General features: G+C 41.2%; 5 protein-coding genes across 5 annotated transcripts; 3 read left to right on the plus strand and 2 right to left on the minus strand.

Annotated features, from left to right (window-relative positions):
* Positions 1-290: 290 nt before the first annotated feature.
* Positions 291-33,569, minus strand: ifc (delta4-sphingolipid-FADS-like protein ifc). The gene is made up of 2 exons (XM_065221855.1): positions 32,333-33,569; positions 291-1,137 (listed from the first exon to the last, which is right to left on the minus strand). The coding sequence occupies exon 1, from the start codon at positions 33,321-33,323 to the stop codon at positions 32,358-32,360; it is 966 nt and encodes a 321-aa protein (XP_065077927.1). The 5' UTR covers positions 33,324-33,569; the 3' UTR covers positions 291-1,137; positions 32,333-32,357.
* Positions 33,570-37,839: 4,270 nt separating this feature from the next.
* On the plus strand, positions 37,840-39,650 carry LOC135701119 (glucose dehydrogenase [FAD, quinone]-like). The gene has a single exon (XM_065221820.1). It carries the CDS (start codon positions 37,921-37,923, stop codon positions 39,631-39,633), a length of 1,713 nt encoding a protein of 570 aa, XP_065077892.1. The 5' UTR covers positions 37,840-37,920; the 3' UTR covers positions 39,634-39,650.
* Positions 39,651-39,681: 31 nt separating this feature from the next.
* On the minus strand, positions 39,682-40,964 carry LOC135701120 (ubiquitin carboxyl-terminal hydrolase-like). Its single transcript, XM_065221822.1, has 3 exons — positions 40,722-40,964; positions 40,506-40,646; positions 39,682-40,444 (listed from the first exon to the last, which is right to left on the minus strand). Exons 1-3 carry the CDS (start codon positions 40,755-40,757, stop codon positions 39,935-39,937), a joined length of 687 nt encoding a protein of 228 aa, XP_065077894.1. The 5' UTR covers positions 40,758-40,964; the 3' UTR covers positions 39,682-39,934.
* A 7,351-nt stretch (positions 40,965-48,315) lies between these two features.
* Positions 48,316-49,553, plus strand: LOC135701187 (ubiquitin carboxyl-terminal hydrolase-like). The gene is made up of 3 exons (XM_065221949.1): positions 48,316-48,522; positions 48,598-48,738; positions 48,800-49,553. The coding sequence occupies exons 1-3, from the start codon at positions 48,487-48,489 to the stop codon at positions 49,307-49,309; spliced, it is 687 nt and encodes a 228-aa protein (XP_065078021.1). The 5' UTR covers positions 48,316-48,486; the 3' UTR covers positions 49,310-49,553.
* Positions 49,554-54,303: 4,750 nt separating this feature from the next.
* Positions 54,304-55,800, plus strand: LOC135701121 (sphingolipid delta(4)-desaturase DES1-like). Its single transcript, XM_065221823.1, has 2 exons — positions 54,304-55,342; positions 55,724-55,800. The coding sequence occupies exon 1, from the start codon at positions 54,367-54,369 to the stop codon at positions 55,330-55,332; it is 966 nt and encodes a 321-aa protein (XP_065077895.1). The 5' UTR covers positions 54,304-54,366; the 3' UTR covers positions 55,333-55,342; positions 55,724-55,800.
* Positions 55,801-58,636: the final 2,836 nt, after the last annotated feature.

Below are 58,636 nucleotides of genomic sequence, written 5' to 3' on the forward strand. Positions count from 1 at the left end.
TTGTTGTCGACTTGATTTGCACTTCTGACTTACGGAAGCACTTCACCAAACACCTACCGGAGAAGCCGTTCAACTGTGAGATTTGCAACCGAGCCTTCAGTCGCAAGGATAACCTCCGAGCGCATATGAAGACCCATCGGGGGCCGAAGGCTGCAAAAACGGTTGCCATTGATGTATCTTCCGACACCGGACCCACCGCCCCTGAATCGAATCCAAGAGGGACCTGTGAATTTCTTTTGTTGTTCTACACAAGCGAAAATCGACTCCTTTTTATTTGGGTTCTTAAACACTTTGTTAGTGGACGCGGTCCAGGTTTTTTTTTTCGTATTACAATCAGCTCATTTCATTTGAAATATAATAGTTATCTATTAAGCAACGGTTTGTTTGGTTTTTTTTCACATTAATTCCTGCACAGATCGTCAGTTTACTTCCTCAATACTTGACTTATAAACAGTTCAGTTGGTTAACATCGAATTCAACGTTCAGTGACTCCTAGTAGGACGTTTTGTAGAAAATGCTATCTAGATGTATTTCTCCGAGATTGTACACAAATTTTCTGTAAAATTCATCCCTTATTTTCCGTTAACCGGAAACAGCTGGGAAAGAAAATACTCTAGCTTTGCCAATAAAATCGTCACTCGTTACTCATTCAACTTTTAACATTAATGACTCGAAAATTAAAAAAAAAAAGATATGACGAAAGTGCATAAAGTTTGTACCAGTTCAAAAAACAACATACCACCAAGTAATATCCTGCATGTTATTGTAACTGTCCTGCAAAACCACACTCGTGCTGGCTTGCTCAGGTCGTATATCTAAATAATAGCGATAAAGCCGTGCAATTTGCTGCAAACTAAACTCTCACGATGCGAATAGTTAACAATATGCTTACGCTCGGTCTCGGTCCGAATATTCAATCAACATACATAAAAAAACTCTAGTTAACGGGTATCACCTCTCGGATTTGCCTATCTGTTAATACTCACATAAATATATAGTAGAAGTCGGTCTTATTCTTTTGTTTTCTTCGTTCTTCTTTTTATACAAGAGGTCAAGCGGAGAAATGTTACCTTTATACAAGTGCATCCTTATCAACACGGTGCTACGCCTACGAGGTGATGCGTAACGGATGCGGTGCTGAAAATTGAAATTTGGAAGAGGGAAACATTATTAGTTCACTGTATCGAGAAAAATTTCATGTTATAAACATACAATGATGATGATGTTCTGTAAAACAAATCTAGACCAACAATTGAAATAGGCGGAACAACCAAACGTAAACAATGGCTTTAAACGCAAATTCCTCGAGAATCAAAGCACATCCAAGAAATCTAACATAATCATCTGATACAGAAAACTTCCTTTATCGAATGACATTGTTAGTTTGTGTGTCAAAACTCGAGAATTTTGTGTTTAAAGCCATTGTTTACGTTTGGTTCTTCTGCCTATTTCAATTTTTGGTCTAGATATATTAGAATCGCATACCCGTCAACTTCAAAGCCAGAAAGCTTTCCATCAGATTTTCTCTAAAACATTGTTCAACCTGATTCAAACTCAACTGAGGGGGTTAGAAGGAAATAGGTATAATCACAGACAAACAGACGTAACTCTTTATTCTGGATCATCATTCACGTATTTATCGTTTAAATTCAATATCAGCAGTTTCGCGAACCACCTGTCACAGTGCTGGCATCGGACCACTTTGACGTTTCTATACAACCATATATTCTTGCATGCAACTTTGCTTACGACTTATCAAGTATATTTTCCGCGTGAAGCTCACGAGGTGTCGCTTCTAAGGTCCTTGGCGATGTGTTCATATGATATTTATCGAAAGAGTTCGTCTGTTTGTCTGTGGTATAAGCATGATGACCAGCAAATCTCGATGGAAATTTCCGGTTTTTCCCGGAATTTTGGAAATTTTCCCGGTTGTGCGATACACATTTAAATAAAGCATAGAACTGAATGCAATTGAAGCAAATAGACAATAGGTTTAATGGGTCAGTAATAAAAAGAAATCAAAATTGATCTATGTTTTAAGTAAGTTTAACATTCGCTCTGTTATTTTTACAGGATTTCTTTGGAATGTTCTCACGAAATTCTTTTAGAATTACAGAGGTCGCTTCAGAATGAAATTTATGATCAAACTACAAGCTCGAGTTTCTCACTGGGAATCACTTGAAAATTTCTTCATAACAATCGATCAGCCATTCTCTGCAGAACACAAGCGAGAATAAGAATTTCCAACAACTAACATGACACGTGACAGTTATTCACGCAGAAAAATTGATTTTTGTTTCAGGGCAGTATTTTTTCTTTATTAAGGAGATTTTCAGCCGCAGGCTGGTTCATCACCGGTAGCCCCAGTTGAGAGTTTGGAGAACCCAGAAGGGGTTCTCCTAGAGGTTGGTGAGCTCTGTTCCCCTCCCTGAAGAGAAAGACCTCGTGGTTCCCGGTGGCCTTTCCAGGTAGCTGGTCGTTCTGCAGCTCAGCGTTTCGGCGACTTGGTATTAAAACGGTAGTGCCCCGAGTTCGACGCATGCCGATTCAGCCGGTGTTAAAGGCAGACGTCCAGCGACGATTCTGATTGCCTGGTTATACGTTGGGGCTAGTCGTGTGGTAAGAGAGTCGTTGGAAAGGCAGAACAGTTCGATCAACAATCAATACGAAACTAACGATTTTAAATTGGCTCACTACTTGACTAGCCTATTGGTCCCAAGCAAATCGATTAATATACCCCATTCTAGTCGAAATTCTAGTACTACACAATGTTTGTTTTGATTCGCTATGAAAGTTTGACAGATAAAATGAGGGGTTATTGGATTTTCCTATGTTTCGAGAGGTGAATCGATTAGCTTGGGACCGAAGAGAGTACCAGAGCTGAGCCAAAAAGTTGAGCACGTTTCTTCGGGACCTTCTGGTCTTAGAGTTGCCTTTATGGTTCGATCCCGTTTACGGTGGCTTTGGTCACTTTTAGTAGAATCTCTCTGTTACTGCTCCGGTGTGATTTGGAAAGTGTCCGGCTTTAGCCGCGTGCGGCAGTTGGCTTTGATCTCATTAAAGTGTGCGTCGAACCTCAGCTACCGGTCCAAGCGTACACCAAGAACCTGGATGGTCTTCTTGTTGGGTATTGGAATATTGTTCACAACGATGGCTGTTGGTAGCGGGCGATGACGGGAGTGGCATAGTTGGGAAACCACGCTCTTTCTGCGGATAATTCAAAGCCGATCCTACAGACCCATCTTGTGGTGGCTGATACAGCAGCTTGTAATTTCCTTCGCAAAGCCTTGAGGGTGCGTCCGATAGCCAGCAGGACGATGTCGTCTGCATATACAAATATGTATATTCCTTTTGGTAGGACCCCAAAGACTCCATTCATGGTGACCATTAAAGGGTGTGTGGTGGCGCTAATTAATCAGTCACCCTATCATCTGGCTACCCTGTGAGGGAGCTGTCAGTTGCGAACTGAATCAAAAAGTGTAAACCACGTGAAGAGGAATAAAAGTTGGATTTTATTGATTAATTCCGTCGCGTTATTACTTTCTCGTCACTTCCGTCCCACATTTGGTGACCCCGACGTGATTGAAACGGGTTCCGGTCGAAAAACGCCGCAGTTGATTCGAATATCGGGAAAATACGCATTTCTCCGCGGTACGCAAACAAGATGGCGAACCCAGCTCCAGCACAGCAGAATATCGCAGCAGTGGCGGTTAAGTTGCCAGAGTTCTGGAAGAACGATCCGCACATGTGGTTCGCGCAGGCGGAGGCCCAGTTCTGTCTGGCACAGGTGACGAGAGATGAGACAAAATGTTGGCACATCGTCGCCAAAATCGACCAGTCCGTGATATGTCACGTATCGGACTTGGTTTCCAACCCTCCGGCCGAGAATAAATATGGAGCAGTAAAAGAACGATTGATCGCCCGTTTCGCTCTTTCGCCACAGGCGCGACTCGAACAATTGCTTGGCTCCTGCGACTTGGGTGACCTTCGACCCACGCATCTACTAGCCAAGATGCAGGAGAGCTCCACGGGATTGAATGTCGACGATGCATTGATGAAGATGCTGTTCCTTCAAAGGTTGCCGCCAAGTGTCCGAGCAGTTCTGAGCATAAGTGATGGAAGTTTGCAGAAATTGGCTGAGATGGCTGACAAAATGATCGATTCATCTCCGGCCACCGCCGCAGCTGTTCATGTTCCGGCTTCATCCACTGGACAAAATGCTGATTACGCCAGTTTGAAGGAGGAAATAGAAGTTCTGACAGCTGAGATTCGACGCTTGAAAACTGAGCCAACACGAAATCGTAGCAGATCTTCATCGAAACCGAGATCCCGTGGTGACGACATTTGCTGGTACCATCGGAAGTACGGAAATCGAGCGGATCGTTGCAGAGAGCCATGCGCATTCGGCCAGCAAAAAAACTAGTCGGTTGCCCATCTGAAACGGCGCAGGTGGGTACTGGTTTCGAAAGCCGCCGACTCGTAATTTTCGACAAAACAAGTCAGCTTCGCTTCCTTATTGATACCGGCTCGGACGTGTCTATCATTCCAGCGACACGGCGCGAAAAAGCAGGAGGAACTGTTCCATTTTCCTTACATGCAGCAAATGGAACAAGGATACGTACGTATGGGAGTAAATTTATTTCTGTGGATCTTGGGCTGCGACGATGCTTCAAGTGGCGCTTTCTTGTGGCGGATGTGAGCGTCGCCATAATCGGCGCGGATTTGCTAGCACATTTTGGATTGCTGGTGAATCTGAAAAGCCGGCACTTGATTGACGAAACAACAAAACTACGAACAACTGGCTGTTTATCGGAAGTGCCTCTACATGGAATAACTGCAATAGATCTCCATCACCCGTTTCGAGACATGCTTGCGTCGTATCGAGAGATATTAGTTCCACCATCTGTTCAACAGGAAGTAAAGCACGATGTCACACATCATATTGTTACGCGCGGACCACCGGTGGCTTCGAAGCCACGTCGTATGCACCCGGAGAAACTTCAAGAAGCAAGAGACGAGTTCCAAACGATGTGCGAAATGGGCATTTGTCGGCCTTCGAGCAGTAGCTGGGCAAGCCCCCTTCACTGTGTTCCCAAGAAAAATGGTGAGTGGAGGTTCGTGGGCGACTATCGCCGCCTGAACAAAGCTACTGTCCCTGATCGGTACCCAGTACCTCACGTCCACGACCTTGTCAACAGATTCCAAGGTAAGACCATTTTCACTACATTGGATCTAGTTAGAGCGTACTACAACATTCCTGTCGAAATCGCAGACATTCCGAAAACAGCCGTCATCACGCCTTTCGGTCTGTATGAGTTTATGCGCATGCCCTTTGGCCTCTGCAATGCAAGTCAGACTTTTCAGCGCTTTATGAACAAGCTTTTCGGAGATTTGGACTTCGTGATAGTTTTTATCGACGACATCTGCATAGCGTCAGTGAACGCGGCGGAGCATATGGAACACGTCAAATTAGTCCTTGAACGTCTCAAAGCAAATGGTCTAGTGATCAATGCTGAAAAGTGCGTTTTTTCACAACCGCAAGTAGAGTTTCTTGGGTATACAATTGACAAGGATGGAATACGTCCAATTACATCTCGAGTTCGTGCTGTCCTGGAATACAAAATACCAACAATGGTGAAAGATTTGCGTCGTTTTCTGGCATTGATTAACGTCTACAAACGATTCGTACCTCACGCTGTGGAAATTCAGGAACGATTACGAAAGCTTATTCCTGACAATCGAAAAAACGATAGCAGAAAAATTTCATGGGACGAAGAAGCATCTCGTTGTTTCGAACGTTGTAAGCAGTCACTAGCTGAGGCAACATTGCTTCACTATCCTGACGCCTCAAAGCCTCTTGGACTTATGGTAGACGCGTCTAACTGCGCAGCGGGTGCCGTTTTGCAGCAATTCGATAGTGGAAGCTGGAAACCCATCGGATTCTTTTCTCAAAAATTTTCTTCGAGCCAACAGAAGTACTCAACCTTCGGAAGAGAACTTACAGCTGCAAAAGAAGCGGTGAAATACTTTCGACATCTTGTCGAAGGGCGACAATTCACAATTTTCACTGACCACTTTCCACTCACTTATGCCTTAACCACAAATCCGAGCAGTCGGCTTCCCCACGAAGAACGGTATCTGGCATTTATAGCAGAATTCACGAGTGATATTCGCCACATAAGTGGAAAGGATAATATCGTTGCAGACGCTCTTTCAAGAGTTGATGCTGTAACAGCCGGGATTGATTTTGATGTGATCGCCAAGGACCAACAAAATGATCAGCAACTGAAGAAACTTTTGTCGTCCAAAGATACTTCCTTGAAGCTCGAATCTCGGACATTCCCTCATTTGCGTTCACCGTTAATTGTTGATGTATCCACTAACAACAATATTCGTCCTTACGTTCCAGAGAACCACCGGGCCAGCATAATGTCACAACTTCATGGGTTAGCTCATCCCGGTGCACGTGCTACAAGGCGATTGATCGTAGATCGGTTTGTTTGGCCCTGCATGAATAAGGATATCTGTCAATTTGTCAGGACATGCCAGCAATGTCAACGTTCAAAAATAACTAGACATACCGTAGCACCATTCTCAAGCTTCGACATACCTAAGGCACGCTTCCGGAACATCCACATAGACCTCGTTGGACCACTTACGCCTTCTTGTGGACATCGTTACTTGCTGACGATCATTGATCGTTTTTCACGATGGGCTGAAGCAATTCCACTGAGCGAAATGACTGCGCCAACCGTCGCCAAGGCTTTATACGCGGGTTGGATATCTCGTTTTGGGACTCCAGAGACAATCACATCCGACCAAGGGCGGCAGTTTGAGTCGGAGGTATTCAAGGAACTCACGCGTTTGCTTGGCGTACACCATATTCACACCACTGCATATCATCCGCAGTCAAACGGAATCATCGAACGATTTCACCGTACACTAAAAGCATCTCTTATGTGTGCAGGTGGGCGTGATTGGCACGACCGCCTTCCTTTGGTTCTGCTAGGACTTCGATCGGCTTATCGAGAGGACTTAAAGTGTTCATCTGCAGAACTAGTATATGGTCAAGCACTCAGGATTCCGGGAGAATTTTATGATCCTCCTACAGCAAACGTCGATCGTACTGAACTATCCAGTTTTCTGCACAAAACATTCAGCGAACTAAATGCGCCTACTCCGACTCACCATGCAAAGGAAAGGCCGTTTGTGCATCAAAAATTGAAGGATTGCAGTCATGTCTTCATTCGGGTGGACTCAGTCAAGAAACCGTTCCAGCAACCTTACGAGGGACCCTACCAGGTTTTAAAAAAAACTGACAAATTTTTTGAAATCTCAATTGGAGGAAAACAGCGCACCATATCAATCGACCGTATTAAACCTGCTTTCTTATGTAATAGCAGCTTCTCCAATCACCCCCAGGACGATAAGAAAACTGTAGTTACACAATCAGGACACAGGGTTCGTTTCCTAGTGTAACTGGAGGGGCATATGTGGTGGCGCTAATTAATCAGTCACCCTATCATCTGGCTACCCTGTGAGGGAGCTGTCAGTTGCGAACTGAATCAAAAAGTGTAAACCACGTGAAGAGGAATAAAAGTTGGATTTTATTGATTAATTCCGTCGCGTTATTACTTTCTCGTCACTTCCGTCCCACAGGTGATACGGTCAAAATTTGGTCAATATCAACTTGACGTATTTCTTTCAATTTTGCATTTAAAAAACCTGAACACCCCTCATTTTGAAGGTGTGTGTGTGTAGAATGTTGCTCCTATTTTGATATTGGAATTCACTCTTCAGTTGTCAAAATGCCGTCCAAGCAAGAAGAGCAGCGTATCAAAATTTTGCTCGCGCATCGCGAAAATCCGAGCTACTCGCACGCAAAGTTGGCAAAATCGCTAAAAGTTGCCAAATGAGCCGTTACAAATGTAATTAAAGTGTTTGGGGAACGTTTGTCGACAGCCAGGAAGTCTGGATCGGGGGGAAATCGAAAACCGGAAGCCGCTGAGACGACAAAGAGAGTTGCCGGTAGTTTCAAGCGAAACCCTAACCTCTCTCTCCGAGATGCCGCAAATAAGCTGGGTGTATCGTCTACAACCGTGCATCGAGCCAAAAAACGAGCCGGACTATCGACTTACAAGAAGGTAGTGACTCCAAATCGCGATGATAAACAAAATACGACTGCCAAAGCGCGATCCCGGATGCTGTACACGACGATGCTGACAAAGTTTGACTGCGTGGTAATGGACGACGAAACCTACGTCAAAGCCGACTACAAGCAGCTTCCGGGACAGTAGTTTTATACGGCAAAAGGAAGGGGAAAGGTAGCAGATGTTTTCAAGCACATGAAACTGTCAAAGTTCGCAAAGAAATATCTGGTTTGGCAAGCCATCTGTACCTGTGGCTTGAAAAGCAGCATTTTCATAGCTTCCGGGACTGTCAACCAAGACATTTACGTGAAAGAGTGTTTGAATAAACGTCTGCTGCCTTTCCTGAAGAAACACGGTTGTTCCGTACTGTTTTGGCCGGATTTGGCATCTTGCCATTACGGTAAAAAGGCCATGGAGTGGTACGCCGCCAACAACGTGCAGGTGGTTCCCAAGGACAAGAACCCTCCCAACACGCCAGAGCTCCGCCCAATTGAGAAATACTGGGCTATTGTCAAGCGGAACCTAAAGAAGACCAAAAAAACTGCTAAGGGCGAGCAGCAGTTCAAGGCAAACTGGCTTTCTGCGGCGAAGAAGGTGGACAAGGTGGCTGTACAAAATCTGATGGCAGGGGTCAAGCGTAAGGCCCGGCAATTCGGATTTGGAAAAGCGGAAGCCTAACTGAATATTTTTCCTGAATTTTATACTAATTGAACTTGAAAAAGAAATTTAATTTGATTTTTTAAATAAACGATTTCACCGATTTACACGCGTTTTCCCTTGACCAAATTTTGACCGTATCACCCTTTAAAATGGTGACCGCTATGACGGATCCCTGTGGGAATCCAGTTTCTTCCGCCCGGGTTGAGGAGCGGTGGTTCCCGATCATCACCTGAAAGCTTCTGCCGCAAAGGAAATTTTTAACAAAGTTTAGAATGTGGCTACCCAGACCCCAGTCAGCCAACTGTTTGATGACTTGGGGGGTGCAGGGGCGGTTATACCATAGAGGTAACTCTAAGACTAGAAGGTCTCGAAGAAACGTGCTCAACTTTTTGGCTCAGCTCTGGTACTCTCTTCGGTCCCAAGCTAATCGATTCACCCCTCGAAACATAGGAAAAACCAATAACCCTCATTTTATCTGTCAAACTTTCATAGCGAATCAAAACAAACATTGCGTAGTACTAGAATGTCAACTAGAATGGGGTACGTTAATCGTTTGCTTGGGAGCAATAGGGTAGTCAAGTAGTGAGCCAATTTAAAATCGTTAGATTCGTATTGATTGTTGGTTATACGCTAAATCCAGGGCCGCTACGTCGACTTGGAGTTCCTCATCCATCGCCTCTTGAAGTACATCTCCCAGGCCAGTAAAGTACGTTCCGTTGCCGTGACCGAATCTGAACCCATGCTGTCGGTGATCGAGATGGTCGTTGTCCTCGAGAAAGCGAATTAGACGGCGATTGACCATCCGGGGGTCTAATGTATTTTGTTATTGATTCAAACATATTATATCACTATTTCAACTAAACATATTTTTGAATCAACAAAATGGTTTTTAGAATCAACAAACAGATTATTTACTCTACAACCGGTTTGTTGATTCGAAAATATTTTTTTTAATTAATAGAAAAAATATATTAGGCACTGAGCCAAAAATATATCCATTTGAATCAAGGGGTTGGTCATTCCGCACAGTGTGCCAAAAACACAGTTGGGCACACTTATTGACACTGTTTGGCACCCATGGTTGGAAATCGTCATTATCTTTGAAGTTACTGGCAACACTGTACTATCTCTGCGCCTGACCAGTGAATGCGTCAAATTATTGTTGTTTACACAATACCATTTTTGGATTCGTATAACGGCAACCGCTAGTTTACGGTCAAAACCAGCCACAGATTCTGCAAAACCGAGTTGGATTCCCCAGTAGCGCACATCTTAATGCCTGTCCGAAGCAGTACACTATCAGGACATTTAATAAGTACCGTATATTCTAAATATTTTTTACAGCAATGAATGTTTTTCAACTTTTATATTTTTAAAACAAGTGCTGAGGATCCAAGAGTCGATTCGTTAGTAAGATGTTTAATGGAAATTAAGGCATTTGCACTATTTTTTTAGTTTTGTGACCGAACTTCAGTATTTTGATTTGGAGTTACTTTGATAATGCTCGATGAATGTAGAAAAAAAATGGGTGAAACTCAAACAATTTAGTTCTAGCAATATGAAACTTTGAATGAGTATATAATCATAAAACATCATAAGCAATAAGAATACAACATTGAATTTGTGATGGCTAAATCGGAATACATTTCATAAGTGATGGTTTGAGTGTTTTTCAAACAGGCGAAAAACACGCAAATTGTTTTTAATATGTTTGTAAAATATGGAACACATACTATATCAAGTTTATATACGATATCAACAGAAATACCCTAAGCTACAATATGGAACCAATTTTTCAAATTTGGAAAAAGCGCAGCGAGTAAATTTAATCTTTATATTATACTATCAAAGCTAACAGCTTTATCAAAGATACCCCGTTTTACGGTACATCAAAATCAGGGCAATCGATACTGCGTTGAAAATGAGAGAACAGCTGACTACGGACTTATGTCAAAACATTCGATCTACCAGGACCAGGTTGACTGTTGCCCAAATGTGCACAAGGCCGTTCCGGTGGTACTGGTAGTGACGGACGCTTAAAACATCGAAGACTGGATGGTGAGAGTAGCAACATCGGCGAACACAACCGCTTTTGGCACCACTTTTCGAATCCATCCACCTGCTGACACCGCTGAAGCAGCTAGCCTTAGCAACAGGAGCACCTTCGTCACATTGGTTCAGGATTTGAACTCTTCGAATCGTGCTTCTTCGTTATCGCGGTCCGTTGTCAAGTAGCAATCATCTCCGCTTCTCCCGTGCCTGATTGATGACCAGCTTCACGTTTTCGTCAACTTTATGCCAACAATCTTGCTTTCCAAAATGCAACGACGGCTGGTACGAATAGATAGTGTGAGCTCGTTCCAGCGGTTGAAACATCAGCAGAAGCTTGCTGCAGCGACTGTAAATTTTGAATGCCATCAGAATGCGTTACGATGTTGTCTTTGTTGAGCGGTCTGAGGAACTTGATCGCCATCTTCCGGTCGGGCCAGTTTGTCCGGTATGAGCATGTCCTAGCATGGAGTGCCTCTGGATCATCGGCTCTTGGTTCGGATTCCACTGCTAGGTGTGTTGTTGCTTCAAAACAAAACATTTGAACTGTCGAATAAACCGGGACGCCAAACATGCCATTATTCACAAGCAAACAATGTAAGTCCGATGACTGGCACTCTCGGCACTGCCAGCACAGCTGCGGCAACACACTGAGAAAAAAGTTAGTGCAAAATGACTGTGTAGAGTGGCCACTAGACTGTCCCACATTTATATGGGGGATTTTTTTATCAGTTTTTTCAACGGGCCAACCTCTAAATTAATGCCATTAGGTGAGAAAACCACTCTCTGAAAATTACGGATCATTCGGATGTAACACGAGCTGGCGCTTTTGATTAAAAATTTATATGGGGATATTGGTTAAAATATGTGGAGAAATAACATTCCTACACTCTTTCGTGCATAGAACTGGATCAGCAAACACGATTAAGCTCAGAATGTCAGCACACGTAGCTTAAACTATAAGGAACAACTTTGGATTTTTGGTTGAAATTTTCATATACAAAATGCTTATATACATTCAAAAGCAAATATCTCAACAAAACTGACTAGATTCATGATGCAATCTTCAGCAAAGTTGTTACTCATTATTTGAACTACAAGTTTTGAAAATCTGAATCAAATCGAGAATAAGGAAACTTTTTTTTTTTATGATCGATAGAGTGTAGATGTGTTTTTTTTTTCCCAATGCAAAATTCAAACTAAAAGCGCCAGCTCATGTTACATCCGAATGAGCTGTGGACCAGTCTAGTGGCCACCCCTTGATTTGAATTTAAAAATCATTTCTCTGCGTGTTTGCTATGTCACATATAGTAAATGTAAGTAAATGCTTCGAGATAGAGCAATTTTCTAGAAATTCATAGAACATTCCGGAAAATCCTGGAATATTTTACGTGAAATTCTCTGGACTTCATCGAGATTCTTCTGACTTAATCGGAGAAAAAAGAGAGAACTTAATCGGAGAAAGAAGAACTCTTGACTTGGAAGTGAAAACTTCTCTCCTTAACCGGAGAAAAAAGTAGCTCCTAGAATCGAGAAACAGTGTCTGACCTAGAAAGCGAAAGACTCTCCCTAACCGGAGAAGAAAGTAGCTTTTGGCGGCGACATTAGCTTTGAAAGAGCGGAAGCTTATTTTCTGAGAAAAGAAAGGATTTTCCTTTTTCTGGGTAGTTAAAGTTATGATTCGTAATTATAATTTCTTAAAATTGTGATAGTTGGAAGTGCAAAAAGGAACGAGAGTAAAATTTGTTGAACTATTTGAGATTTTGCCAAGACGGTCCTCCAACATTATATGTTGGACGATGGAATGGTTGATGTAGCAGCCACCGCCTTGGATGTATTCGAGCAGTTCGAATGGTCGGATGGTATAGATTTTGTTTGGTTGTTGACTTTCCGATTAAAACTCAAGCACCGCTTGTCATGACCGGCCCAAGATTTCCAGCGTCGACCACGGCTACACAAATTAGCGATGCAGCTCCCACGGCTGCGGCTGATTCCAATGCTGCTGCTGCTGTTCCTTCTGCTGGTCCGTCTCCTCTAAAATTCGTCAAAAAAGACGGACCAGCAGCAGCATTGGAAGCAGCCGCAGCCGTGGGAGCTGCATCGCTAGCCAGTAGCCATGGCCGGAAACCTCGGTTAGGTCAAGATACCGCTGTCAGCTGTTCTTCGTATGAGAGGAAATGTGGATGCGACTGCCGTCACGGTTGTAACGATTTTGAGAATCCATGGCAAGACTTGGTGGAGATTCACGGTTGTTTTGAAAATAATTTGACTAGGAGTGGCAACGTCAATAACAAATTTTGACACATGCACACTGCGCGGGCGCAGAAAAAGTTCAGTGTTGCCAGTAACTTGAAGATTATAAAAATTGTAACCATGGGTGCCAAACAACGTCAATAACTGCACCCCGATGTGCCCCAGTTTGATTTTGGCACACTGTGTAGAGTGACCAACCCCTTGGTTATTCGTGATTTGAACTCGTGACTTTGGCGTGGTAGCCAGTACGCTGGGGTCGCTCCCTGAGCTTCTTTAAAGTTCTCTAGACCAGTTTTTTTTAAAGAATTTTATACAAGTGCCCACTATTCTTCTGAAATTAATTGAATTTCCTGACGTTTTGAAAATTTTATTCAAGCTCGCGTAACTTTCCCCTAATTTTCTCCGAACCTCTTTGGACTGTCCTGAAGATTTCGATTTTGCTTCCCTGAAGTTCGCTAAGTTCTGATGATCCGGAAATTATCCATATAACTTCCCTGAAGATTCCGCAATGTCTCTGAAGTTTTCGGAACATTCCTGAAATCATCATCGAAGTACTAGAAACTTTCCTGAGTATAGTGGAACTACCTAAAAAATTATGATCTCCTATAAAATTCTCTAGACTCATGGAATTTATCCTTAGAGTCTCTTCGAATTTAAAATGTTAGTTCCAAAAATTTATTGAAGCTTCCTGATTATTTTTTAAATTTGATTTAACTCTTCCATGAAATTCACCTCAGTAATGTCTTGAAAGTCATTCCGTCTCGCACGCTGAGCCGATCAAGTCGCATCGGTCTCGTTGTACGACACTAGTTTTTGAGTTTTTGAGTTTTTCCCCACGCGAGGGTTTTTTCTCGCCAAAGTTAGTTGGCATAGTGTTAAGACAACTAGTGCGCGAGTGAGGAAGCCGTTAATCATACGCCGAGCGCTTTGATTACGGTCCAGCTTTAACATCAACATCTGTAAAATCATCACCACTATCGGCCCATTGATAGCAACAACGAAAGCACGTTAAATTGCCTACCGAGGCGAAAGAGGCATACCAGCTGCAAGGCTATCGACCCACCAGCCGTTGGGGAATACAATAGCATCGCACCAGTCATCTGCCGCCTCAGTGCAATAGGTATACCGTGTCGCTTTGTTTTCACCAGTATCGCATCTCCCCGCATGGTCCAGTATTAGATTAGGCTGGGTCATAATTAGGGTGATCCAAAATCTTGTAAATAGTATATATCTATAATTATTTTTTTTCTTGATTTTTTTTTTCTCGTACTATTTTTAAGTAGAGTATAGTTAGGGTGATCCAATTTTTTTTTTCAGTATATATATATATTTTTTTTCTATTTTTTTTTCTTGGTTTTTTTTTTGTTTCTTTCATATTACTCTTTAGTAGAGTAAAACTATATCAATTTTTTTTTGTTTATTTTTGCATTTTTGTTTTTCTATTTTTGATATTATTTGAAATTACTGTAATTATTTGTAAAATATTTACCAAAAACACCATTGCGGCGATATTTAACCGCAATGGATGAAAATGATAAAGGCGGGGGATGGTCGCTTTCCATCTCAGACGACGAAACTCTTGATTCCACCTCACACGAAAGTCTCGAGGAAGTTGTGGAAATGGAAACCCTTGACTTTCCAGTTGACTCGCTCTCCAGCAAAAATACTGGAGCATATCCCAAGAAAAGATATCGCCCACAACCCTCTCCTCCACCATCTCCTCCTCGTCCACCTGCACCCCCCACACCATTGCCCCCGAAAACCTCTGCGCTCCCCCGCCTAAAGGCTTACCCAGAAGCCTCGAAAGGCCCATGGGTTGTTTTTTTCCGGCCCAAACAAAAACCTTTGAACATTCCGAGGATCTCTAAGGATCTAACAACACATTTTTCGGCCGTTACCGATATTTTCAAGGTAACACCAATAAAACTGCGCGTTACCGTTGATGACCGGAAGCAGGCTAACCAAATTGTTGCGTGCGAGCTTTTTTCATTGGAATACCGAGTCTACATACCCAGTAGTGAGGTAGAAATTGAAGGAGTGGTCACCGAAGCGAGTTTGACTAGTGATGATTTCTTGGATCCCGATTCCTTCGGAATCTTTAAAAACCGTGCCCTGCCGAAGGTGAAGATATTGGACTGCCTTCAAATGCAGTCAGTATCCGTAGTAGGCTCCAAAAAAACGTATTCCTTGTCAAACTCGTTTCGTGTGACCTTTTCGGGTTCAGCGTTACCTCACTACGTCGCTATTGGCAAGGTTCGGCTGCCTGTACGTCTGTTTGTACCTCGGGTAATGAACTGCTCGAAATGTAAACAACTTGGTCATACATCGGACTACTGCTCGAACAAACCACGCTGCGATCAGTGTGGCGAGCAACATCAAGAGGGCCCTTGCGGTGCTCCTCCAAAATGCGTGTACTGCAAGGAAAGTCTGCATACCCTGACTGACTGCCCGAGGTACAAACAGCAGGGAGAAAAACTTAAGCGGTCTCTGCAAGCTCGCTCCAAGAGAACACTAGCAGAACTCTTGAAGAATACCGCTTCATCTTCCCAGACCACACCAAAAAACAGTAACACGTTTTCCATTTTGCCAGTTGATGATCTAGACTCTGACTCAGAGGGCGGTGAGGGTAGTCCGTTTGTCTTTAAAGGCAATACGAGAAAACGAGCAAAAAAACACACCACCGAAAAGCCTCGTAAGGCCACTCGTACGGACCACCCTCCCACCTTGGAAAAATCAAGAGGTAACGGAAATGCACCGAAACCCATTCCACCGGGTTTTCAACCTTGTAATTATGACAAGAACTTTCCGTCACTTCCAGGATCATCTAAAACCCCAGATGTCCCAGTTTTTCGGCCAGAAAAGCAGCTGAATAATCAGCAAGAACATGCCCCCATGTTCACGTTTTCTGGTATTGTGGATAGCTTCTTCAGTATATTCAATATCTCTGACTCAACGAGGAGCATTATTAATTTAGTGCTGCCAATGGTGAAAAATCTTTTGAAGCAACTAGCTTCTAGGTGGTCCTTCCTTGCATCGATCATATCCTTTGATGGATAATTCTCCGAATGAGGTCGGGGATATGATCTCTGTTCTTCAGTGGAACTGTAGAAGTCTTATGCCAAAACTTGACACATTTAAATTTTTAGTTAACAACTCACTTTCTGATGCATTTGCCCTTTGTGAAACATGGCTCTCTTCAGACAACGATCTTGCTTTCCACGATTTCAACATTATACGCCTTGACCGCGCAGATTCGTATGGAGGGGTGCTTCTGGGGATCAACAAGCTCCATTCCTTCTATAGAATCGATCTGCCTTCAGTGACAGGCATTGAAGCAGTTGCATGTCAGGTTAATATTCGAGGTAAATGCCTCAGTATTGCCTTAGTATATCTTCCACCGAAAACCGCGATCTCTCGTCAAAGTTTCGCGGATATCTGCACGGCTATGCCGGAGCCACGGTTGATCTTGGGAGATTTTAACTCTCACGGTACAGGCTGGGGGGAACTGTACGACGACAACCGCTCAACCTTGATATACGACATGTGCGACTTCTTCAAAATGACAATTCTGAACACCGGGGAAGCAACACGAGTAGCCAAACCTCCAGCAAAAATAAGCAGATTAGACCTCTCACTTTGTTCGAGTTCACTATCGTTGGATTGCTCGTGGAAAGTAATTCAAGATCCCTACGGTAGTGACCATTTGCCAATCAAAATTTCTATTACCAATGGTTCATCTTCTACTCGCTCGGTCGACATCCCGTACGATCTTACGAAAAACATTGACTGGCGAAAATTCGCGTCCGCGGTTCTTGATGCCAGTCAATCGGTTGACGTACTTCCTCCGCTGGACGAGTACTCCTTTCTCGCGCGTGTCATCATCGATTGTGCGCTGCGAGCACAGACGAAACGTGTTCCGGGTGTTTCCGTCCGCAAGCGACCTCCCACCCCGTGGTGGGATAAGGATTGCACCGACGCGAACAGCGAGAAGTCCGCCGCGTTTAAACGCTTCCGCAAACACGGTAAGGTCGGGGATTTCGAGCGGTACACCGACCTCGAGAAAACCTTTAAGGACTTAATTAAAGCAAAAAAACGCGGATACTGGCGTCGGTTCGTCGATGGTTTGTCGCGAGAGACTTCCATGAGAACACTCTGGAATTTCGGCAGGAGAATGCGAAACGCGTCATCACCGATTAATGAAGACAAGGAGTACTCGGACAGATGGATTTTCAGCTTCGCGCGGAAAGTTTGCCCGGATTCGGTACCGGTTCAAACCAACGTTCGTGATCGTCCGTCGGGTAATAACGAAGTAGATTCCCCGTTTTCGATGGTGGAATTCTCACTTGCTCTCCTTTCATGTAACAACTCAGCTCCAGGAATGGATAGAATCAAGTTCAACTTGCTCAAAAATCTCCCAGACGTCACGAAGAGACGCTTGTTGAACTTATTCAATCAATTTTTGGAGCACAACATTGTTCCGGATGATTGGAGGGAAGTAAGAGTTATCGCCATTCGAAAACCCGGTAAACCCGCGTCGGATTATAACTCGTATCGTCCCATCGCGATGCTGTCCTGTATACGGAAATTGTTGGAGAAAATGATTCTTTTTCGTCTAGACAAATGGGTCGAGTCGAATGGTTTACTTTCAGATACGCAATTTGGATTTCGGAGAGGCAAAGGAACGAGCGACTGTCTTGCGTTGCTTTCAACTGAAATTCAACTGGCCTATGCGCAAAAACAGCAAATGGGTTCAGTTTTCTTGGACATTAAGGGGGCTTTTGATTCTGTTTGTATCGATGTCCTTTCGGATAAACTCCACGATAGTGGGCTTTCACCAATTATGAACAACTATTTGAGCAACTTGTTGTCTGAGAAATATATGAGCTTTTCTCATGGAAACTCGACAACTTCACGAATTAGTTACATGGGTCTCCCCCAGGGTTCATGTTTAAGCCCCCTTCTTTATAATTTTTATGTAAAAGACATTGATGGTTGTCTTGATGAAAATTGCTCGCTTAGGCAGCTTGCAGATGACGGGGTTGTGTCCGTTATAGGGCCAAGTGCACCGGACCTGCAAGGACCATTGCAAGATACCTTAGACAATTTGTCTACTTGGGCAATGAAGCTGGGTATCGAATTCTCTCCGGAGAAAACTGAGTTGGTTGTTTTTTCTAGGAAGCATCATCCTGCACAGTTACAGCTTCAACTAAAGGGTAGAACAATCACTCAAAGTATATCTTTCAAGTATTTAGGTGTCTGGTTCGATTCCAAAAGCACGTGGGGAAAACATATTGCGTATGTGAAACAAAAATGCCAACAAAGAATCAATTTTCTTCGTACAATTACTGGAACTTGGTGGGGAGCACACCCGGAAGATCTGATCAGGTTGTATCGAACAACCATCTTGTCGGTTCTAGAGTACGGTAGCTTCTGTTTTCAATCCGCGGCGAAAACACATATCCTGAAGCTGCAACGGGTTCAATACCGTTGCATCCGAATCGCGCTTGGCTGTATGCACTCGACGCATACGATGAGCCTCGAAGTACTCGCGGGTGTTCTCCCACTGACAGATCGTTTCGCGGAACTGTCCTTCCGGTTTCTTATCCGTTGTGAAGTAATGAACCCATTGGTAATAGAAAATTTTGAGAAGCTGCTCGACAGAAATCCTCAAACAAGATTCATGAGTCTCTATTACGAGTACATGACGCTGGAGATTGGCCCTTCTTCATTCAATTCCTCTCGTGTTTGCCTCCAAGACTTTTATAGTTCCTCTGTAAATTTTGATCTGACCATGTTGCAAGAAATCCGTGGAATACCAGATCACCATCGGTCGATGGTTGTTCCCTTAATTTTTGCAAACAAGTACCACCATGTTAGTAACAATAAGAGTTTTTTCACAGATGGGTCAACTATAAACGCTTCCACTGGATTTGGAGTATTCAACGAATTTCATAGCGCCTCATATCAACTGCAAAAACCCTGTTCCGTATACGTTGCGGAACTAGCAGCCATATTTTACGCAGTAGAGCAAATTGCCTCACTACCATCTGATCACTATTTTATTTTTACTGATAGCCTTAGCTCGTTGGAGGCTATTCGATCAATGAGGCCGATGAAGCACTCCTCGTATTTCCTGACCGAAATCCGAGCTAAATTGAGTACTTTATCTAACTGCTCCTATACTATCACCTTAGTTTGGGTCCCATCTCATTGCTCAATTCCGGGTAATGAGAAAGCGGACTCGCTAGCTAAGGTGGGCGCTATGGAAGGCGATATTTTTGATCGACAAATCGCCTTTGCGGAATTTTTTTCAATTTCCCGTCAGCACGTCCTCACCAACTGGCAACAAAAATGGAATGAGAGTGATCTGGGAAGATGGTTACATTCTATTCTCCCACAGGTGTCGAACAAGCCATGGTTCAAAGGATTGGACATGAGCCGTGACTTTATACGTGTCATGTCAAGGCTCATGTCCAATCACTACTCGTTAGACTCGCATTTCTTCCGAATCGGGCTCGCAGGCAGCAATTTGTGCGCTTGTGGTAGTGGCTATCACGATATCGACCACGTACTTTGGTCATGCACCCTACATTGTGTTGCTAGATCCGAGTTATCCGCATCCCTCAGGGCCCGAGGAAAACAACCTATGCGGCCCGTTAGAGACATCTTGGCGAGCCGAGATCTCGATTATTTTAATTTAATTTATGTGTTTTTAAAACGGATCGATCTGAGGATTTAGTAGTTAGTGTCATCTTGTGTTCTCTCAAGTTGCTAGGTCTCCATCGGTGTACCCCCATGTTTGTCTTTTTCTCCAGTATGTCGCTTAGTTCTAGATCAAGAGCACATTGCTCTAAAAAACCTTGTGTTCTCAATCCCTACCCTGCCACCCGTTTGTTACAATTTGTTACCCCTAACCTCGAGAAAGCCGCGAGTAATCGGCCCCCGCTTTACTAACGTTAGTTTTAAGTAATTTTGTACCCAAACGATGAATATCGGCTCCGCAAAGCTACGGCAAATGAGCCTGGAAAAATAAACGCATTATAAAAAAAAAAAAAAAAATGTCTTGAAAGTCTGATCAGAATTATCTTTTCTCTGGACGGATTTCTTTAATTTGATAGTCATTCATTGCTACCAACATTGATAAAAAAGAGACATTCGTCCAATAGCCATATCGGTTCATTGTCTTAGCCAAAATTAAATTTTACACCGATTTTCGTACTTCCAGTAGGTACTATTTTATATTGTTGCTTTCAAATTCCGTTTTTTTTAATTAAAAAAAAATAAAAAATATGACAAAATATAATGCAAATTAGCTTTGAGGAAAAGGGATGTAAGTGCACTTACTCTTCTTTCCCTACAAGTGAAAAAGAACTGCTAAAATACTGATTTTTTTCAATTCTCTAAAATAAGCTCTAAAAATTAGTGCAATTAGCTCCTTCTTTTTCAATTTTGTCACTTACTCCACTTTAATTCTAACCCCCTGAACTATCTACCTCTTAAGAGAGTAGAAAAGCTATTATGCACAAACCCCGTCAGGGAAAGAACGGGTTATGTGAAATTTCTTCTAATACTTAAATTCACCAACACTCAACCCTCCTCCATCAACTCGAAGACGGAACGCCTAGACAATCACTTGTGACATTGAAGATTCATTCCAACGACAAACGGACGGGTAATGTCTCTAATTTGCATTCATGACTCGTTCAGTATCATGAAACAGAATAGTGACTGGTTGTCTGCTTCGTCCAGTATACATTCGAACCCCAAACCGTACTCCCGCTGCGTATCGAATCGTGTTCGTTGCTTTGCGTATCATTCCCGAATTTAACCAGCAATAACATTGATTAACATTCTTTTATAGAAATAGCTTCCCCTTTTCTTCTGTTTGTTTGCCTCAGTTATGGTGACATGACACGACACAGACAACGGAAATGAGTCAAGTGAAATGATTCCCACTAAGCGGTTGGTGTGCGCCGTAGTAATATTTATGTGGGTAGTTGAACGTTGGGTAAATATTTTGTTGGCAATTGATCCCTCGCTACTATCGGTTGATCTAATTGTTGTGTCGAAACACCTGGCCGATTTCTTCAATGAACGGAATCGTACGAAGAAGCTTAATCAATGAAACCGTCTCGGGGTAGATAACGAATGTTGTCTACTGTGTAACACGTGCCCGCAACAGCTGGCATCAAGCATCCGCTCGATGACTATGGATGGCTAAAGATTGTACTGTTGTACCCTTGTACCTTAGATAGGTGTGTAGTATTAGTATGAGCAATAATGTGGACACTATTTAGGTGTAACCGACGAAACCTCAACGGTAAACAGCGGTGTGCTTAGACAGCGAACAGCTCACCCGTTGATGATTAATATTCAAGATTGAAAAATGCTTATCTACCACTGACTGTCCTTCCGGATGTTTTTTCTTTGGTTTGTTTTCCGTACTGAGTACCAATGCTACCCGACGTCAGGGAGGCAAAGCTCCCACACCTGGACCCTACCTATCGACCCATCAACTCATGAACCGGAGAGCAACGGCTTTACTTCCCGAAGGAAGGTGTGATCAGAGATTTTATGTCTCAGAAAATCCCGGTGGCGCCGACTGGGATTGAACCCAGGCCTTTTGAGGAGAGAGGCAATCGCGCTTACCACTACACCACCGGCGCTGCTTAGTCCTTCAGGATGATTGTACGACTTTTCCCCGTAAGTTTTATCCTTGAAATACGGTTCCCTGAATGAACCAGTTCCCCGAAAAAGTTACGATTTACCAAGGGGTAAGACAGTTTTACTCTGAGTTGCATTTTTGCAGCGAGTAACTCGTGAGTAACTCAATGTACCTCAAAATTAAATCGACGTGCATCGATTTTTTGCCTCTTTACCTCTTGGCTTACCCCGTTTACCCTCTTCACATATTAGGCGTTAGTCTTGCTTGTAAACAAAATAGAATTGTTCTGACCGGCTATTGAAACAATGCGAATTCCAGAATTTGTTTAGAAAAGGGCTCCACCGAGGAGAATGAGAAATCCGGCATATAGCTGAAGAACGAAACATGCTCCGAATATAATAAATAATAGTTAAAAGAATAACAAATAAAACAACAAAACAATTTGTATCCTTCTGGGTGAAATATCTTCTTCAAAGTAGTTTTGTTAATCTTCAACAAACACTTCCGTCGACGGCTGCAGAAGAATCCAGGTGGTGTATCGCAGAAAGCGGACCACATCACGATCATTCAGACAGCACAGCAGTAGCACCAGAAGTGTGAGGATGTCCGCTCGCAGCAGAACGGCGCCATGGGAATCCAGTGGTTGGTTCGTAGTTTCATCTACAGAGGACATGCAGGGTACGTATAATTTGCCGGATCTGGAGTATTTGGTCAGGTGGATCGAGTTCTGCTACCAAAACGAGCTGGATGTTCCCTTTTTGTTTTGCTTGACAGCAGCTTTTCGGCTTCGCACCTTCATATGTTGCTGTGATGCGAAAAGTGAGAAAGCAAATGACAGTGATCTTGCTCACTGAGCAACGTGAGTTACTCGAGGTGCCTCAAAAGCAACTCTGAAATTGCTCATAATTAGGAACTGTCTTACCCCTTGCAATTTACAGTGCAACATCTGTAGATAGGATTTCTAGACGTTGTGTATAGCAAAGAACAGTAATTTTGAAACCTATTATTAAATTTCGTACTTTCATAGTGAAAAATGTGAAAACATCATCAAGCAAAGTAATCGCATATCAGTCCCATCCTTAAATTCAATCGTCCAGAGGTTAAATTACAATTCTGATTTTTGAGTTGTCATATTTTTCGATGATAAAACAAAGCATGCAAGCTTCAATGCAACTGATTTTAACTTGATAAAAATATTAATATATTTGCTAACATTTTTCAAATATTTACATGGGAATCGCACTTCGACTGCCATTTTCTCAATACCTACTTTTTCCATACGGAACTGATATGGAATTATGGGCATTATAGGTAATTGCAGCTGAAGTACCCAAGTAGCACATGTAACATATTTTTATAAGAGAGAAAGAGAAACATGTTACACAATGATTACATAGAAGTAACCATGAAAAATATGCAGCTACATATTTGTTTATTTGTTTATTTAATAATTCAACTGACAATTAATGTCTTAATGAATAAAACTTAATCTAAATAGTTATGGTCAACGAAACGAAAACGGTCGAGTGACCGGTGACGAAACACATTTGCTGATACGTTAAAGTCAAATTCGCAATAAAAGTAGTTAAATTGTCGGCTGATTGCACGAATTGGCTCATTCTGCGTATAATTTCTGCCTCGTGGCTCCAAAAACAGAAATTCGCGTTGACGAAGAGGTCTGTCAGGAGCATACATATTTAGCTGGGCCAGCAACGTTGGACAGTCGATGTCACCCGTGAGAAGCTTTCCAGCAAACATAGCTTGAGCGACCCTCCGTCGCACCACTAGCGGTTCGATGCCCAGAAGACGGCAACGCTCCTCGTACGGTGGCAGGTTCGATGAGTCACACCAGTTCAAGAAACGAAGAGCATATCTCACAAACTTTCGTTGAACAGATTCGATTCTAGCGATCCAAGTGGCTTGGAAAGGGCACCATACAACCAACAATCAATACGAAACTAACGATTTTAAATTGGCTCACCACTTTAGTAGCCTATTGGTCCCAAGCAAACGAAATTCTAGAACTACGCAATGTTTGTTTTGATTCGCTATGAAAGTTTGACAGATAAAATGAGGGGTTATTGGTTTTTCCTATGTTTCGAGGGGTGAATCGATTAGCTTGGGACCGAAGAGAGTACAAGAGCTGAGCCAAAAAGTTGAGCACGTTAATTCGAGACCTTCTAGTCTTAGAGTTACCTCTATGATTCAACTGCACTTGATTCTAATATAGACCGCACAAGTGAGCAGTAAAGTGATCTGAGGCATAACGGGTCCCGGAACTCATCGGCAATTTTGAAAACAAAACCCAGTTGGCGGTTGGCTCGGGAAATGATGTCGTTATAATGGATTTTGAAGGTGAGCCCGCAGTCCAGAGTAACACCGAGATCCTTTATTTGTTCTACACGAGCAATGCAACGTCCAAAGAGCACATAGTCAAACATAATTGGTTCGTTTTAACGGTGATAGGAGATGACGTTGCATTTTTCGAGGCTCAGGCCCATCAAATTTCTCGTACACCAGTCAGCGAAAATACATAGCATACGCTGGAGATCCCAACAGTCCGAGAGGCTTTTGATAATTTTGTAGATTTTGGCGTCATCTGCGTAGAGAAGACGACATCGAGATGGTAACAACAGAGCGATGTCGTTTAAAAAGATCGAAAACAGCAGAGGTACCAGGTTGCTGCCTTGCGGGTCTCCCGAGTTGTTTGAGAAAACATTTGATTCCGTCGCGCCAATCTTGACTCGTACAGAGCGATTCACTAAGTACGATCTGAACCATTTCACAGCCGTAGACGAGACACCTAGTATCTCCAACTTAGCAAGCAGGATTTCATGATCCACCCTGTCAAAAGTGGCTTTTAAGTCCATGTATGCAGCATCAACTTGCCATCCAGCATCCAAGCTTCGCAGACAGTCAGAGGTAAACTGCACCAGGTTCGTGGAAACCGATCGCTTGGGGTAAAAACCATGTTGGTCCGTATCGATATAATTTTTACAGCACATAAACAGAGCATCATTTACAATAATCTCGAAAAGTTTAGAGCAGGCGCACATGGAGGAAATCCCACGATAATTAGCGACATTCCGTTTGTCTCCTTTTTTGTGAATTGGAAACAGATAGGAAAGCTTCCAGCGGGAGGGGAATTCACTTTGCTGTGCCGAGAAATTAAAAAGTCGCGCAAGTGGAAGGCAGAGGTTGACTGCACATCGTTTTAAAACTGACGAGGGAATTCCGTCAGGACCAGCGGCGAATGAGTTCTTCACTTTGCGTGTTGCGGCTATCACCATGTCTTCAGTGATGTGAGGTATGTCAAAACTAAAAACATCACGTGGCATCCCGGAGGTTGCGACCAACACCTGTGTCGGTGAAGCGGAAAAATCGTGGAAGACTTGTTTGAATTGACGAGCAAACAAGCTGCATTTTTCACTTTCGCTCACTTTCACAGAAGTGTCTGGTAATGCTGAGTCATTTGCCAGAACAAGATCTAACAAACGTCCATTACGGTTGGGAAAAATGTTCGCCTGAGTGAACCCATGAATGTTAAATCCGTCCAGAAGTTCACAGCAAGCAACCGGCATATGCGATAGCAGAGGATCAATGAATGGTGTGCCACTGTCAGAGAAACGCCACTGTAAACCAGCTTGGTTGTAGTCGCCAAATAGCAGAGCGGGAGAATTGGGGCACAATTGAGACGAAATCGAGCCCAACGAATTAACGTGCTCATGGATGATCGTGCAGTCGTTTTTTTCGGTCGGGGGGTAGGTAGACTGCGCCTACACTGAGCTTGGTTCTTGGCAGATCCACAACAATCCAGAATTGCTCTAGCAGACTTGAAATGGTCGAGGTACTTACATAGCTGGTCAATTTCGTTGTGACGGCGATCAGAACCCCACCACCACGCAATTTTTGACTGTTTAGGGGAGAGCGGTCGGTTTTGAAGACGGAATAATGCGATCCAAACAGCTGCGGTGAGTAAATCCGGTCATCCAGCCACGTTTCTGTCAGAACAATCAAATCGTACTCAGCCTCCGAGACAGCCAGGAAAAACGGGTCGATTTTAGTCCGCAGCCCACGCACATTTTGGTAGTAAATCCGGAGACCACTCAAGATGCCACTACGCGAACTGGAAGTTGAAAGGAAATCAGGTACCGAAAGTTCGAAATCGCAATTATACTCGCCTGGAGTTGCAGGCCGGAAGCCCCCGATACCACCACCGACCACAGGACCGGGACGATGACGATGGCGGATGTCAGCAGCAAGCGCGACTGGGTCGGGGGGCTCGGGAGCTTCCTTAGTGCCTGCTTTAGGGTGTCCCGGATCCGATGAAGTTGTGGCGATGGTGTCAACAGCTGGAGAAACGTAGCACGCTAGTTTTTTGCCGAATCAATAAACTCGCGAAACTGTAATCCGGCAGGCCAGGAATCCGGATCGAGTGCAGCATCTTTCAAACAAGGATCCAAACCGATCTTGAATGACACAAATGTCATACTGGATACGACTTTTCCTCTGGGAACCAAACGCACCACATCGACAGGTTCAGTTAAGCTCAAGCAGCGTGACACAATACTCTGCACGTCGTTATCGGTGATGAGCGGGTTCAGGCAAGAAAGATATAGCCAGAATTTCTCCGGAGGTGCACTAGGAGCAATAGAGGGAACGGAAAGACCACTCAAGTCAATTGTTTTCGTTCCATTTACGGTTGGCACGTCAATATCAGGCCGGTCTTCACGACGGCGTTTTGCACCCGGTTTGGGCCAAACTGGTGTAGCACTCAGTGACGGGTTGCGTTGTGGCTTAGCAGAGAAATTGTCGACTTTTTTACTTAGCTCAGCCACGGCATCATGCAGTTGCCGAACCTGATCTGGCAACGAAGCAAGCGAGGGGGGTTGCATTTGTTGTTGCTGCTGATCGTCGATGAAACAGCGGATAGAGCGGCCCTGTAGAACCCCACGACAGGAATTGCAAACGAAGAGTATATTTCCAGCTGATAATGGTTCCTTCAGATTGCGGATATTAATACCGCAACACTGCTGGTTGATGTGGTAGAATGTTTCGCAAAAACCACAGCGCAGCGGCTCGAGCTCGTTGATAACGAGCTGACATTCTCCGCATTGTTTTTGGTCCATTCTGCTTTGACGGAGCTGCACAGTGAAAAGATGGAGACGGGTCGGGATTCGATGATGACGTGTTGATTACAGCAAACGACAGCACGAAATTTATCGATATTCCACACGTTTCGGAGAGATTGTCGAAAATAGTATTGTTTACGCACAATTTTGAACACTAAAAACCAGATTTACACACACAAATTTTATGGTAAAACACGAACGTAAACAAGGCGAACAATTTGCGCTATCACTCAAGTCAACATAAAGTTACGTAATGACCTTCAAAGTAACAGGACACATTAATGTCACACAATGGTCATTGGTACCTACATAGTCAAGTTGTCACGATGTTGAGATAAAATGCCAGTGCTAACATTTGAAAACGGCACAAAAGCCATTTGTAAACAAATGGTTTGTGGGCCCTTTACTCACTACTTGAAGTACACCCACGCGACACAACAGCAACATCGGGTAGGGGAAATTTTCCCCTTCCTGACGATGCTGTTGGTTTGCGTGGGCGTTCTTCGGGTAGCGAGTAAAGGGCCCACAAACCATTTGTTTACAAATGGCTTTTGCGCCGTTTTCAAATGTTAGCACTGATGCGACCTATCTGGTCTCAATGGTGACACAGTGTAACCTTATTGTGTCGATCTAATATTACCAATTGGTTGAACTGTAACTGAGTTGACACACAATAGTGACCGAAAAGTTACGAATATTTTGACCTGTAAAATTCGCGTGGAAAAGTTGTTACGCTGAAACTTCTAGATAGAGCTGGAATTAGGTGCGTAACTGCTTTTGTAAACAATGACTTCTCTCGATGATTTCTACAAAATCAAGGATAGCCCACGTTATTTATTGGATTGCGTAGGCGTGCCTTGAATTCCTAGAAATCTTTAAGAGAAGACATTGTTTACAAAAGCTGTTACGCCCTAATTCCAGCTCTAGCTAGACTTTATTTTTATGACGAATATGTGACTTGACAACTATTGTGTGCCACATTACAATTACATTTTCGTTTCAGCGTGACCTTAACATTCGCACGTCTCCAGATGGTAACAAAAATGTAATCCCTATGATCTGGAAAAATTAAAGCTACACTGTAGCTCTATAATGTTTCACCAATCGCAATCTAATTGTTTGTTCATAATCCTTTTTTATTATTCAAATGGTAAAATATTTAATTAATGATGACTCTATTGCGAATGCTGAGCCTTAACTTAAGGACAAATTGATAGAAAAGAATTTTTATTCTAATCTCAAGTAATTTTTCATATCATGAAACTTTAAGTTAGAAGTATAACTCTCTAACTGAGTGTACACAGAAGAATTTTTTGTTCGAATCATATATGTGATGTGATGTGAATGGAGCCCACCATCAGTGCAAGGATTACCAATGTATGCAGATACTTTACCGGCTGTAAAGATCTGCCTGATGGTTTGTTGCAGCAGGGTGAATCAGCTTCATTGAAGACCTTTGGAAGACAAAACGACAAGATGGCAATCTGTAATCACGTGACATGGGACTGGCAAATCCACGAACCCTCGTCCAGTCAACAAATCCTTTGATTCCCTTAGGCTGATCCCCACCCCCCCCCCCCCCCCCCCACCCAACAATCATGCAAACAATCACTTCATACGCCGATTTCCCGCGACTAATTGCTTTTTATTTCGCAAACAAACTACCGTGGAAGCACCATATTTGACGCGGGTCCAAACTTGACGCACTTTCCAATCAATTCGATCATAACTCCTGTTTCGGTTTGAATTGCACCGAAATTGTAATTTTCTGTCCTTTGTTTACACTCATGCCACCCATTCATAACAAAAAACATACTTTGTTTATTGCTAATAAGAGCAATCAAAATCAAAACGAAAAAGCCATCTGTCAAATGCGTCATTTTTTTCTCATCTAGCAACAACGCTAAGGAGCAAGTTTAATGTTTATTGTTAGTTTTCACGCAGAAAATCAGTTTTTGTGTAATAATACGTTACTAACTATTAAACTGTAAGTATTTTTAACGTTTAACAGCTGATTCAGCAATATATAGTATGTTTAGAGCACATTATTTAACGAAAATGTTTTGCGTCAATTTAGGCTCACAGTGGCCCTTATTATTTTCTATGTGAAACATGGAGCCCAAGATGCCGAAAGCTTCACGTAGACGAGCTAATCCTCCTGCTGTCGCTACAAGCGACGAGTATAGAGCGTGGTTTGAAAGGATGGAAGCAGACAAACAGAAGGAAGAACAAATTCGAGCGGAGAAAAAGGCAGCCAGACACGGAACCAAATTTTGTTCATTTAAATCAAAAATATAAATGTTCATTCTATAAACATATGAATAATTCAAAATAAATTAAAAACATGTTTGCATCAAAAATATATATGTTTGAATTAAAGTCAAAAGCATGTTTATTTCAACAATATAGAATTTGGGTAAACGATTTTTAGCGTGCCCTGCCTTTTTTTCCTTCTTGTTTACATTCGGAAAAAAAATGCCCCAATCAACTGAAAACGGCCCGCAACAAAACCGAAGTCATGGATTCGGAAACCCACCTAGGTAAGTGTCTTAACAAAGTTCCGGCTCGATAAAACCGGAGGAACCCCAGCGGTATCGACGTCACTCTGTCGTTTCTGATGCCGATCCTGTATCATCCTCCTCCACAACTGACGTCGAAAGAAAAACGAAAATCCGAAATAGATTTTGAATCTATTCCGGATCCTCCAGCCCCCCCTCCTTAAACACCAAACGTAGAAAGAGGCCGGCATGAGGACCAGCGTTAGAAACGACAAAACGACGCTGATATCACAAAGTTTCACTGGTTTTACTGAACTGAAACTTCCGGACACTCACCCCGACGGGTCCCCGCATCTCGGACCAGGACCCAACATCCACAGCTTACCCTTAATCGCACCCGAAAAAGAGCAGGAGTTTAGATGCCTTGTCTGCAGATCGTTTTTTCATCTCTTTGCAATCCATTTTTTTGCTTTATGCTGCTAATATAATTTAAAATTAAGTATGTTTCTTTCAAACATAAGAAGCATGTTTAAAATAAACATATTTATTTTTGTTCACATACTTGTCAAACCAAACAAAAATATTCACGTTTATTTTCAACACGAATATTTTTAAAATAAACGTAACATTATTTTTGTTTTAAACATTAATATCACATGACTTCAAACATGGAATACGTTTGAAATAAACCTTGTTTATTTTTGTGGCCAGAACAAACTGAGTTTACGTTTAAATTTACCTGAAATATTTTTGTTTCAACGATAAATTTTTCTGCGTGGAGAAGCGAAGAAATTGGCCGCAGCAAAACGTCTTGAAAATAAACCTAAATCTGCTCCAAAGAAGATGAAATTGATTGTTTGATCTTTAATGATTTGTATATTTACCATATTTCATCAACCATTCAATAAACACTTGTTTTTTGTTGAAATTAAGCTATTTTTTTAAGTGCGTCAAATAAAGAACACCTTGCGTCAAATAAGGCACATTACAGATTCTATGCGTCAAGTTAGGAACCCAAAGTACCAAACAGAAATTTATTATAACATCAAGAAATTAACAGATATTTACGTTTTATTTATTTTTCCTACATTCTGTATTTACTGAACTATTACTGTGTAAAATATTGATTGAATTGGTAAGACTCTCATTTTTTAGAACATGTTTGAATTTGAAATTGTCTTAACTGCGTCAAGTATGGTGCTTCCACGGTATAACATCCGGTAGAAGAAACATTCATCTGTCTGATGTTGTTAGTTTGCATATGAGAGCTTTTGTTTGCGAGGAATCGGTAGTTAAAGCCATTGTTTACAAAAGCAATGCCGTTCTTTTGAAATGTTGATGATGTCCTGTCATTTAGAGTTTACATAAAATTTGCTGCCATTTTTTTTCTGAAATGTTACAACCATAAGAAATTTTGCTACTTTGAAATTATTCGAAGAAGGAAGTCCATCGTTCAGCATTTATATAACTATCACAAAAATCACATTACTCGTATTACCCTGATTCCAGGACATCCTGAAGGGAACTCTTTGAAAGCCTAGACATTTTCTTGAGATTGAATAATATGAAATAAATATGAATTAGCAAAATATCAGTGGAGTTGCATTGAACCTGTTGATATTGACAAGCAAATAAATTCATAAATATACTAACTAACCCATCCTGTCCCACCTTACCCTAACTACTACTAGTCATCAACAAACCCAGAATGACAGAGTATGTACTATTAAAAGTGACTCATACTGTACTATCTTCCGTGAGTAACAATCATAAGCTAGTGGAGGTGCAGATACCATCATCTCTAAACTCATTCAAATAGACAACATTTGAGTGGTGTACATGCACGCTTGGCGTGAAACGACAGTTCCAGGAAAAAAAAAGCATGCAAAATGATAACCAAACTCGCCAGCCAATTAAAGCCGTAGCTCGTAGACACTATAGACAAGTGTTTTTTTTTTCAATTCGTTTATTTTATATGCTTAAATGAAACCAGTGTTTTTCAACCATTTTTGTTCCATGACCCTCTATTTACCACTGTTCCCCTTCCAACAAAAAACATAGTCACATACAAGACAAATTAGACCAACTTACGTTACAATACATATTTACATACACTGTCTTAAAAATACTAGAGTCCATTGAAATGTAATGAAGTTTACGCATTTTCAAAGGTTCATACGTTTACGATGAGCTATGTAAAAAGCACAATTTTTGTAAATTAAAATTAAAGGTCAACGAGAAATACCTGAACCATTTCAGTTAGTATTTTAATCTTTGGAGCTGTGATTGAGTGTTCGTTTTCATTTACAACATTACAGAAAATTGCTGATCCGCACAGAAAAACTTGACGCAAAGGTAATTCCCCAATATTAACAAGGACTAAGTCCAAGAAGGCGACTCTAGCTAAGATACAGGAAAGAATTTGATTTGCTCTCGTGAAATGCGCGCGTGAAAAGAAAGAAGACTGTTGAAGATTTACAAGATTTGCAACTAATAACATTTCCTACTAAAAACTTAAAGTAACATGTTATATTTTTTCAAGCATTATTCCCCCCGAGGATGGTCAAATTCCCCCCTGGGGGAGAATAATTCCCCACCAGTTGAAAACCACTACCCTTGACGGTACGATACGGCGGGTAATACAAACACTCAGCGCACCCACACTGTCAACCGGGTTTCTTGTCCAAATATTAAACCACATGATAGATAACACATGGACAGCCCAATAATCAGCGTCCGAAGGAGGAGAATGATGACGAGCAGACAAGCTAACATCCCGTTATCACTTTTCGCTGCAAAACGTTATCTTTCTTGACGGGACTTACTTCCAACAGCTTTAATTGACTGAGTATCGCAATAAATTACGGGGTGAATCAAAATTGCGGATTTGATTTTACGATAATTAGCTTATCACTACCGACTTACCTCGTTACTATTTTGGGGATGCTACTTAGGAGTCCAGTCCCTTCGCCTTCCTCTTGATTCGTGCGTATGGTCCTATGGCCGGATCGGTGATGAAATCATACAGCACTTTGCTCCACGATTTGTGCTGCGGGATGGTATCGTAGAATTCCGGTGCGATTCGCTTCACTTCCGGAAGGTACCGACCGGGAACGGCCGGAAAGTCGTGATGTTCATTGTGATAGCCAACGTTGAATGTAATCCAATTCAGCGGTCCGTAGTAGGAGTAGGTTTCGAATCCCTTCGCAAACATGTAGTGTTCGGATATGAAATGGCCCGCAACCGGATGCATGCCCATCGCCATCAGGGATCCCGCCACTAGATAAATCATCACCTTCCAGCCGAAGAAATACACCACAATCGTATTGAATGTAAGCTGGATGATGGCATTTACAACCTCCAGTTTCTCCACTGGCTTCGGGTTAACAATCAGCGGTCGGAATATGTAGAACAGTGGCTGCATGCACACCCAAAGAAACTTCCCGAACGTGTTGCAAAATAGTTTCGCTTCCAGAAGAGTCGGCAAATCCGTATCGATTGTTTCGTCCCCCTGGTACCGGTGATGTTCCAAATGATATTTCTTGAAGCTCACCGACATGGGCAATCCGATCGGGAGGTTGCAGAAAAATCCAAACAGCCGGTTTGCCATCGGCCTTGCATGTCCAAACGCCAGATTGTGAGCAATCTCGTGACAGGCGAGCTCTAGCGAATGATTAATCACCCCTCCAAAGAAATATGCCACCAGGAAAATCATCTTCCACGATTGGTCCTTCATTATGAACAACATCGCAAACTGCGTTAGCACCATGGCACCAGCAACAAACTTGAACCGCGGATCATAACCGAAAAACTTCTTGATCTGCGGATACTTTTGCAGGATAATCTTCCTTCGGCTGGCGTGCGGTTCCTCGGTGTAACACCACTCGAAATCCGTTCTGGACACGTGCTGGCCCATTGTGGTCACTTCTTGATTGCTTGGGAAATATTCCCAAAATGAAAAAAAAAATCCGAATTTCACAACACTGGCTTCACGTAGAAAAGTGAAGACGCTCAAAAGTAAAAGTACACCGCCCCGGCTGCAGTATCGATGATACCGACCACCAATCCAAATCCAACAGCAGCTTTTCACCCGAAAAAACGAAAAAATAAAAATGATTAGCAACTTGCCGGACGGCACAAACGCTGCGAGACTACTACCACCAATGCAGCGGACGTCGACGTCTCGAATTTCAGCTGGGAAACTGAAGAAACCCGAAGCAAATGCATAGAATAGCGACGCGATAACCACTGAACTTGAAGCTGCACAAATACCACTATGATCCGCTACGGGCAGCGAGTCCAAATAAACGGTAATGAAAGTGCAAATACCACCGTTACGATTGTGTGTTGTGAGTTGTGACAGTGCCATGAATCAAGCTGGAGTCCATTTTGATTGGGTCGTATGTAACATTTCAGTGCCAACATTTCAAAGGGGCGTAATTGCATTTGTAAACAATGGCTTTAGCCATAGATTTCTTGCAAATAAAAGCTCACTCATGAAAAATAATAACACCACCAGGTAGAGGAATGTTTCCTCTACCAGCTAGCATTGTAATTTTGGAGAGGTAAGATATCATTCGCGAGAAATTGACGACTAAAGTCATTGTTTACAAAAGCAATTACGCCCCTTTGAAATGTTGACACTGATTTGTGTCAATTTAGAGAAACTGGCATCAACATTTCAAAAGGGCGAAACTAACAATGATGTCGAACTGTGAAAAACGCTGTCAAAGTTTTCGAAGCGAACAAATGGATTTATTTCAAATCAGTAAGCAGTGCAGGTCTATTATTTGCACCGTTCAGCTTGAGTTGACCCTTGTTAATCAGTTCATAGTAGTTTCTATGTTTATTTTGTGTTTTAAGTCTTAAAAATCCTCAACATTAGATTTTGCCCTTTATCGTAATCAAATGTCCTTTTGTTTTTGTACCTTTTATTTGACAAACTGTCAATTTGGCTCCACTGACAGTGCCTAATTTTTAATCGTTTGTTTGGGACCAATAGGCTAGTCAAGTAGTTAGCCAATTTAAAATCGTTAGTTTCGTATTGATTGTTGGTCCATAGGTCCTATAAGAATGCATAAAAGATATCAGGCATAACATTTGATAACGGCACAAAAGCATTTGTAAACAAACTTTCTAAGGCCCTTTACACGCAAACCAAAGTACGCTCACGCAAACCAATACCACTTTCGGAAAGGTGATAGTTGCCCCTATCCGATGATGTTGTTGGTTTGCGTAGGCGTACTTTGGTTGGCGTGTAAAGGGCCTTAGAAAGTTTGTTTACAAATGCTTTTGTGCCGTTATCAAATGTTATGCCTGATATGTGTGACCGCTTATACATTACATTTGACACATCATCTTCATTAACTTTTTGCAAGGCGTCTGCTTATAAGTTGACTTATACAGTTTATGAATAATCAGCAATAGAAATTTTCCAAAAGGTATAAGGAGATTTCTATCCGTGTACTATCTTCGGTTCCAAGCTAATCGATGCGCCCCTCGAAACATTGGAAAATCCACGAACCCCTCATTTTATTTGTCAAAATTTCATATTGAATCAAAACAAACATTGTGTAGTACTAGAATTTCAACTAGAATGGAGTACGTTAATCGATTTGCTTGGGACCAATAGGCTAGTCAAGTAGTGAGCCAATTTGAAATCGTTAGTTTTCACCGGTTGCTACTACCATAGAGGTAACTCTAAGACCACTGGGTCCCGAAGAAAATCATTATTATTTTTGGCTCACTCAGTACCAGAACAACGGTCCCAAGCAGTCCCAAGCTATTTCACTCACCCCTGCATGTTCTGCATGAATCCACACACCCCTGATGTTATCTGTCAAACTTTCATAGCGAATCAAAACAAACATAGTGTAGTAATAGAATTTCAACTAGAATAGGGTACGTTAATCGTTTGCTTGGGACCAATAGGCTACTAAAGTGGTGAGCCAATTTAAAATCGTTAGTTTCGTATTGATTGTTGCTACTACCACAAACGAAGTGACAGACGACTAACTGGCGAAGAAATCCATTAAAATAATGTGGTTCACTGTAATAGAATTTTCTTGGAACCTTGTGCCATCATCCACCAGATGGGTTAGTTTTTTTGTTTTGATTTGAACAAAGTTGATTTTGTGTACAATGATTCTTTGACAGTGTGCAAAGAGTGTATTATTTTGTCATTTTTTGTATGCATTTCAGTTTTGAGTAGAGTGAAAGAGATAGAACCAAAACATTCTAATACATTTGATGAAAATGCTAGTACAATCCAGTAGTAGTGTTGCCATGTGGTACGATCTAGTAGTAGTGGTGTTGCCATGTGGTACACTGAAAAATTGCAATAGCAGGTTAGTCACCAAAGTTTTCGAGCCGCTCCGTCTGTCACTTCGTTTGTGCTACTACTGCAATGTGGCAGCACTAAATGTACTAGAATATTTTGGTTCTATCTCTTTCACTCTGCTCAAAACTGCAAAAATGCACAAAAAAAATGACAAAATGATACACTCTATGCACACTGTCAAAGATCATTGCACACAAAATCAACTTTGTTCAAATCAAAACAAAAAAAAAACCCATCTGGTGGAAGGTCCCGAAGAAACGTGCTCAACTTGTTGGCTCAGCTCTGGTACTCTCTTCGGTCCCAATCTAATCGATTCACCCCTCGAAAAATCCCCTAACCCCTCATTTTATCTGTCAAATTTTCATAGCGAATCAAAACAAAGTACTGGAATTTATACTAGAAGGGGGTACGTTAGTCAATTTGCTTGGGACCAATAGGCTAGTCAAGTAGCGAGCCAATTTAAAATCATTAGTTTCGTATTGATTGTTGGTATAAGGCTGATGTTTTGGCAAAAATGTATAAGTGAAACACATAAATAAAATAATTGGTTTTCGTTTCGTGTAGAAAGGATCAAATAAATTATGATGATTGCGTTGGTTTTATGTTTGTTTCATCCATAAAAAAATCAGCTGATCCTGTTGTACGTCGATACCAGTGAATTGACCCAGTGGCTGCTGGTTTTCCGTTTGTGACGATTGATGGACAAGATTCATGATTTTTAATTTTGGAACCGCGAAGACAACATAACCGAATTGGGTCCTGGGGTTTCCAATCTTAAGGTGATTTGAGTTGTGGGAAATCTCGTAATATTCATTTTAGAATAATGTATTTTAGCAACTACAACTATAGAAATGCATAGATGCAGTACTCTGGGAGATTTTTTCCACCGCTGTAAACACTATGGCTACGTGACTATGTTATACATAAAAAAAAACACTAAAATGACAAAAAATACGGAAAACAACAATTAGGCCACAACCCTAATAAAAATAACCATAAAAGAGAGCTTAACGACGTGTTTGAGGTATCATCCAAACCATTTGTGGGATAGTTTACCCATCCGGGATACAGTTCGTTTAAGGTATTTGTTTATTAGGGAATTCAAACCTGTTTGCGAACAAACTGAGGGGCGAAATTATCTTCACTCTAGTAAACTACAAAAAATCAGTTACGTTTTTTTGTTGATGTTACATGGGTGACAAAATATGTTTTTTTTTAAATGTTATGAAATTGTTCACTTGCTGTCCATTTCTATAAACAAAAACAAAAGTTTGTTTACATTTGGCAGTTTCGCCCTTTTGTTGGTACTGAAACAATATGTTCGGAACTAGAAATAGAGATCTCTAAGCGCAATCTCACGAACACTAAAGTCCAACATCCATATATAAAATGAAGAAAAAGAAGAACAAAAAAGGTATCGCGATATCACAACTACTTAAAAAGGTAGCACGTGGTCTCACGCACACTTTTGTGCATCTGGAGATCTCTATACTCAGAGGGAGAGATGGGTGGAGAGAATGTTTTGAGCTAAATGAACTGTCAAAATCTGAGACAATCGAACATTCCCATTAAAAATTTGCTTATTCTTACTAGAATAAATTTGAGAGTATTGCAATCGAACAGAAATTCAATCACGTTTATGTTTTGTGTGCTTCTCAAATTCAACTAGTATTTGGAATCAAAATGTATTTTTAATTGATCTTCGCCGGTTAACGAATGGCACCAAGAAATGTGCAAAATATTGCGATGCAATCAATTATTATTTTGCACCTAAATCGAATCAAAAATACAAGTCATTTGAAATGCTAGCTTCTAGCAAGGGTTGCAAGATAATTTAGGAAAAAATCCCTGCTGCCGAATTGTATTTTGTTTTCTCCGCCTATCTCTCCCTCTGAGTATTTCTATTCGGAACACAGCCTCAGAATGGCTTTACTTCTTTTTTACATAGCTTCCAATAAGTGTGTTCCGTGATTGTACCTGAATATATTTAATACTTTGGTACCTGAAAACAACCGAAAAGTCTCCTGAAAGCTTCGCGTTCATTCATAAACTTTTGTAGAAAATTAGACTCAAAACAAAAACGGTTAAATAGTCCGCCCACTTTTTCGTGGTCCGTTTGAGCGAGCCGTGATCGTAAACACTGTGCATTTCTAGTCAGAACCACGATAGAACCATGTTATTCGTCAAACTATCCACCCTTTTCACCTATATATTTTACTTGCTGGGCACCGCCCTTCTGTGCGGTATACTGAATGGATCTTACTGTTTCTACGAGTGGTACCATTCGACACGGTTCCCATCGAAGCAACGTTACGAGTTCATCATAGTGGGATCCGGCACGGCTAGTTCCACTATCGCTTCCGGTATACCTTCCACGGATGTACTGATTTTGGAGGCAGGTTCCATGCGATCGGGATTGATGGATATTCCGCTGCTGCAACCACTACTACAGGGTACGAACTATGATTGGCGTTATCAGACGGAATCGCAGGACGCTGCCTGCATGGGTTTGAACGATCGGAAAAGCAACTGGCCCATGGGGCGGGTGTTCGGAGGAACAGACATGTTCAACAATATGGTGTATTACAGGGCTCAGAGGGGAGATTTCCGTGAGTGGTTTGATGGAGATGGTGACCTGGATGCATTTATGGAGGGGTTTGAATGCGGAACGGATGTCGACGAGTTGAGTTTTGGAACCGATCTTGGCGGAGCGTTTATCAAGGCAGCTGGAGAAGCTGGGCTAGAGGAGGAGTTGTTTTACAGGCCAAATGTGAGCATGAGCGGCGGGAGGCGATGGACGATGAGCCATCGTTATTGGAAGCAATCTCGGGAGGGGCACGAGTTGATTTTGAATGCTCTTGTGACGAAGGTCACCATTGAGGGTCGACAAGCGATGGGTATAGATATGCGGAAAAATGGCAAAGATTTACACGTGATGGCTTCCAAGGGAATTATTCTGGCAGCTGGAACGATTGGAAGTGCCAAGATTCTTCTGCATAGTGGTGTTGGACCTTCAGAACATTTGGAAGAGAAGGGTGTAGATCAAGTAGTGGATTTGAAAGTGGGAGAAAATTTGCAGGATCATGTTACAACCGGAATGGATTTGGTTCTACTTTCAAACCAACTTCCTCTGCGAGCATGGAATCTTGTGAATCCAATGAATGTCGGAAGATACTTGTTTGCTGATGGACGAAACTCTTCGCTAGCCTTCGGAGGCTGTGAATGTCTTGGATTCGTTAGTTTCGATTCGAATTTTACTCACTCACTTGGGTTTATGGTCCTCCCGGTAGGAATAACCATCGATACAGGCCACCATCTGCATGATTTGATCAACCTCCGGGAAGATATTTGGAACCTATACTTTCGGCCTTTGGTAGAACGAGGTCAACAATCAGTCACTATTCTACCGATTCTTTTGCATCCCAAGAGCAAGGGATTCATTCGGCTGCGTGACTCAAATCCACATTCCAGTCCCTTAATTCAACCCAATTACCTACAAGAGCAAGAGGACATTCAGACCCTTATTACAGGGCTCAAAATACTGCAGCAAATTTTGGATCAACCAGCGATGAGAGCGCTGGGAGCGGAGCTCAATCCAAAACTCTTCCCGGGATGCGAGCAGCACCCATTCGGAAGCGACTCCTACTGGGAGTGCTACATTCGAGCGCTAACGTTGACGCTCTATCATCCGGTGGGAACGTGTCGCATGGGCCCTGAAAGCGATCCGCACGCTGTTGTGTCAAACAAAGACTTCAAGGTTCATCAGCTGGACAACCTGTACGTCGTTGATGGATCGATAATGCCAAATTTACCGAGTGGTAACCCCAATTCGGTTATCATCGCCCTAGCCAAGTACTTCCTTAGAGTGAGATTCTCAGTTAAATAAATGTAAATATAGTTGGACGTTCTCTAAAACAAATCTTTGTTTTCACATGCCAGAATTCAAATTTATTCGTGCGTAAAGCTTTCACACCAAAAAAGCGGATTTCAATCCTTAAAACGTTGACTTACAAAAGCAACAATTCAATCCAAAAATACTCCAGTCCTTCGAGAACCAGTATTCTAAAGCAATTACCTTCTTCCAGTGTCTCCGAGATCCTTTTCGTTCGATAAATGGCCGTATCATACGAGCTAGCAAGCACAGACTTCCATGGTATTAGATTTCCAAGTTAGGAACACACAATCATCTACTGCGTTGGAACCAGGCCCAGCAGAGTGAAGCGTACTTCATTCGGATCACGGGCAATGTACTGCTTACAAACTGCGATCGCATCCTTCAGCAGATTTTCCGGCGTAGTTTCGCCATGCTCGACGGGGAAATTCTTCCGTCCGTCCAGTTCGTATAGTTTGCCTTCGTGATGAACGAATGCAATGAAATGATGGTAGACTTTCTCGTTGATATCCGGCGCCGCCGTTTGACCCTCGTTGGCAATGCTTTCGTGCGTCTCGATAAAACCGGTATCGTTTTCCAGCAGCTTGCCGCGCTCTTCCGGAGTCATATTCTTGCCAGCATCAAAGTACTTCTTGATCACGCTACCTTCCTCCAGTTCAATGTCCGAATTGTTCAACAAGGCATGAGCCAAGGCAATCGTTCCGCAGGCATTGTGCACATACTGGCGCATATAGAACAGGCTCTTGGGGTGCTCGATGTTTTTCGCTTTCAGCTCGGCATCCTCCTTGGCGCGGAACTCCTCATACTAGAAAAAAAGCTCATGTATTTCAACAAAATCAAAAGCAACTCCCCAGAGCATTACTTACGGCATCTGAGCAGGGAAATAAGAAAATCAACGACTTGAGCGGACTTGGTACAAAAGCCAGCAACTCATCGTCCATACCGTATATATCGACGATATTCCACAGCGGCGAAACGCCAAGTTTTCCGAGGTATTTGTTCAACACCTTTAAAGGTACACAATCGATTATTGTCTCTTCACATGGATTATTAATTCCGTCGTGAAAATAGGGGCTACTCACCTCCGGATTGGATTCCAATGGCAGCCAAGTGGTCATGATCGATGCGATGATTGTTTCACACTTCTCAGCGACTGATTATAGAATTTTTCGCGAATTCGCTTGTAGGAACTGAGGTGTGTGTGTATGTAGTGAATTTAATTTAATTTTTCCGCTCTAACCTAATTTAATGCCAGAACGATGAGTAAAAGCTAGTAAAAGAAAAACGCTGGCGCTGTAGGGATTCTTTGTTCAATAGAGGATAAAACTGGAAAAGTTACTAATCACCAGAGATGCCAGATTTTTTGTATGCAATTCCGTAGACTTATTCGAATCTACGGATTTCTACGGATTTGTTTTTGGTCGAAGGTGATAGTTTTTTTTTTAGTTCTAATGTGATATTTTACGTTAAGTGATAGAACGATGAAAGAATTTTTTGAAAAACTACTAGGGACATCCCTCTGGGGTTGTACGCAATGGTGACGTCGGACTACGTGGTCTTATATAATAAATGTTATTTGTTAACTGCAGCAGGACTTGTGTTTTGTGTAGGAATAGGAATTTGAGCGGGATTCTCTCTGTTTATACTCTTTAGTATGACTATGATTGCCCTGAAAAGAAGCTTTTGATATTTAACTCTTTTGAAAATCTTTGTGGCCCTGAAAATGGCCGATGGTAGTACAGACATGAATTCCATGATACTGTTGCACCTGTAGTTTTTGGCATACTTTGACTGATTGCTTCGCGGGAATCCTTGTTCAGCCATAGCAAGATGTGCGCATGAGGACTTCCACGGTGCTGAAATTCAATCGTGTCAACCAGCTTGTTGAATTACACACACCACGAGACTGGATCATCATTGACCAGAGTTACTCTTTGTAGTGCAGTCAATTCCTGGATAGGATATGTTAAGTCATTGCCATTGTGTCCTTCTGACAATCGATGTAGGAGATTCAATAAATGAGGCCTCATCATCTCATTTGCACTAAGTGTGAGGAACATCGTAGGTTTTCCCAATTGTCACATCATGATGATCAAATTTATCTTCCTTTGTTGCCAATAGGGTAAACGCTCCTATAGTTGCGGTACAATAGAATCGTTAGGTTCCTATAGTTGTGTATTGAGTCTCTGCATGCTCTGATGCACAACTATAGGAACCTAACGCTTCTAACGTACCGCAACTGTAGGAGCGTTTCCCCTACTGTACTGAATCCGGTATTGATTTGAGGAAGGATAGTTTTCGCTCAATGCACTGCTCCATGAATAAGGCGGTCCTCAAGGTTGACACATGTAATGTTAGCGGCATGCCCCCGTGCACTTAAAAGTACATTGCAAGCCTTCGGAAACTCTAAGGCGTAGAACTTTCATTGTCATATACAACAAATGTTGTGGTTTGGCCACACGCCTGTCTTGACGACGAGTTTCACTGGATGCCATCATGAAATATGTCATCCGAACCTCTGGCTTGAATTTCCGTAGATGGCCGAAACATATTGACGAGTGCACGGATGAATTTGAGTTCACTCACTCGACAAAAAGTGACACAACAGCGGGGCCCTGTTTACTAAAAATGAACATATATGTGTTCATTTTTAGTAAACAGGGCCCCGCTGTTGTGTCACTTTTTGTCGAGTGAGTGAACTCAAATCCATCCGTGCACTCGTCAATGGTAGGAAAAGCTATCTCGCCGTGCTCGTCATAGGGTATACGTCCCTAACCTCGGTCTAATATGCAGCCATCGATTACGTTTTTAATCATAACTCATCAATGAATTTACCTGCAAACGATATTCTACTGCTAAATGGTATGCTTAGATATGCTTATCATGTCGTTTGCTATCAGAAACCACGAAAAGTTGAAAAACTTACTTTTTTTAAGACAATAACTCACGAGGGAAATGTATGTAATATGGGTCTATTGTCCCCAAATTGGGTCTATTTATGGATGCAACTTCGTCCTATCTTGTTTGATCCTCAAAAAAACGCTCTTGGTAACGTTTTCTGATGTATTTTTTTTTATCACTATCACTGTTAACTTAATGCTCTTCATTCCTCAAAACATTTCTTAGAGAAAATTTTACGAAAACTACATTAAATCACTCAATTTAAAAATTAAAAATTAAAAATTTCGCTTATCGTCTTTTGACCGCAGAATATCTAAATCAGAACATTGTGATGTTCATTATACAGGTTTGGCAGAAAAAATCTCCCTTCCTGTTCGTTCCTTATCATCCAAATGCAAAACAACATTGTTGACGTTACTCTTATTGCTATATGCTGTCAAATGAATTTCATGGGCCATAGTTAGGAACATAGAAAAGAAATGTGTCCCTAAAGTTGGGTCCATGTTTTACTTGTGAAAACGTTGTTAAACAATTAAAATAAACATAAAATATTCAAACAGCAACTGTAAGTTTTACGTCTAGTGTGTATTATCAGGTAATTCCAATCAATAAATGCCATAATCAGGCCATTTGATGATCGTCAGTCAACCTTCCCATCTTAACCTTATAAGTCATGGCGGCTAAAAACTCCGAACATTGTGATATTCTCAACCAGTTTTATTACTTACGAGAGCTGAAAATGTATTGAAATGTTGTGATATAAATTGATTTGTGTGTGGTACACATTTATCAACCATCAGTGATCAATATTTTCCTTATTTTTTGTGTAATATTCCTTAATTAATTATTTATTTGCGTGATAGGCCGAATGAAAGGACTAGACCCACATTACATACCGTAACCCTATATTAATGACAGATGAACCCTGGTTTGCACGGTAGCGATCTCCATGCATTTGTCCTCATTCCAAAGGAGCGTTTCCTGTTGCCCAAGCAGCAATTCTGTCTCATTATCCACGGCAATGGTTTGCAGCTCAATTTGAGGATCCACTGCAAGGGTTTCAAGACCATCTATGGCGATCTGATCAATTGTGATCCCGTAGCGGCGGTACAGTCGTGTCGTAATCTTATAAGAAAGCTACGTTTTAACCGTAGTTTCCTTTATAAAACCGGACAAGTACGACGACTTATGGATTATGGAACAACATTCGAGCAAAAAGAAAATTATCAAATAACTATCATATGACATGTGTGATTTCGTTCAAATTACTCAATTTGGTGTAAATTAAACCATTTCTGATCAGAAATGTTATTACTAGGACATCGTTGCTTGCTATTTTCAGAATTCATACAAGCACAACATCAGCAGCTCTTATTATGAGAAAAACTAAAATACATGTATTCGTGGCGGCCTTCGGCGACAGTGTCGTACGACAGAGCCTGCTGTATAACATTTTCAAGAGATAGTACGAAGGCCGCCATGTTTCACGCACAGTCTGACGTTTGCTTACGGGATATTTCATAGGAGAGAAGAGCTACAGAGTCGCCGTCAACGCCAATTCTATCAAAAAGCGGATAAGTGAGCAAGAAAACGGTTGACAAGTTGCAAGGGTGTATTTTACTTTATGCTTCTTTCCCTTCAGAATCAGATTATACTCTAGATTGTAAAATTCGATTCTGAAGGGAGACGTAGAAACTGTACCAAATTCCGTAGATTTTGCCTACGGATCCGTATTTCCGCAAAAAATTGTAAAATCCGTAGATCTACGGAGATTTCCGTAGATCTGGCATCTCTGCTAATCACACCCACAACAACCGGCAAACAGAAAAAAGAGAATATCGAAAACCGATGAAGCAAACCTCGGTGCAAACCGCAGCCGAAGCCGATGCATGAACCATGGATTACCGTAAGCTGTCAGTTTTGATCTCACATACTGACAGCATAGCACCACGTTCCTATATGGGCACAGAGAACAGACGTCCAACTGCCGTCAGAAACTTGTGTAAAGATAAGTGGGAACATCGCCGTTACGTGGCGCTAGCAACTCCTGATTTCCTCTATAAATTTTCCACTTGCGATCAATTTGGCGCTTCTGTTGAAAATTGCCACTCGCACTTAGACACTTGGTGTAAGTTGCCAGCGCCCGAGCCAGCGCCACCATGTAGTCAAACACACAGAAAAAAACTATCGTCGAAACAAAAATATTTGAGGTAAATTTAAACGTAAGCTCAGTTTGTTCTGGCTACAAAAAATAATTAGGTTCGCGGCGAATGAGAACGACCCAAATTTGAGTTTAGTTCCTGCACTTTTGGCGATTATGAGTGAACTAAACTCAAATTTGGATCGTTCTCATTCGCCGTGTTGATTTCAAGCCTATTACGTGTTTGAAGTCATGTAAAATCAATGATTAAAATAAAAATAATGTTACGTTTATTTTAAAAATATTCGTGTTGAAAATAAACGTATATGGTTTTGTTTGGTTTGAAAGATATGCGAACAAAAATAAATATGTTTATTTTAAACATGCTTCTTATGTTTAAAACAACCCCTGAGTATCTAGACAGAAAACCTTATAGCGAATTCGTTTATTATTCAGTTCCAACCTGGGTCGGGTATCAAGATTGGGTCTGCTTGTTTTCTGACTAACGTCAGTTTGCTCGTTTGTTTTTAAAACCTAGCTCAGGTTGAGGTTCACACTGACAAAAAGTTCGGTTTCGCACTGGGTTGGAACTGGTTCCAACCCCGATAATAGAGTTATCTACCACCGTTAGTATTAGTCAGCAGTTTCACTCATACAAGCGTTTTACTGGTTGAAAATAACAAACAAACCGCTGTCAAGTCAAACACTTTGACAGCTGATTTCGTGGTTGAAAATAATAAACAAATCGATTTTACACGGCTACACTAGCGACGTTGTATTGGTGAAATCTTGCGACAAGAAGTCAATAAACGAATTCGCTATTAGTTTCACGTACCCACTTACAAATTGTAGATGTCTCCACCGTACGTAAACAATGGGGTCAGCCATCGTTGGTGGCACAACTTTTTTCACATCAGAAAATATGTTTTTGTTTCACTTCATGTGGTCGTCGAACTCAAGCCAAGAATAAATTATCAGTGAGACGTATTACTGATGTTGCATTGTTTTCCTCATATAGATCCTTATATAAGGTTGGAATTTAATCGATTTGATGAAAATTTGAAAAATTCATTATTTGGCATGATAAGTTTTGATTCAATTCCCCGGGGGCATCTGGGACATGCCCGAAACTGACAAATGTGGTCCGCGGCGCTCGAAATGGCCACGATTCATTTGGTTATCATATTTTGAAGTTATTTGTTTTGTCACATGATAGGTTTTATTCCTTGCCGGACAAATTTAGTATCATGGTTCACATTCTCCGGAACATGTTCCTACCACATTTCCTGCACCAGTTGACCAATTCTGAATCTGTTCAATAATGTTCTATAGGTGAGGCTATGGTGGTGGTTTGGTGGTTGTTGCGAGCAATTCGCATTAGTGGCTACCGATAAATATGACTTAGTTCCCAAAATACATGTTTTTCGGAACTTGTGCCGCCCATATCTCTAAAAATAGTTGACCGATTCTAAATTTTTTCAACAGCATTCAATGTGATCATAATACCTGTTATTTGCTGGTTGTTTCGTTTAATTCGGTTATGTGGTTACCGAGTACACCACTTAGTTCCCGAATTCCGTGATTTTCGAATATTTTTCCGTCCAAATCACCGGAACCAGTAATCGATAAAAAAATCTGTTTATTAACATTGTATAAAATCATGCTACCTTTCATTTGGTGGTTGTTGCATTCAATTCGGTAGAGTGGTTGCCGAGAAATACGTTTTAGAAATATGTGTTACGCGCTCTCATACACACATACATTGACAGACATTTTCTGATCCCGTCAAGCTATGGCAATTATTAGATTATTTAAAAAATATCAATGTTTTTACACAAAATAGAAACAACAACAAAAACTCAAAAACGTGAAAAAAAGAGTTAATCAAAAATAAGACCAATTGTAAATTTACTCCATCATTATTCGATTTGACAGAACCAGAGAACCAGAATTTTCGGGGTACATAGACATTACACTGAAGCTGTCAAATAGCTCCCGGAGTGGTTTAAAATAAACATACTGTTTGTGCAAACGTCCACTACCTGTGTTCCTACCCTACCAGCTGTGTGTTGTATTGTATCCCTATACACTATCAATAAATTCATTTCGGATTTTCGTTGTTCTTTCGAAATCACGTGTGGAGGAAGATGATATCATCGGCATCAGAAACGACGGAGTGAAGTTGATACTGTGGGGTTCCACCGGTTTTGTCGAGCTGGTTTCCGGATCTATCTTCGGTTCCTGTACACTCAGGTCTTTTTTTACACGGGGGATACGTACCGTGTAAAAAAAACCTACGAGATTTTGATTTTTCGCATGCTTAAATGTTTTAAAAAAATCGAATTTTGATGCCATTTGTAATTAAAGCATGATATGGTCCATATAGATATATTTAAAAAAATTCTGTATTTACACCAAAAATTGTGATTTTTTTTAAGTATGCCATTCGATTACCTATAGCTTGAAACGGATAATGTGATTGGAATCAAGTCGATAGGTTGTATCGTTGTCGAGAAATCGTTAAAAACGTACCGTGTAAATCGTGGAAAACCGTGTAAAAAAAAAACCGCGTAAAAAAAAACCGTGTAAAAAAAGACTTCAGTGTATTGTTGAATTAAACATGCTTTTGAATTTAATTCAAACATAAATATTTTAGTTTTAAACATGCTTTCAATTTACTTTGAATAATACATATGTTTAAAGTATAAACATTTCAGTGCCAACATTTCAAAGGGGCGTAATTGCATTTGTAAACAATGGCTTTAGCCTTCGATTTCTCTTGAATAAAAGCTCACTCATGAAAGTTATTTACACCACCAAGTAGGGGAATGTTTCCTCTACCATCTAGAATTGTTAATTTGAAGAGGTGAGCTTTCAGTTGCGAGAAATCGACAGCTAAAGCCATTGTTTACAAAAGCAATTACGCCCCTTTGAAATGTTGGCACTGATTTACATTTTTGTTTTAAATGAACGAAATTCGTATCCGCGTACGATACTTTTATGCTTTTATATTGTCCGTTAATTACTTGTTGGATGAACTACTTGCGAGAGTTATGTCTGTTTGTCTGTGGTAATTCTATCTGATAGTAGTGCACGCTTTTTCAAAACTACCCAAATTTGGGTAGAATCCACTCAGATCGGTCAAAACTGAACTTACCCAAAAATGGGTAAACTATGTTGATAATAACAAGTTGATAAATGAACAACTTCAAAACGTCCTATGTGGTTTTTTCTATGTTGTAGCATGAAATTCAAAGTAAAATTGTGATGTTACCGTTTCTTCTGAATTTTCAACGTTATTATACACTGACTACATTAAAAATAGTATTGAAAAATGTATTGTTTTAAAATAGTTAAATTAATAATCTGTCGAACTTTAACTTCGATTTTCTCAAAATTGTGGATACGTTACATTGGTCTATTTGAAAAGTGACGCGAGAAAATTTGTCGTCTGTTTTGTTACTCATTGATATTCGACCTCTCCCACTCCCACTGTTCGCGACTTTTTGCACAACAAAACAAACTGCCTGCTTCTGCTCCCACAGTGTATGATGTTCTCTTTTTTATATTAAATATTTTTGCCGGTTGTGTGGGAGTGATTTTGCAACTTTTCAGTGTTATTCCTCTGCTGAACAAGGAATTCCGACAGCGCCAGCGTTTTGCTTATGTTCATCGTTCTGGTGTTAAATTAGATTAGATCGAAAAAATTTAATTAAATTCACTACACAACTCTGTTAATACAAGCAGCTCGCGAAAAATTCGATTATCAGTCGCTGAGAAGTTGTAAAACAATCATCGCATCAATCATGACCACTTGGCTGCCATTGGAATCCAATCCGGAGGTGAGTAACCCCTATTTTCACGACGGAATTAATAATGCATGTAAAGAGACGATAATCGATTGTGTACCTTTAAAGGTGTTGAACAAATACCTCGGAAAACTTGGCGTTTCGCCGCTGTGGAATATCGTCGATATATACGGTATGGACGATGAGTTGCTGGCTTTTGTACCAAGTCCGCTCAAGTCGTTGATTTTCTTATTTCCCTGCTCGGATGCCGTAAGTAATGCTCTGAGGAGTTGCTTTTGATTTTGTTGAAATACATGAGCTTTTTTTCTAGTATGAGGAGTTCCGCGCCAAGGAGGATGCCGAGCTGAAAGCGAAAAACATCGAGCACCCCAAGAGTCTGTTCTATATGCGCCAGTATGTGCAGAATGCCTGCGGAACGATTGCCTTGGCTCATGCCTTGTTGAACAATTCGGACATTGAACTGGAGGAAGGTAGCGTGATCAAGAAGTACTTTGATGCTGGCAAGGATATTACTCCGGAAGAGCGCGGCAAGCTGCTGGAAAACGATACCGGTTTTATCAAGACGCACGAAAGCATTGCCAACGAGGGTCAAACGGCGCCACCGGATATAAATGAGAAAGTGTATCATCATTTCATTGCATTCGTTCATCACAATGGCAAACTATACGAACTGGACGGACGGAAGAATTTCCCCGTCGAGCATGGCGAAACTACGCCGGAAAATCTGCTGAAGGATGCGATCGCAGTTTGTAAGCAGTTCATTGCCCGTGATCCGAACGAAGTACGCTTCACTCTGCTGGGCCTGGTTCCAACGCAGTAGATGCATATGAGTTCCTAACTTGGAAATCTTATATCAAATTAGAAGTCTGCGCTTGCTAGCTCGTATCATGCGGCCATTTACCACACGAAAAGGATCTCTTAGACACTGGAAGAAAGTAATTGCTTTAGAATACAGGTGCTGCAAAGATTAGTGTAGTTTTGAACGATGTGTTGCTTTTGTAAGTCAACGTTTTAAGGATTGAAATCTACTTTTTGGTGTGAAAGCTTTACTAACGAATAAATTTGAATTCTGGCATATGAGAACAAAGTTTGTTTGAGAACGTCCAATTACATTTACATTTGTTTAACCTAAAGTGAACCCACACGTATCAATATATTGATGCGAAGGGGAAATAATATTGATGACGTGAATACAGAAATATTAGGTTGGCCAGTTGATGAACCTTGAATTCTTTGTTTGTTGCAACAGCGTCCGAATTGCTTTCAGGACCCATGCGACACGTTCCAAGCGGGAGTGGGACATTTCACCGATGGATATTTTGCCACCAACAATTCTTCTGTTCAAGCTAATTTCTTCCAAGATTTACATAATACAATCTTTACAAAACTAGGATTCAAAGGTTTCATGAGATTAATGTTTCTTTCTTTTAAAAGCCGCATTTCTTTCTTATAAAATTATTACATAAAAATTAAAAGCTCTAGCAAGTTTTTTCTTCGAAATAAGAGCCAGTTCGTTCAAAATTTACTATTCTTGTAATTACTTGGGTCTCAAGCATTTATCAGTTTGAAACGACAATTTTTCCTTATTTTTTAAGCTAATCGTTCTTTTCCTAAAATTTAATGATTTTATGAATGTTTTTCTGATTTGAAAATTTTGCCGTTTTATCCTCGGTTTAATCCTCATTTTGTACCGGTTTTTAATGTTTTAAGTACTTTTTTTCACTTTAGATGATCGTTATCTCTGGAATTTGTGTGGTTTACATGTATGAATTTTCATGTGACATATATGCGTCTTTTCAACTTTGTTCATTTGAAATTTTATAATTATTATTCTATGTTCCTAGTCCTGTCAGGCCTGTTTAGAGAATGCCCACCTTGGCGGAATTGGTTTGTTTATGTTGTAAATCATATTTTCATCCATTTAGAAGATGCTCGTTCCTATTTTAAAATTTGTTCCATTAACGTTTAATGACTTACGATGAATACTGTTCTTTTAAGCATGAACCGTTCTTCCGAGATTCGTTATTAATGTGACCACTCTTGAAAACATTGATTTAAAACGCTGGCCCGACTGAGCAATTGAGTAATAGTTTCCACCATCAATTCCAACAGATGCAGCCCCTCTTCAAAACTTCCTTCTTGTGGTGAGAAAATATCTACATTGTGCTCTTTTTAGTGATAGTGACATTATGTAGAAATAATATATCGGACAAATTGCACCATTATTGATAATTTTAATTAAAAGTGAATTTTGCCATACATTCTCATACTTATATCTACCCTGTGCTTCGGTCAGAGAGCGTATAGGGCGTCGTTGTGCCAATTTGGTCGTGGCACATTTCGAGTATGAGAGAGTGATTGCATTTAGATCAAAATTGCCTGAGAAAAATGCAAGTACTTTCGTGGATTACCCGAAGTTGCGATAGTGAAGGTATGATCACATACAAGCAGACATAACACTCTTAAAATGTTCATCGAAATCGCTTTTAACGGTCAATTTGAATGTTTCTTAGTTGGTAGTACCGCCACTTGTGGCCCACACAATCAATTCCCTTGCGTTTGATGTTTACACACTGCAGCCATCTGTTGAGTGTATTGCCTATCACAGTGCATACGACAGATGGCGGTAGGGTTTACAATGAGAAATGTTCAATGTGTTGTGTCTCTTTGTTTGTGATATAACATTGAGTTAACATCAGCGACGAACCGACATGACACAGTAGCATTTCGTTTGTCCACAATTCTAATTGTCAAACGAGCGATTCGAACTTTCAAACGGGCGATCAGATTATAGATACTATAGTATATATAGATCAGATATGTCAAACGAGGTGAGACGCAAACCAAGGCAATATAAATTATACGTGGGTTCGGTGGTATGACGCGATCGGATGAGTAGATGTCGGTAGTATTTAACGTATTTTAAATATGGCATCTTGGCTACGAATTTGAAAGTAGCTTGTATGAGCTGTCACGTCGGTTCGTCGGTGGTAACATTAGAATAAAATCAAAACATTGAGAAATATAATGCATCACTTTTAGAAATACTTCACTTCGCAACCGATGAACCATTCTGACGGCCATTTGAGTACCGAAGTAACCATTTAGTCGCAATATAGCTAGTATATTCTTACTTTGCTTGAGTATGGTTAGTTGGGGAATCTGATGAAACTGTCACGTCTTGAAACTGATCTCTTTCGTATTTCTTTCCTTCTCTTTTCGCACACGGAGCGCTCGGTGGACCAGCGACTTTGGACGTGAGCCTCGTCCCAGGTCACCATGGCAATTCAGTGACAGATGGTGGACTCATGTTTCATAACCGACCACACCAACCAGCGAGGAAGGAGTCCACATTGAACCAGGAACGGAAATTAGTGCGGATTTATTTCCCTCGGAAAACAAGAAAAACCCGGAAAAGGTGGAGTCATGTTATAACCAACCAAGGACGATCTACGGAAGGAAATTGCCGGTGCAGCACGGAATGAAATACGAAGCGTTAGAGAAATTAACGGCGGCGGAAGAGCAGAATATGGTGAGAGCTGTCCAAATTATTGTTTACAAATTAAATATCAAAATTAAACTAAATACATGCCAGGGTTGAAAAGAATATTTTCGAACCTAGAAGTGTATATGTATAATCAATATCGATTTGATAACGGTGATGCATTTATGTGGGGCTTATTGTGAGTGAAAGTAACCTCGAAATGGACGTGACTTTCCAGACATTCTGAAATGGGTTGCTAGATCTGCAATAGAGCTATCACCTTCTAACTCCTGGACTAAAGCTGTCTACAACTGAGTGCTCGGTGGACCAGCTACTTTAGACCAGATGACCAACCCAACAAACAATTTGAGCTGAAAAAAGGCTGAATAAGCTACATTTTTCCTGAAGAAACATATTTTTACCTGAATAAGCTCTTATTCAGCTTTCAATGTTTGTTAGGATGGCAATGCAAGAAAATTTGTTTTCGTTGAAGGAAGTATCACAACACAAGTAATTGCTATTAGATATTTTTGCAAGCAGTGACAGATGGTGAACATGAAGATCCATACACTTAGATTTTTGCTGAGATTGGCACCATCGAGCAGCTCGGCATTTTATTTTGCTGAATCTCAGTAAAGGTTGCCGAGATTCAGCAAAATTTATGTTTGTTAGCTGAGATCTCGGTAAAATTTCCGTTTGTTAGCTGAATCTCGGCAAGTTTTTCACTGAGATTCAGCAACATAAAATTCCGAGCTGCTCGGTGGTGCCCATCCAGGTAAAAAATCTAAGTGTGCACATTCCAAGGGAAAACTGGGTAGTAGTATTATATTCTTATATTCTACATATCTTCATATAACAACGGCGCCGGTGGTGTAGTGGTAAGCGTGATTACCTCTCACCCCAGCAGGCCTGGGTTCAATCCCAGTCGGCGCCGCCGGGATGTTCTGAGGCATAACATCTCTGATCACGCCTTCCTTCGGATGGGAAGTAAAGCCGTTGGTCCCCGGTTCATGAGTTGATGGGTCGATAGGTAGGGCCCAGGTGTGGGAGCTGCCTTCCTGGCGCGCGGTAGCATTGGTGCTCAGCACGGAAAACAAGATCGACGGAAAATAAACCAAAGAAAAAAAAAATCTTCATATAAACATTATTAATTCATTAGGTACCCAACAAACAATTTTAGTTGCAGACTAGCTTATACAGGCAAAAATTAACTGTATAAGCCAATTTTTGGCTGTGTAAGCTAATCTGCAGCTAAAATTGTTAGTTGGGTAGGGATGGGACCAAACCTTTTTGAAGCGATTTGGATGGGGAGAGCCGAACTCCCTGTTGTTAACATTACGTGAATTGAAGGTGGGCTCTTCTTCCCACTCATTGGGACATCCCCTCATATGATGGCTTGTTCTGTATCTGGTCGGATTTTTTTTTTATTGGAAGGAGCTTCTTCTTGCACTCGTGAATCAAGCGTAAGTGTCTCTGCTCACGGGTCCACCCTCCGTTTTTGCCCTTCATAAAATGGAAAATTGAATACAACCAGGTATCGTACTTGATCAAGTCGTACGAGGTGGACAGACTGTCTAATGGCTGTGCCTTGCAACAATGAGTGGCACCTTTTACATACATAGGGGTAAGAGGGCATAGTGAGCATCCCGTGCACCAGCTTGGACTTCCGGCCGTTCGGAACAAATTGGTTGGTAGTATGATCAATATCATAATGATATTGAACCTACTACCAGTTGATTTGTTTCATGCAGCTGGAGATCCAGAGCCAAACTACGGAATACTCACTATGCCCCACCTGTTCACTATGCCCCTCCTCCCCCTACATACAAAAAGGCTAAAATATATGTTATCCGACTATGTTCTTTTTAAAAAAATCTTCCTCTCTTAAAAAATAAAAAAAAGTCTATGTAAGGATTAGACATGAACCAGCTCATAAACATTGGTCATGTGATCGTGGCATAGCTAAACATTTTCCGCGACCATGGGGACAGATGTCAGTGATGTCCTTTGAGCAGAAATTTCATGACAACTTCTATTCATATCGGTTTGTCGGTGGTAGTAATATCAAATTTACGAACATTTGCAAACCAAAAACTTTTCAACAAGACACATCGCTTAAAATAATCGATGTTGATTCATCCCTATCAGATTATATAGCTAATGCAAAAAAATCACCATTACGTTCAGTCAGCGCCTGGTTATCGAACACCGAAAATAGATAAGTTTTTATACCCGTTATCAGCTTTTATGTATGTACTAGACGTACCCGTCACTTGCAGAGGTCGTCTAATCCACTTAGTTTCTTTCTAGCATATGGTGAGAATAGACGATCGGAGAAAATTTTCCCTTATCGAAGGTTTTTCGAAAGGTTAGTTTTCTACAGAAATCAAGAAATGGGGCAACACGTTTCACGTACCGATTTTGAGTGGGTCTATACTGACCAACCTCACACGAGTCGTCGTGATGTCATGCTGCAAAAGTATCCGCAAATCAAGAAACTATTCGGACCAGACCCACGTTTCAAACATATCGTTTCGGCAATGGTGCTAACGCAAATCATCATGCTGTATGTAATGCAGGACCAATCGTGGAAAATGATTGTCCTAGTAGCTTATTGCTTTGGAGGTGTTATCAACCATTCACTGATGTTGGCCAATCATGAAATTTCTCATAACATGGCCTTCGGATATGGAAGACCTATGGCCAATCGATTATTTGGCATGTGGTGTAATCTACCGATCGGAGTGCCGATGTCGGTTTCGTTCAAAAAATATCACACCCTTCATCATAGATACTTGGCGGAAGAAAGACTAGATCCTGACTTGCCTACCATTCTTGAAGCGAAGTTATTCTGCAACACTTTCGGAAAGTTTATATGGGTCATTCTGCAACCCCTGTTCTACGCTATAAGGCCATTATTTGTAAATCCATTGCCCGTAGAGAGACTGGAGATCGTCAACACTATAGTACAGCTTACTTTCAATGCAGTAGTGATGGTAATTTTTGGCTGGAAAAGCTTGGCGTATTTGCTTATTGGTTCTTTCTTAGCAATGGGAATTCACCCTGTAGCAGGACATTTTATCGCTGAGCACTACATGTATGCAAAGGGTTTCGAAACGTATTCCTACTATGGCCCTCTGAACTGGATCACGTTCAACGTTGGCTATCATAACGAACATCATGACTTCCCCGCCATTCCTGGTAGCAGGCTACCGGAGTTGAAGAAGATTGCACCGGAATTCTATGAAACCATGCCACAACATACTTCGTGGGTACGCGTGATGTATGATTTCGTGACTGATCCAGCGATTGGACCCTATGCGAGAATTAAACGAAGGGCACTTGAGAGAGCAGGATAAGTGACAACAGGTGAGTCAATAGGAAATAAATTCAATGGTTGAGAGGTGCATAATTGATTTACACACATTGATACAGGGAATAACGAAAGTAATGATAACAAACGCCAGCACTTGATATCAATTGATATGGAACAAAGATAACACATTGAATTAGACAACAGAATACATAGGAGCAGCTACGTGACCATGGTCGCTAAGTGAAGTGTCTTTCTGTTGAGATTTTTAGTATGCAATTGATAGGTAAATATGTTGAGCAATGATTAATGATCAATTTTCTTCTGTTAACAATTCGTTATGTGATGAGCAACGTAATGATAAGAATAATCAATTATGTAACTTGCTTATTGGTTAGCTGATTGATTTACTATTTCATTCATTATTATCTTTCTAGACTAAACGGCCAAATGCAAGTGACGAGTGAAATAATAAGGAAGATTCAACTTTGTATACTACTGTATGCGTATTTATTATACCAATCAAGTTAGCAATTATTTATGAATTGTGTTATAAATCAACAGTTAACAAACGATCTCGAGTTCTCAAGACGCTGATTGCGAGAAATCCTAACAACATTAAAGGGGCAAGATTGACGGAATCCTTTCACTTCGCGCTTTCAGGGACATTAATCGCCGACGAACATTAATGTCAACATCCAGAAGTAGTGCAGATCTACAAATTTAACTCGTTGTTTGCACCTCTGCAGCTATCACCTATATACATTTTGAACCTCGTAAATTTAACAGATCGCCAGAAGTGGGCCCCAGAAGTGATAAAACAAATTGTATGAAAAAAGGATTCCTTCAATGGATCATATCGTTTGAGCAGTTTAAAATGGCGTTTCCAGCACTCGAACTTTAACACGGAGTACCTAATATTCTACACGAACTTCGGGAAAATAGGCTGCGTGAAAAACTATCGTCGAAACAAAAATATTTGAGGTAAATTAGGTTGATTTCAAACGTATTCCGTGTTTGAAGTCATTTGAAATCAATGTTTAAAATAAAAATAATGTTACGTTTATTTAAAAAAAAATTTCTTGTTGAAATAAACGTTGGTAGGGGAAATAGCTCTAATGTTGGCATAAGGATCTAAGATTGGGTCCATCGCTAAAAATCTGCTATTTATCATTTTTTTTTCTAGATGAACGCGTCGTTGGGTCCGTACTAATGGATATTTTTGGTCGCTATTGCAAATTTAGTGGATTGCTAATTTATGTATGGGCCCAAATTAGGGGCATTCAGGCCGACAATACATCCATTTCCCCTATATGTTTTTTTTTTGGTTTGACAGATATGCGAACAAAATTAAATATGTTTTGTGGTAAGCGTGACTGCTTTCTAACCCCAATGGATCTGGGTTCAATTGGTTTTAGTTGACCACTTTGTCAAGCAGTTTTGACGTGACTTTCTACCAGCCAACTAATTTCTATTTTTTTATGAAACGCACAAATGATGGCTAGTTTTCTCGTGGCTCTAGAAGAAAACATCTCAAAATAATGTGGTAGTAAACGTCATTTTAACTGCTCGAATGAAGTGGTTAATTAAACGTCAATTTCATACATTTATGTAAACAATGAGTTTAGTAATTCAGAATCGATTTTGCCAGCATTGATGAATTCTTTAAACTATGAAACTAAATGATTGACCACCTGCCGGATGCTGGTCGTTTTGATTCCGTAATACCAACAATCAATACGAAACTAACGATTTTAAATTGGCTCACTACTTGACTAGCCTATTGGTCCCAAGCAAACGAAAGTTGAGCACGTTATTTCGGGTAGGTAGAGGTAACTCTAAGACCAGAAGGTCCCGAAGAAACGTGCTCAACTTTTTGGTTCAGCTCTGGTACTCTCTTCGGTCCCAAGCTAATCGATGTACCCCTCGAAACATAGGAAAATCCACTAACCCCTCATTTTATCAGTCAAACTTTCATAGCGAATCAAAACAAACATAGTGTAGTACTAGAATTTCGACAAGAATGGGATACGTACGTTAATCGCATAGAGGTAACTCTAAGACCACTGGGTCCCGAAGAAAATCATTATTATTTTTGGCTCACTCAGTACCAGAACAACGATCCCAAGCAGTCCCAAGCTATTTCACTCACCCCTGCATGTTCTGCATGAATCCACACACCCCTGATGTTATCTGTCAAACTTTCATAGCGAATCAAAACAAACATAGTGTAGTAATAGAATTTCAACTAGAAGGGCCAATAGCAACAATCAATACGAAACTAACGATTTTAAATTGGCTCACCACTTTAGTAGCCTATTGGTCCCAAGCAAACGATTAACGTACCCTATTCTAGTTGAAATTCTATTACTACACTATGTTTGTTTTGATTCGCTATGAAAGTTTGACAGATAACATCAGGGGTGTGTGGATTCATGCAGAACATACAGGGGTGAGTGAAATAGCTTGGGACTGCTTGGGACCGTTGTTCTGGTACTGAGTGAGCCAAAAATAATAATGATTTTCTTCGGGACCCAGTGGTCTTAGAGTTACCTCTATGCCAATAGGCTACTAAAGTGGTGAGCCAATTTAAAATCGTTAGTTTCGTATTGTTTGTTGTTAATCGTTTGCTTGGGACCAATAGGCTAGTCAAGTAGTGAGCCAATTTAAAATCGTTAGTTTCGAATTGATTGTTGGTAATACCAACAATCAATACGAAACTAACGATTTTAAATTGGCTCACCACTTTAGTAGCCTATTGGTCCCAAGCAAACGATTAACGTACCCTATTCTAGTTGAAATTCTATTACTACACTATGTTTGTTTTGATTCGCTATGAAAGTTTGACAGATAACATCAGGGGTGTGTGGATTCATGCAGAACATGCAGGGGTGAGTGAAATAGCTTGGGACTGCTTGGGACCGTTGTTCTGGTACTGAGTGAGCCAAAAATAATAATGATTTTCTTCGGGACCCAGTGGTCTTAGAGTTACCTCTATGGTAATACCCCGTTCACATTACAGTGTATATCACGTGATATACGCTGTCTTGCAATGAGCATTCATACATCTAGTTTTTACTGGAAATCCTATGTATGAGTGCTCATTGCAAGACAGCCTATATTACGTGATATAGGCTGTAATGTGAACGGGGTATAACACACGATATCGATAAAATCAATAATTTTCTGCACTGCTGCTGGCGGACGAATGTTGAAAACAGTGAACACTTTAAATAGAGTGTCCAGCGCGTAGATGGAGTCAATTCCACCGTGGATGCGTCAATGTAGATGAAGTAATTGTTTCCATTGAAAATCAGATGGGGCACCACCTCGGGTACCACATTTTATTT

Source organism: Ochlerotatus camptorhynchus, unplaced genomic scaffold, assembly GCF_037179485.1.
Source record: "Ochlerotatus camptorhynchus isolate MF236.1 unplaced genomic scaffold, CSIRO-AGI_Acam_v1.1 ptg000150l, whole genome shotgun sequence".
Taxonomy (NCBI): Eukaryota; Metazoa; Arthropoda; class Insecta; order Diptera; family Culicidae; genus Ochlerotatus; species Ochlerotatus camptorhynchus.

Bases quoted from the DNA above. Each gene is read 5' to 3' on its own strand.
- ifc (XM_065221855.1), bottom strand. From the start codon at position 33,323: ATGGGCCAGCACGTGTCCAGAACGGATTTCGAGTGGTGTTACACCGAG.
- LOC135701119 (XM_065221820.1), top strand. From the start codon at position 37,921: ATGTTATTCGTCAAACTATCCACCCTTTTCACCTATATATTTTACTTG.
- LOC135701120 (XM_065221822.1), bottom strand. From the start codon at position 40,757: ATGACCACTTGGCTGCCATTGGAATCCAATCCGGAG. The intron at 40,647-40,721 runs GTGAGTAGCCCC...GTACCTTTAAAG, and splicing joins CATTGGAATCCAATCCGGAG to GTGTTGAACAAATACCTCGG. The intron at 40,445-40,505 runs GTAAGTAATGCT...CTTTTTTTCTAG, and splicing joins TATTTCCCTGCTCAGATGCC to TATGAGGAGTTCCGCGCCAA.
- LOC135701187 (XM_065221949.1), top strand. From the start codon at position 48,487: ATGACCACTTGGCTGCCATTGGAATCCAATCCGGAG. The intron at 48,523-48,597 runs GTGAGTAACCCC...GTACCTTTAAAG, and splicing joins CATTGGAATCCAATCCGGAG to GTGTTGAACAAATACCTCGG. The intron at 48,739-48,799 runs GTAAGTAATGCT...CTTTTTTTCTAG, and splicing joins TATTTCCCTGCTCGGATGCC to TATGAGGAGTTCCGCGCCAA.
- LOC135701121 (XM_065221823.1), top strand. From the start codon at position 54,367: ATGGGGCAACACGTTTCACGTACCGATTTTGAGTGGGTCTATACTGAC.